The 71,432-nt window shown below is 37.0% G+C and overlaps 5 protein-coding genes, 1 long non-coding RNA gene and 1 pseudogene across 7 annotated transcripts; 3 read left to right on the forward strand and 4 right to left on the reverse strand.

Moving 5' to 3' along the window:
* Window positions 1–4,047, forward strand: part of LOC133860204 (probable terpene synthase 9) — a 4,288-nt pseudogene extending 241 nt beyond the window's left edge.
* A 10,773-nt stretch (window positions 4,048–14,820) lies between these two features.
* Window positions 14,821–17,253, forward strand: LOC133860205 (probable terpene synthase 9). Its single transcript, XM_062295850.1, has 7 exons — window positions 14,821–15,048; window positions 15,131–15,377; window positions 15,470–15,842; window positions 15,923–16,141; window positions 16,273–16,411; window positions 16,557–16,805; window positions 16,954–17,253. The coding sequence occupies exons 1-7, from the start codon at window positions 14,821–14,823 to the stop codon at window positions 17,251–17,253; spliced, it is 1,755 nt and encodes a 584-aa protein (XP_062151834.1).
* A 14,659-nt stretch (window positions 17,254–31,912) lies between these two features.
* LOC133861265 (protein VASCULATURE COMPLEXITY AND CONNECTIVITY-like) lies at window positions 31,913–33,255 on the reverse strand. The gene is made up of 3 exons (XM_062297010.1): window positions 32,814–33,255; window positions 32,521–32,726; window positions 31,913–32,354 (listed from the first exon to the last, which is right to left on the reverse strand). Exons 1-3 carry the CDS (start codon window positions 32,910–32,912, stop codon window positions 32,174–32,176), a joined length of 486 nt encoding a protein of 161 aa, XP_062152994.1. The 5' UTR covers window positions 32,913–33,255; the 3' UTR covers window positions 31,913–32,173.
* A 5,521-nt stretch (window positions 33,256–38,776) lies between these two features.
* Window positions 38,777–39,772, reverse strand: LOC133860206 (transcription factor bHLH117). Its single transcript, XM_062295853.1, has one exon. It carries the CDS (start codon window positions 39,770–39,772, stop codon window positions 38,777–38,779), a length of 996 nt encoding a protein of 331 aa, XP_062151837.1.
* Window positions 39,773–40,995: 1,223 nt separating this feature from the next.
* LOC133860723 (histone-lysine N-methyltransferase ATXR3) lies at window positions 40,996–59,217 on the reverse strand. 2 transcript variants are annotated; one of them, XM_062296329.1, is made up of 20 exons: window positions 58,965–59,217; window positions 56,355–58,754; window positions 56,210–56,266; window positions 53,526–54,713; window positions 52,514–52,887; window positions 51,919–52,431; window positions 51,721–51,821; window positions 50,214–51,255; window positions 50,001–50,072; window positions 49,787–49,897; window positions 49,581–49,681; window positions 45,463–45,562; window positions 45,276–45,371; window positions 44,788–44,955; window positions 44,558–44,683; window positions 44,392–44,445; window positions 43,730–43,977; window positions 43,204–43,312; window positions 42,805–43,107; window positions 40,996–41,878 (listed from the first exon to the last, which is right to left on the reverse strand). In XM_062296329.1, the coding sequence occupies exons 2-20, from the start codon at window positions 58,633–58,635 to the stop codon at window positions 41,702–41,704; spliced, it is 7,221 nt and encodes a 2,406-aa protein (XP_062152313.1). In that variant the 5' UTR covers window positions 58,636–58,754; window positions 58,965–59,217; the 3' UTR covers window positions 40,996–41,701. The 2 variants fall into 2 exon arrangements, with proteins under 2 accessions (XP_062152313.1, XP_062152312.1); XM_062296328.1 differs by having other exon boundaries at window positions 56,355–58,761.
* Window positions 59,218–63,575: 4,358 nt separating this feature from the next.
* LOC133861665 (uncharacterized) lies at window positions 63,576–64,980 on the forward strand. The gene is made up of 2 exons (XR_009899060.1): window positions 63,576–63,785; window positions 64,220–64,980. It is a non-coding gene; the product is annotated as an uncharacterized LOC133861665 (long non-coding RNA).
* A 4,667-nt stretch (window positions 64,981–69,647) lies between these two features.
* Window positions 69,648–70,429, reverse strand: LOC133861538 (uncharacterized). Its single transcript, XM_062297323.1, has 2 exons — window positions 69,963–70,429; window positions 69,648–69,876 (listed from the first exon to the last, which is right to left on the reverse strand). Exons 1-2 carry the CDS (start codon window positions 70,316–70,318, stop codon window positions 69,819–69,821), a joined length of 414 nt encoding a protein of 137 aa, XP_062153307.1. The 5' UTR covers window positions 70,319–70,429; the 3' UTR covers window positions 69,648–69,818.
* Window positions 70,430–71,432: the final 1,003 nt, after the last annotated feature.

The following is a 71,432-nucleotide window of genomic DNA, read 5'->3' on the forward strand; positions in this document are numbered from 1 at the left end:
AGTTTTGAGTTTTAAGAGAACACGGTTTTTGGATTACCTCAGGTTATGACATTGTTTCACAAAACTCCATGTAGTTTTCATTTTCGTTCAAAGGGCTATAAACATCTGATTTCTTAGTGATTTTGGCGAAGCAGATGTGTTCGACAAATTCAAAAGCAGCGATGGGAGATTTATGGATAGCTTAAGCAGTGACATGGAGGGACTTTTAAGTTTTTATGAAGCCTCTCATCTTGGAATGATTGGAGAAAGAAATACTTTGGAAGAAGCTAGGGTTTTTAGCATCCAAACCTGAGATCATTAATGGGAAAATTGGACAGTGATTCAGCTGAGCGAGTGAGATAATCATTGGAAATCCCATTGTATTGGAGGATGCAAAGAGTTGAAGCTCAGAACTTTATCGATGTCTATCAAAAGGATATTGCAAAGAACTTGACTTTGCTCGAGCTGGCTAAGTTGGATTAGAATCTAGTGCAATCCATATATCAATGAGAGCATGAGGAGTTAGCAAGGTAAATCTTACTTTCATCCATATGCTTCTGTGTTAGGGAAATTCCCAGGGACACTGTTGGAAACTCCGGAACACAGGGTAGGGTTCAACGGCTATAAGCAGAATAGGTCCAGACGAAGGAAGAGGAGAATTCAAACATTAAACAGGGGCTTTAAATGAGGGAATCAACTCATTTAAAGCCCTTGTCTTACTACTCGGTGTCAACCGCCGCCATTCGAGAAAGCAAGAGCTGTAACAGGAGATGACCATCTGGGTCCGCGGGAGAGGATTAATTAGTAAAAGATAAGCATCTTAGAGTAATAAATGGCTGTACGGATAAGAAAAGGGGAAGAATAACCAGATAAAAGGTGGTCCAAAAGAGAACAGAAAAAACACAGGCAAAAACTCTCTTCTCCTAAAAAAACTATCAATTCCTTCTCGTTAAATTTCTTCTAACTTGATCGTCGGAGGGGGCGTGGTCGGGAAACCCCGCCGGTCCTTTGTCTTGCAGGGAATTGAAGAAATCCCTTCGAGGCTTAACGTCTCAAGCAATCCGGAGTCCGTAGACCAATCAGAAGCGGACACGTCACATTCCAAAATTTAGCTTCAACAGCTTCAATGGAAGACTTCCCGTAAGATAATTAACATTTTTGATTTGATTCATTAGGTGGTGGAGAGACTTGGTTTTTAAAGATAAGCTACCTTTTTCAAGGGATAGGTTGATGGAGAATTATTTGTGGGCGATGGGGATAATTTTTTAGCCCCAGTTTTTGAAGTGCAGGATCGGCATCACCAAATTTGTATGCATATTATTAGCTATTGACGACATGTATGATATATATGGATCACTAGATGAGCTAGAATGCTTCACCGATGCTGTGGATCGGTATAAGAACAAAATAAACATGATTATCAACGTACGCTCCTATAGTTTTTTTTTTTTAGTCCAAACCATCACCTAGATCACAAATATTGTAACTTTTTCTTGTCTGTTGTTTTCTAATATTTTGAGCAGATGGGAGATGAAGGCGATGGATGACCTTCCCCAATATATGAAAATTTGTTACGTTGCCATGCTTAACTATGTTAACGAAGTGGTGTTTGATATCCTCAAAGATCAAGACTGGGATACTTTCCCCTGCATTAAGGAAGCGGTAAGAAAATTGAAGTTAATTCTTCAATAGGGTGTATGAAGATTTGATCAATTATGTTTAACTCTACCAGAACATCCTTAGATTTTCTATTTTATAAAGGAGAGAGAGACACAAATTTTAAAAATTATAGACGGATTTTGAGAGGGAAAGAAGAAGATAAAAAAACTTTGTCTTATATTTGTTTGTAGTGGCCTATATAATGTCAATTTTGCAAACATTAATTGTTAATTCAACGGTCATTAATTATAACTCTTAGATAATAATTGTTATTAACAATTACTTAAGTTTAACCAGAGATAAAAAATAATTTAATCTTATAGTTGACTTTACTAACGGTCAAGTAAATCCAACCGTTAAATCTACTTTACAAGCATCATACGATTTAGATCAAATCACCATATCTTATGATCATGACTGTCAACAATTACTAGTCATGATCTAAACATTCCAAGCTCCAATGCTTCATGCTATGTGCTAAGTGTGCAACTAAGGCGGCACAAAAGCGCCAATAGCGTCCTTCGAACCCATGCCATACATGTGTGTGAGCGAACGCGTGTATATCTCATGCTTTGCACCATATTAATGTATGCTTACAAGCTAGTATATATTGTTTGATTTAAGACAAAAGCTTGGTGTGAGTTAGACATTATAAATGCATCCATTAATTTCTTTCTTTCTCATGTGAGACTCTCATCTTCCAAGACTCTTTAAATGCCTTCCACTATAAAATGTTCCCAAACCATAAACAAACCATAAACAAATATATATATATATATACTAATTTTGAAAACTTTTTATCAATCCCCCACAATTTTCAAAATTAAGACACAACTTGACTAGAATAGGAAAACTCCTACATAAATGAAGGTGTCTTGAGGACCTGAACATTCACTTAGTGATTTCAGAGTTAATCAAGATTGCCTAGTAGAAAAGCTTTGAACCAATATCCTATTTGACTAGCCAAACATATCTCACACACGTTGTAAAGCCACCAAAATGAATTAATAAGAATAATAAACTTGGAGATACTGGCAGTTCTTCCAAAATTAATTAACTTGTAATTAACTGGAAAAAAAAAAAAAAAAAAAAAAAAAAAAACTATCATCTCACATGTATCAGAGTGAATAAAATAGTGGAAATCAAAAAACAATGATCTAAGCTACAATTAATACCTAAAAAACATATCTTAACAATTACAATCTAAAATCCATAAAAAGATAATAATTGCTAACTATCACAAAATACAATACTAAGATCCACAAATACCAAAATACAAGGCTCCAATGACAATATAAGGCTCTTTAATTTAAATTTAAGGCGAAAATATCTACTAGAACTACCAAGATCTTCTCACGCGTATGTGGCCAGGACTTGTTTCATCGAACTCGGAGCTCTTCTTATTTATATTCAAAATCAGCTTTCTTTTTGTGGTTTGTTTTTAAAATAGTCTTTCTGCTGGTGAACGATTGTTATGTCGGGTTTTTATTTGTGATGGTAAATGTGTTTTCTACCATAATTGTATTGAGAGTAGATATCAGATTCCTTTATTGTTCCGTAAACTTAATGACCCAAAAGATGTACCCTAAATTTAGGGTAGCAAAAGTGATTCCCTTCACATTATTTTAGTATAAAAATGCTTTATCTTTTCTGTCTATTTCTTCATTCATTTATTTGAAACAATATTTAAATGATTTATTTTTCATCTCTTTTTTCCCTACCATGTAATTTAAATAATATTTAAATAGTATAGAGAAATGATAAGGAAACTACTGTGGAGTTTATTTGAATTGGAAAACAAAAAAAAATAGTTTGGTTCTTTAAATTTATAAAAAAAATAAAAGAAGCTGCGGCTAATGCTTTTACAAAAATAGTTTTGTTGGTTAAAGGTTTATGGGGGTGAGGTTGTTCTTCAATGGCTGTGCTGGTGTAATATGTTCTCTTTAGGTTTTATATATATATATAATACATTTTTCAACCAAAACGTTTGAAAAATGCCAACTTTGACGAAAAATGCCCATAATACATTGCCACATGTCATTTTTTAATTAAAAAAAAAATTAAAAAACTAAACTAAACTAAACTAAAAAAATCTTAAATTTTATATTAATTTTTTTAAAAAAAAAAATATCCTGGAGTGGCTCACAGGCCACCCCCTTCCCTTCCTTTCTTTTTTTTTTTTTTTTTTTTAAAAAAAAAAATTAAATTAATTTTTTATTAGTTTAGTTTTTAAATTTTTTATATTATTATTTTTAAATTTTTTATTATTTTTTAATTAAAAAACGACACGTGTGCGGGGTATTGTAGGCATATTTCGTCAAAATAGTCATTTTTCAAATGTTTTTGTAGTTTGAGAGGCCGGAGTTGGAGGGTTTACAGTTTGTGGGGCTAGTTAAAAACGGGTGGTAATTTAGATTTGGAGTCTTTTGTCTTATCTTTATAAGCCTTATCTTCACAGAATTTGAATTGGGTTGTAGAGTCCAAACTGAATAGGACAATACTTCTTCATTTGATTACATACTATTAGATGAGTAATGATTGAATACCACCCAAAGATACAACTTTTCACCACATTGCCTATGTGGCAAGGTGGTCCCCCACTACTTTTTGAATATTTTTATTTTTTAAAAATAAATTAAGGTAGGGGACCACCTTGCCACATAGGCAAGATGGTGAAAAGTTGTATCTTTGGGTGGTATTCAATCATTACTCCTATTAGATACCTTATCCCATATTTGATGGGATATGAGTCTTTTTGGAGATAACAACGGGTCCTGTACTTAAGTCTAATCTGGCCAGACCAACCCGATGGGCTCGGCCCCCAAAACTACTTTAGGCCTACGTGTCTTTCAGGCTGATTATTTTCCCAACAGTTACCCTCCAATTCTCTTATTTGAATTAAAAAAGTAAGAGAATTAAATACCTCACTTTTTGAATCTGGATCTTCTATAATCTGTATCTAACAATTGCCACATCTTTCAAGGTTATTCAAAAAGAAAAGGGCTTAACATACCCAAAGCTTCTGCACCGGTGGTGCTTCGAAGTCCGCTTCCACAAAAGTCATTGTTGGCAGGTGCTCAGGCACCGAGATGACACATAGCTCGAGGTGCTCAGGCACCGAGGCAATACATAGCTCGAGGTGGTCAGGCACCAAGGTGATACATGACTCAAGGTGCTCAGGCACCAAGGCAATACAAAGCTCGAGGTGCTCAGGCACCAAGGTGATACATGACTCGAAGTGCTCAGGCACCGAGATGATAAATAGCTCGAGGTGCTCAAGCACTGAAGTGATACATAGCTCGAGATGCTCAGGCACCAAGGTCATACATAGCTCAAGGTGCTCAGGCACCGAGGTCATAGATGTCTCGAATATTTTGATCTGAACACCACCATGTAGCTTGGTTTCACCAGTGAATATCTTCTGTTTTTTTTATTATTATTATTTTTTTATCTCCGAGACGAGGAGGGAAAAAAAAATTTTGTTTTGGCCTTCGGGACGAAGAGGAAAAAATCTTTTGTTTCGACCTCCAGGACTAGGAGGGAAAAATCTTTTGTTTCAACCTCCGGAACTAGGAGGGAAAAATCTTTTGTTTTGACCTCCGTGACTAGGAGGAAAAAATCTTTTTTTTTTTTTTTTTTTTGACCTCCGAGACTAAGAGGAAAAAATCTTTTTTTATTTATTTATTTTTTTACCTCCGAGACTAGTAGGGAAAAGAACTTTTGTTTTGACCTCCATGACTAGGAGGAAAAAATCTTTTGTTTCGACCTCCGAGACCAGGAGGGAAAAATCTTTTGTTTCGACCTCCAGGGCTAGGAGGGAAAAATCTTTTGCTTTGACCTCCGTGTCTAGGAGGAAAAAATCTTTTGTTTTAACCTCCGTGACTAGGAGGAAAAAATCTTTTGTTTTGACCTCCGGGACGAGGAGGGAAAAAAAAAAAAAAAAAACTTTTGTTTTGACCTCCAGGACGAGGAGGGAAAAAAAAAAAAACTTTTGTTTTGACTTCCGGGACGAGGAGGAAAAAAATCTTTTGTTTTGACCTCCGTGACTAGAAGGAAAAAATCTTTCTTTTTTTTTTTTTTTTTTTTTTTTTTTACCTCTGTGACTAGGAGGAAAAAATCTTTTGTTTTGACCTCCGGGACAAGGAGGGAAAAAAAAAAAAAAAAAAAAAAACTTTTGTTTTGACCTCCGTGATTAGGAGGAAAAAATCTTTTGTTTCAACCTCCTGGACTAAAAGGGAAAAATCTTTTGTTTCAACCTCCGGGACTAGGAGGGAAAAATCTTTTGTTTTGACCTCCGTGACTAGGAGGAAAAAATCTTTTGTTTTGACCTCCATGACTATGAGGAAAAAATCTTTTGTTTCGACCTCCGGGACTAGGAGGGAAAAATCTTTTGTTTCGACTTCCATGACTAGAAGGAAAAACTCTTTTGTTTTGACCTCCATGACTATGAGGAAAAAATCTTTTGTTTCGACCTCCAAGATTCGGAGGGAAAAATCTTTTGTTTTGACTTCCGTGACTAGGAGGAAAAAATCTTTTGTTTTGACCTCAGTAACTAGCTAGGAAGAAAAAATCTTCTTTTTTTTTTTGACCTCAGTGACTAGGAGGAAAAAATCTTTTGTTTTGACCTCCGTGACTAGGAGGAAAAAATCTTCTTTTTACTTTTTTGACCTTCGTGACTAGGTGGAAAAAATCTTTTGTTTTGACCTCCGTGACTTGGAGGAAAACTTGAAACTTGTCAAACTTTTTAAACTTGTACCCCCCGAGGGCTTTTGAACTTTACCCTCGAGAATTAAAACTTTACTTGAATCTTGTACACCCCCCCCCCCCCCCCCCCCGAGGGTTTTTGAACTTTACCCCCGAGGGTTTTGAAACTTGATGATTTTTTAAAGAGGTTTTTTCCTCATATCTTGTTCCGAGATGCTATATTTGAGATTTGAGTCCGAGAGCTTGGTCTTCGTCTTGGTCATATCCTTATCTTTATCCATATCTTTTGCTAAGCTACCACATTTAACTTAGGTGGGTAGTCAGGTACCATGAGTATTCCTTCAATACTCAACTGAGTTTTTTGGGGAGAAAGTCGAGCAAATAGTCCTCTGGGTATCCCACCAATATTCGACCGAGTTTTTTTGGGAAAGAGTCAAGTGGATAGTTCCCTGGGTATCCCTTCAATACTCGACCGAGTTTTTCACACCCCTAGCCGCGAGTCACCCTAGAGGTGGCACCGGCCACCGCAACCACCCCCTAAACACTCATTTTTAAAAAATAAAATAAAATTTTAAATTTTAAATTTTTTTAGTTTTTTTTATATTTTAATAAATTTTTTATTATTATTTTTTAATTGAAAAATGACACGTGGCAGAGGTATTATAAGTATTTTTCGACAAAATAGGCATTTTTAAAACTTTTTGATAATTTAAGAGATTAGAGTTTAAGCATGGACTATTCGTGAGGCTATTTACGAAACGGTCCGCAGTTTATAAAATTAAATTGTAATTTTTCTTAAGTGAAAAAGAGGCTGTAACGTGATTCCTTCCTGGAATACTGAACCGACTTTTGCGCAGTGAAATGTCAGTCTACTGCTTTTTATGCAACTTTCTGCAGTGAAAAGCTTTACCTGCGTCTCCAATATATATGGACCATTATTCTGTCCATGCCCAAAGGCTTGTTTGGTAAGTGATTGTGAATTGAAATATTTATTTAAATAGTAGTAAGAAATGATTGATGTGATAGAAAATTTGAGAATGTTTTATAGAAAAGTGAAAAAATTTTGTTTTGTAGTGGATTTTTTTGGTTGAATAATAATAAAAAATTATTGATGTGATGTAAAAAGTGTAAAAAAGTAAGAATGTTTTTGATTTGATATTTTTGAGAAAAGGAAAATAAAAATGAAAATTTTGTGGATGATTTACCAAACAAGCCCCTTGTTTTGGCGAGCAACACGAAAATTTTCATGTTTATTTTTATATTTTTAAAATAATCAACATAAAAATATTTTAATATTTTTTAATTTTTTATATCACATTAATAATTTTTTATTACTATTTAAATAAAAAAAATTTATTACGATATAAATTTTTTTTATTTTTTTATACAAATTCTTTTTACTTTATATCACATTTATCACTTTTTATTAATTTTTTTTTTTTTAAAAAAAAAAAAAAAAAAAAAAAATCACTATTCACTTACCAAACGTAACCAAGAAAACTCTTTTAATTGCCTCGTACCGTAAGATTCTTCAGAGGATCAGTCTTTTTCGTGCATGCATATATATATATATATATATGTACTAGAATTGAAAACCGAGACAACTGTTAGAAAATGAGGCTTGCCACAAGTACTAAAAATGTGGTTAATTAACCCTAAATTATATGCTTTTGGTTTTCGATATGGCTATATATATATATATATCTTGTAATGCAAGTACGAGTGGATAACTTATCACCGGAGGAACCAGAATTTTTTTTTTATTATTATTTTATTTTTAATTAATCAAGGATACGGACTTATATAAATATAAAACTATATAAATACATATAATTTTTCTATGTAAGTATTTATATAAAATAAGAGCATAAAAGGCTTAAATTTAATCTCATAACATCACAAATATACAATAGTACAAACAACTAGCAAATAAACTAAACACGATCTATAAGATCCAGAAAGCCTCAAACAACAATAATGCTAAGAGTCAAGCCAAAACATAAGTAGTACTCAAAAAAACTATTGTTAATTTAAATATATATTCATCATATTTCATATTTCACATTTTAGGTTTTTTATGTTGGAAGATGGGGAAAAACTAAAAAATAATAATATAGGAAAAAAACATTATTTTTTAGGGGGACAAAAATGTTATTTTAGAAAGACAAATTTATAAAATATTTATATTTAAAGAAAAATTTTAAATATTTTGAGAGGACATTCGTCCCCACCTCAACACCTAGAAGCGCCCCTGCTTGCATCCACGTGCGGACGTTAGATAATGAACAAATGAAGTGAAGCCTAAATCTATAATTTAAGATTTTTTTATTAAGTAGTATTTGTTTTCCTAATAAATAATTTTAAAATGAATAAATGAAAGACAACAAAATTGACGTAACAACTAACATGATTAGATGTCAAATATTGATAAAATCAACGATGAGGTACCACCACGTTGAAATAAGATCGATAATTGGAACTTTCCACCTCAAAATAACAGCCTTTCTAGATAGAGGAACTCTCGAGAGCCTTCTTAGAGAGAGAGCTTTGTCGTGGTGTTTGGTTGCGGCCGGGGGAAGGGGGGGGTAGGCTTCACACCTCCCTCTCCCGGTGTTTGGTCTCCCCTAGCCTTTGAAAAAGGGCTAAGATGGTTGTTTTGTTCTTTCCCTGGCTTGCTCCCAGGAGGTTTTAGCTTTCACTCACAGCCCTTAAAACTGTGGAGATTTTGTTCCTCCCGGTCTGGTCCGGTGGAGGTTGTGGTTCTCCTAGCTTCTAGCTGTGGAGCTTTCGTGTTCTTTTTCTTGTTTTTTTCTCTTTGTTCTGTCTTTTCTAGCAGAAGGTGTTTTAGGCTACTGGTTTTGTGGGTTTTAGCCGCTTGTGGTGTGGCTCCGGCGAGGCGTTTCTGGTTGTGCTTTAACAGTGTGGTTTTATTTGGCGCTAGATCTTTGCATTCTAGCACGGATTTCTGCGACACGCGCCTCCCTGTGGTCACTACAAAAATACTGACAATTGGACGCGTGTCTACAGTACCGGTTACTGTAGACACGCGTCCAATTTGACACGTGTCTTATGAGACACGTGTCTAATTGTACAGCCGCCACAATTGGACGCGTGTATTTAATACGCGTGTCCAATTGGACACATGTATTAAATACACGTGTCAAACTGTTATTTTTTTCAAATATAATTTTTTTTAATTAAATATAATTTTAACAATTGGACACGCGAATTTAATACGCATGTCCAATTGGACACGTGTATTAAATACACGTGTCAAAATGTTATTTTTTTTAAATATAATTTTTTTTAATTAAATAAAATTTTAACAATTGGGGACGTGTATTTAAATACACGTCCTGGAATGGTGTAGGTAGGCGCGCGGGAATTATCCCGCGCCCACCTGATGAGCATTCTTAATTTAAGTTTCAAAAAGAAATTTTTTTTTTTTTTATACACTCTCGTTCGCTCTCTCTCTCTCTGCGCGCTCTCACTATTCTTTCTCTCTATCTCACTGTATCGCTCTCTCTCTCTCTCTCTGTGTATCGCTCTCTGCTGTATTGCTCTCTCTCACTCTCTCTGTACCACCGACCAGCTTCCCGACCACCGCGTGGTCGGCCTTCCCTCCGGCCAACTTCCCGACCATCGCTCTCTCTGTCTCTGTCTCTCGCCTCTCTGTCTCTCGCCTCTCTATCTCTGTCTCTGTCTCTCGCTCTCTCTCACTCTCTCGCTCTCTGTCTCTCGCTCTCCGTCAACACTGGACCACCAGCCAGCTTCCCGACCACCGCGTGGTCGGCCTTCCCTCCGGCCAGCTTCCCGACCATCGCTCTCTCTGTTTCTGTCTCTCGCCTCTCTGTCTCTCGCCTCTCTATCTCTGTCTCTGTCTCTCGCTCTCTCTCGCTCTCTCTCACTCTCTGTCTCTCGCTCTCCGTCAACACTGGACCACCGGCCAGCTTCCCGACCACCGCGTGGTCGACCTTCCCTCCACCCTTCCCGACGTCTCTTGCTCGCTCTCTCTGTCTCTCGCTCTCTCTCTCTCTCTCTCGTCAATACCGGACCACCGGCCAGTTCTAAGTGGACGACGAGTTGGTTTTGCATGTGTTTCATATAGCAATATTCAATATTTTTGATTTTGGCAATATTTTAAATAACAGACATGTTCTTTTCTTCTTTTTTTTTTAAAGTAATATTTTTTTTATTTTGGCAACGTGTATTCTTAACACGTATCAAGAAAAATATATAATTTTATATATATATACACATTTAGCCACGTGTATGTATACACGTGGCTAACAATTTGGAATTTTTTTTTAAAAAAAATCGGTTTGACACGTGTATTGAGATACACGTGTCAAAATGTGCAGTTAATGACGTCCACATCTAACACGCGTCTCACGCGTGTCAAAATGCACATGTCAAACTGTTTGACACGTGTACGACACTGTACACGTGTCAAACTGCACGTGGCAATTTGAAGTGATTTTTGTAGTGGGTGGTCGCGGGCCTCCTTCGGTCCGGTAGTCTCAAGTCGTGGCCATGCGTTCTCTCCCTTGTTTGGTGCGTGGCCAGCACGCGTTGGGGAGCTTCCTCCCTGGTCCGGCGCGTGAAGGTCATGTACCTCGTTTCTGGTCTCAAGTGGGGATGTTTTGGACTGCGGAGGGTTGTCTGCTACAAGGAGGGATCCTGGAGTAGGCGTGTGCACAACACGCGCCGACTCTGGCGACGGCTTTCCCGAAGCTGGTGGTTGTGGATTTTCTGCTTTGTACATTCCTATGTGTCTGCTGTGGATCACAGTTTGTCTAATTGTAATGCACAAATGTTTCATGGGCTTATTTGGTGTCAGTGGTAGACTAGACCAGTCCTCTTATGTTGTTATATATGGGCTTTAACTGTAAAGAGGTGTTTTATTTGGTTTCTTGTAATATTTGTGTACTGTATTTAGGCAACTGCTTCAAGTTAGACTTGTTTCTGACTTAAGATTTAGAGGGGTCTTGTACCTCTATCCTTGTACGCGCCCTTGGGGCTTTTCAGTAATATATGGTAATATATGGTAGCACAAGCTATCTTATTCCAAAAAAAAAAAAAAAAAAAAAAAAAAAAAAAAAAAAAAAAAAAAAAAAGATCGATAATTGGATTATACGACCAAAGAGGTTTGAACTTGGACCAAACCGTTAAAAGCATTTACATCTAATTCAATCAAAAAAAAAATCATTTTAAATATATTAAAAAAAATTCTTTTCTTATTTTACATACTCACTTTTTGAAAGCATATACATCTCACGTACTCTATATTTTAGCCACTCATTTCATTATTTCATTTAAATATTCGTTCTTTTTTTCAAATCGTCTATATTCTAAAGTCATGTGCATCTCTTCTTTTTTTTTTCTTTTCTTTTCTTTGGATGAACTAATACTTTTATAAACCAAACATTGAACGTACAATCTCTCCAATTAAAACTGGAATCTCATCAACAATCAACACAAGCTAAACTAGCTTTACAATAAACAGCCAGCAAACTACCAACAACTCAAAACAACTACAAAATATTTACGATCTCCAAATCTGCATCAACTGGAATCTCATGTGCATGTCTTATTAGAGTATTCACATTCGATTTAGCAAATTTGCTTTCTATTTTAATTAAAAATTTCAAATTTTATATTTTAGCTACTCATTTTTTTGAAAGCACTTACATCCAACTCTTTATTTTAACTATTCACTTTAACTATTCTATTTCATATTCTTTTCGATGATTTCTACATTCTTTATTGGGAGGAGGGAGAAGTTAAAATTGAAAAATGTTTTATTTTACATTTGATGAATGAAAATTGAGCATTGTGCCTGCTCACCAAATCTTCGAACCAAATACGTTTAGTGAGTTACAATACTCACCAAATTTAGTTAACACTAGTGTATACTGTAGCAGCTGACAAATTTTTCAATTAAAATAACTATCCAGATACAGCCTCATTTATTTACACATTTTAGGGATTGGCAGAATATCTCATTACCGTCATTGATCGCCTACCGAGTTTCGGCGGTCTGTTGTCAGAAAAAATAAAAATAAAAAAATAAAAAAAATAACTGTTTCAATGTCAGTTGACTTTGACCATCAGTTTTTTGTATCACTTGTTTATCCCAAAAACGTGTTCAATAAACACTTGTTTAGCCCAAAATACAATCGTTTGGGCAAAAAAAATAACCCATTTTGGCCCATAGAAATAGGGTTGGCCCAATATAAAAAGGCCATAACTAACCGGTTTCACCAACTTAACCGACCAACATTTAATTGACTTTATCGAATTAATTGATTTAACCAACTTTTTCAGTTCGGTAGCCGAAAATACCTCCACTAACAACAATTTAACTGATACCCAGCCTAACATCTTCTCTATTTCTTTTTTTCATTTCTACGGAAAAAAAATAAAAATAAAAATATTAACAAACAATTTTCAATACAAAATATTCAAAACTATTTTCTTTTCTTCTTTTTTTTTGGAAGGGAAAACTATTTTCATCTTGATATTAAGTCAAAAAACACTTTTTCTACAAAAACATTAAAAAAAAAAAAAAAAATACACGTCCTTAAAAAATGTTATCAAACTATATCTTTATCCAAATTTGGGTCACTACCAAAAATTAAGTCATGTTTATTGAATGCATTTGTGGCGGAAATTGGGTGATTTACTCATACAGTGCAGGCCAATAATACAACCCGAATGACTGTTAATTTGGTGGTAGCCAACTACCTCCGCCGAAATAATAGGCTTTGACCATACATCTATTCTAAAAAAATAGCATGGACCGATGAACACCATCAACCCGGAATTATTTGGGTGGTACACATTAATTGCCACAACAACTTTGAAGAAAAAAACAAAAGAAACCGCCCACACAGATCCAAATAATTCTTCTTCTATTGAAATTTATATTTTCCTATTAATTATTGATGATAATCTAATTAGTATAAGGGTTAAATACATTTTTGATAGTTGTGGTTTCAAGTCTTTATTTTTTTGTCTCATATACTTCAATTCGTATCATAAATTATATTTGAATTTTGGAGAGACAAAAAAATATGAATTAGTACATCCGTTAGTTTGTCCATTCAAAACCTAACGATTGTCCGCGTGTCAACTCCTAAGAGTAGATCGACACGTATCGTAATGTAAAAAACTTTTAAAAAAAGAAAATAAATAGCTTTAAAAATTAATAAAAAATTGAAAATAATAATACTTTAAAAAAAAGTATTAATAACTTCAAAAAAATATTGAAAAAAAAAGAAGACGTGGTTGAGCCACCCCATGGCCGGTTTGAGGGTGATCGAATCATCCCATGGCCCTTGCCCCCAAAGCCAAAGAGAAAAACAAAAACAAAACAAAAAAGAACAAATCAAAATAAATTAAGAGGATTTGGCCCTTGGGGGTGGCCGAACCACCTGCAAGGGCCAAACAGCTCAAAAAAAAAAAAAAATCTCTTTAGCTGGTGGCTCAGCCACTCCTCTTCTACTTCTTCTTCTTTTTTTCAATATTTTTTTTAAAAGTTTTTAATACTTTTATTTTATTTTTTTTTCAATTTTTCAATTTTTTATTATTAAAGCTTTTTATTTTCTGTTTTATAATTTTTTTTACATTACAACACGTGTCTACTCATGAGAGTAGACATAGGGACAACCGTTAGTTTTTTTATGGAAAAACTAACAAAGGTACAAATTCGGTCTTTCCCAAAACTCAAGTACCATATGTGATATAAATTGAAGCACAGGGAGCAAAAAATAAAGACTTTAAACCAGAAGTACCAATACCCTATATATTTAACCCTTAATATGATACATAATTGAATTATATGTGAAAATAAAATTAGAGAAATGCTATATATAATGACAATTTTATCCTACAAATATTTCACAGTACTGATATGGCAGTCCCAACAAACCCTTCATTTATTTATTTATTTTAACAATGATTAATCAATGGTTAGTTGCAACTGCATGTCATGTCAGTAGTAGTTTGAAAAATAGATATAAGATAAAAATGATGTTTCTAGCATTAATCATAAAATTAAGAACACATTGATCGAGGGTTGGTTTGATAATGCATATTGGGTTTGCTTTTTTTATTTTTAGCAGAAAAAAAAAATAGCATTAACAAACAACTTCAAACAGAAAACACTCACAAAATACTTATAATTACTTTAATTTTATATCATATCGCAAAATATTTTCAACTAAAACATAAAGGGCACCTCCTAAATAGTATTATCACACGAACGGGAAAGTTTGAGAGGATTATACGCTAATCAGAGTATTTTTGTGACTCAAATTATTAATTTTGTAGTCCTAATTAAGTCACATGATGAAGTACAACTAATAACCTTGACCCCTCTGTTCATCTTTGTCATATATAATTAAGAACAAGGTTTTAGATGTTTTCTGCAATAATTTCCTCAGCTCAGTTGTTCAAGACATTAACATCTTCCTGATGGAAATAATGTTTCTCTACCTCCCTAGCTCGTGTTGCGTTACAATTAATCGCCAAAGAAATTTAGTTTCCCAAACACACAGAAGAAGAAGCCTGCCAACAATCCCGTCCGTCATGATTGTGTCAAAGCTCAATGAGTTGACACAAGTTTATCCACGGCGATCAGCTCAGTACCATCCTAGTGTTTGGGACCTCAAACTCATTGAATCCCTAAGCACTCCCTATACTGTAAGTACACTTGTTGTCATTTTCCTTCCGTATAGTCAGACACTTCCTTCATGATACGTATGTAACTAAGGTTGTCTTGCAGTATGAATTGTATGCCACCCGATTGGAGGAGTTGAAACGAAATGCTAAATGCTTGCTGACGTCCAATAAAGACCCTTCTGTCCTTTTCAACCTTGCTTCCACGATGCAACGGTTAGGAGTTGCTTACCACTTTGAAAAGGAGATTGAAGAAGCTATTGGTGTTTTGTATCCGGATGTCACAACCAATCTTTACACCACTGCTTTGCAGTTTCGAGTTTTAAGAGAATATGGTTTTTCTATTAGCTCAGGTGAAGACATTGTTTCACAAAATTCCAGGTAGCTTTCATTTTCTTTCAAAGGGCTTCAAACAACTCATTTCTTAGTGATTTTGGCAAATCAGATGTGTTCGACAAATTCAGAAGCTGCGGTGGGAGATTCATGGACAGCTTAAGCGGTGACATGGAGGGACTTTTGAGTTTGTATGAAGCCTCTCATCTTCGAATGAATGGAGAAAATACTTTAAAAGAAGCCAGGGATTTTAGCATCGAAAAACTAAAATCATTAATGGGAAAATTGGACGGTGATTCAGCTGAGCAAGTGAGACACTCACTGGAAATCCCCCTGTATTGGAGGATGCAAAGAATTGAAGCACGAAACTTTATTGATGTCTATCAAAAGGATACTGCAAAGAACTTGACTCTGCTGGAGCTGGCCAAGTTAGATTATAATCTAGTGCAATCCATATATCAGCAAGAGCTTGAGGAGTTAGCAAGGTAAAACTTATTTTGATCCATATGCTGGATCAATGGAAGACTTCCTAAGATAATTAACATGTTTGAATTTGATTCATTAGGTGGTGGAGAGACTTGGGCTTTAAAGATAAGCTACCTTTCTCAAGGGACAGGTTAATGGAGAACTATTTGTGGGCGATGGGGATCATTTTTGAGCCCCAATTTTCCAAGTGCAGGATCGGCATCACCAAATTTGTATGCATATTATTAGCTATTGACGACATGTATGATATATATGGATCGCTAGATGAGCTGGAATGCTTCACAGATGCAGTTGATCGGTATAAGAACAAAATAAACATCATTATCAACTCTACTATAGTTTATTCTTATTTTGTCCAAACCATCACTAGGATATATCACAAATATTGCTACTCTTTTCTTGTCTGACCTTTTTTACTATGTTGAGCAGATGGGAGATGAAGGCAATGGAGGACCTTCCCCAATATATGAAGATTTGCTATGTTGCCATGCTTAACTATGTTAATGAAGTGGTCTTTGATGTCCTCAAAGATCAGGATTTGGATACTTTCCCCTACATTAAGGAAGCGGTAAGAAAATTGAAGTTAATTCTTTAATGGGGTGTTTGTAGGTTTGCTTGATCAATGCTATTTTACTCCACCAGCAATAATTAACAGAAACACATTTGTGACGGGGCATGCAATGTCTGATTGGCATTCATTATTTTCATTGCAGTGGTCAAATCTTTGTAGATCACATTTAACAGAAGCACGGTGGTTTTCCACTGGATATACTCCAACTGTGGACGAGTACTTAGAAAATGCATTGATTTCTGTGGGTGGTCCAGCAGCAATTGTCCATGCTTATGTTCTGCTTGGGTGCACCACATCAAAAGAAGCACTCGATTGTTTCAAGCATGATTCTGAGCCAATATATTGGGCATCCCTCATAACTCGACTAAGCAATGATTTGGGGACTTCCGAGGTATAAATATTTGTAGCTAGTCAAGAAGCTGTGTTATAAGCTGACCTAGCTATTAGTCTTATTTTATTTGACAATGGAAGAAGTACATATTGATTAGATTGATATCACTTCATACACTACCTATACTTTTTGTTTCTTCTATTGGTAGGCTGAAAGCAAGAGAGGTGATGTGGCGAAATCCATTGAGTGCTACATGGTAGAAGAAAGTGTATCCAAAGAAGAAGCTCAAGATCACATAAAGAGATTAATCAGCTATTCATGGAAAAAACTGAATGAGGAGAGTGCTAAAAGTTCCCTGCCAAAATCTGCTGTGAAGATGTCATATAACATGGCGCGCACTGCTCAATGCATCTACCAACATGGAGATGGGCTTGGGACATCGACCGGGGTGATTAAAGATCATTTGACCACGTTAATTGTCAAACCTATCACTATTGAACAGACTTAGTATAGGGCGATGCAGCAAGGAAGCTTCATGACCATGTTTGTGTTACAATCCTCCTCAAGTTAGGATTAGTAATCCTTATTTTCCTATACCAAGTCGAGTCTTAATTAGTAGGAGTTGGTTAAGTTGAGTGTTAGTCTTAGTAGGATTTATGTTCTAATAAGAGACATCTTAATTATATCATGACTCAATAGCCTCAAGAAGTCTTTGGGTAAGTTGTAATCGTATCTCTATTTAAAGGTGGTAATTGTCATCGAATAAAAGAAAGAAGAACCGATCTAAATCAACATTGTGTTGGGAGGTGAGGTCCTCTTAACCTCAAACCTAGTTTCCATCATAGTTAAGCTTCACAGGACTGATCCTGCAAGTTTGCGCGCCCTGTTACCCGGTTTTTGTCAAAGGTGAGCTCATAACAACTTAGTATCAAAGCCATCAATAGTTCCCTCTTCCTCAAACACCGAACTACGGCTGGAGTACGGGCCTAGAGGCTACGTTTACATCGAAGATGAGTGATATTCGAGAACACCTAACTGCGAATTCTCACTTTGAACAATTATCGGAAGATCATTGTTTCAGCACTATAGAAGTATCCAATGAAAGAAAACATAACGAAATAAATGGCGGAAATAAAAGAAAATAGAAACAAGATTTTACGTGGTTCGGTTTATGATCTACTTCCACGGGATAAAGTCTAAAGGACTGCATTATGTTTTTATTCCTTTATAAGTGAACAATACAAAAGGTTCTATTTATAGAGCTTACATATAAACTATTTTCCTAATCAAATCTTTTAATTTATGGTGATTCAATATCATCAAATCCCTGAATTTAAGGTAATCTAATATTTATCAAAGGCAATACAATTCTCATCAAATCCCTAACTTCAGGGTAATCCAAATATACTCTATCCCCCTTCAAACTCAAGGTGCAAAGATTCTGGAAGCTTGAGTTTCCAATAAGTCTTCTTCCTTTGGAGATTACAATCATCGATGATGGTCGATGCATGGCTATGAATGGAGGTGGTCGGCGATGGTGATAGGAGATAGGCCTTAAATTTCAAGGTAATACTTGAGTGCATCCGGAAATTTTGCTACAACGTAGCACTGCTCTAAATTTCAATAGGCTAACTATGAGCCAAAATCAAAGCCAACTATGTGCTAAAAAAAGGCATGAATTTTAAAAAATACAACAGATGTCAAAAAAAAAAAAAACAAGTGCCAACTATGGGTTGAAATAGGCCTGAATTTTAAACAATACCATAAAGGCAAAGCCTGGATCTTTAAATAATACTTTAAAGGCCAAAAAATGAGTCTGGGTCAACAATTAGACCAACAATAACCAAAATAATGAGCCAATAAATAGCCACAATAATATATTAATATGGGCAATTTAGCCTCTTTTGATTTTTTTTTTTCTTGAACGAGAATTCTTCTTTTCTTTTCTTTTCTCGGATTTTACTTCTCTCCCCTTTTTTTTTGTCAAACTAAAACCCATGTGGCATTTACAACCCACAAGGGTAAATACCAAAAAGAATCGCAACAACAACCCAATGAACCCATGACAAGGGTTAAAAATAAAACAAAAACAAAAAACAATCATATGCTTAAGGAGTAATTTTTTTTACAACTCTTTTTTAAAATTAATTATTGAATATTTAGGGTAATTGTGCAAAATAAAATAAAAAATAATTGTACAAAAGTTATGTAAGAGTTAAACTAAGAAATTAAACATTACTCATGCTCAAGGTTCTCAGCAAAACGTGGCGGCGGCGTTGCTGTGAGGCTTTTTTTGTCTTTTGCTTTTTTTTAAAAAAAATTTGGTAAGCTACAGACAGCACCTCATGTCCTCCATACTTGTCCTTCCCTATTCAGATGCAACCCTTGATCAACCTGTACCAATTGAAACATAGCAGCCGCACGCCGAGAAGCAACCAAACATCCCACTTGTTCTTCACTTACTCTCGAGCCATTCAGATTTGAACACGCGAGACAGAGAGACAACAAAGTCTTGGTGGTTGGACGGGTGGCCATGACGCGGATGGGTGCGGCAGAGATCTAGCGTGAGGCAGATCGGACTGACGGAGAAGAAGACACACGGATGTGATGAAAGCAGTGTGGCTGATCTGGAGATGACCGGCACCGTGCGGCTGTCGTGACCGATCTGGTGGCGGAGGCATTGTTGCCGGGTTCTGACTCATGTCGGCAAACTGTGGAAGCGTGTGTTGAAGCGTCAAAACTTGGAGCTTTATGGTGATCTGAAACAAAGAAATATGCGGGCTCGATCGATCTAGATTGGAAATGGCACAACAAGAAGTTCTTACTTTTAAGGGGATAGCTGATTGTTTGCAAAAGGAGAGAGGGTATCTTCATGCCTATGTTTCCATCACTAAGGCTAAGGAAGCTTTCTTAAGCAAAAAAACAGAAACCAACGGCTCCAATTGGGTGATCAGAACAACACTTTCTTCCATCGTTTGCTCAAAGACAGGTCGGCTAAGAGCACTATATTACTCGTGTGGGATGCTCATGGTCAGAAGGTGGCCGGGTGGAAGGTGGGTGGAAGAGGTTGAGAGAGCTAAAAAAGTTCATGTGGACATTTACAAGCAGTTGTGGAGGACGAATGGTAAGCAATTTGTGAAAGAATTGAAAAACAAGTGTGGAAAACAGTTTATTGCTTGATGATTTTAACATTGCACAGAGTGAGTAATGATAGGCAGGGGCCATCTTACCGGCCCCTGCCCGGCCCTTTCCTACGTGGAAAGGGTCATTTTAGTTTTACAGGTTTTTTTTTTTTTTTTTTTCAAAAAAAAAGAAAAAAAGGAAAAATATTTCAAATTTTGAAAACCCCTCGGTTATCTATTCCCATTAGACCATTTTCTTCATTTCAGTTCAGAGCTTCCCCCCAAATTTTTCCCTCCCTCTCCCCATCTACCCATTTTCTTCCCACCGTCAACCGCGAAGAACGACCCGCCACCGCCGTTCGCGAAGAACGACCCGCCACCGCCGTTCTCAACGCACGACCCGGCGTCGCCGTTCTCAACGCACGACCCGGCACCGTCGTTCTCAACGCACGACCCAACTCCGTCGTTCTTCCAGTTCCGGCGGCGACCATTCGACCATTCCAAACGTCTTCATCTCTGTAACCAATTTGTTGGTCCCCAAAACCACTACAAACGGCCACTGTCGTTCTCCATCTCCGGCCAAAACCCAACCACCGTGCGATCTCCATCTCCAACAGAACGACCGCCGACGAGCCTTAGGGTTCCGGCGACCCATTTCCGGTCCAGATTTCCCTCATTTCCAGCTCTGGTACCGATCTCCCCCATTTTTGCGTTTTTTCAGTTGTTTTCAGAGTTGCTTTCTCTCTCTCTCTCTCTCTCTCTCTCTATCTTTACGGTTTGGTTCTTTGGTTTCGTTGTTTAGTAATCTCTCTATACGGGTCGGTGTGTATCGTCCATACGTACAGCTAGGATTTTCTTTGTAGGTGTGGGAATCTGTGAGATCGGGTTTTGTGGTGATGTTTGGTTGGTGAGAAAGGTTGTTGAAAGCGAGAGAAAATGGAAATTGTTGCTGAAATTGGAGTTTTCTATGCTGTTTTTTGGTTCTCTAGAAATGGCAACGAAATTCAAGAGTGAGAGTAAACGTGGAAATTGCTGCTGAAATTGGAGTTGTCTATGCTGTTTTTTGGGTGAGATTTGGCTGATTCTTGGTCATTATTTCGTGCCCTAGATCTTGGGGGGGGGTGGGGGGCGGGGGTTTGGTTTGTCAAGGGGAGTATGACTTTAGATCTTGTTCACTCTTATTTCTGTCATTTATTTGTTGACCTGCAATCACTTCTGTTGCTATTATTTTTGTAAATTAACCATGGGAATTTGTCGATGAAGGAGTTTCAGCTTATTTACATCAGCTTTTAGTATGATTATATAATTCATGACAAATGCTTAGGGCTTTACTGCTCCTATTTTGCTGATTTCAAGATAAATTGTTTTATCCTTCCTTTGAGAATGATAGCTAGTTCCATTACTATAGTTGGGTTGTGATTATTTTGGTTGCAGAGGAAGGTTGAAAAGAAAAGAAGTTGGCTTGCAATTTTGGATCATGCTGTGTGGACCCAAGAAAGTTCAAACTCAAATTTGAGACAGGGTATATGGAGATGTTTTTGGTTAGTTAATATGAGTTTTCTTTTTGGAATTTTGAAACACTAATGGGTTTTACTTTCCTATATTGAGTGACTAATAGCTCAATATCAATTTCAGTTCCTTAGGAAGATGGCTCAACCATATGATAAAGCTGGTAGCAGCAGTAGCAAAACCCTTTTGTCCCAAGAAGATGTGGAGAAGATGAGTGATGCCAACTTGAACGAAATGTTGTATTGAGGGTTTATCTGCCTGGTAGCAAATTTTCAGTCTGATGGGTGCTTTTTTTGTGGTTCATCCTTGGTCCATGCTTACAAAGAGAATATAATTGGTTAAGTTGCGAAAGGTTGTGGGAAGAAGCTTCCTATTAAAGCAGAAAATACCCATGTTTTCAAAGCATTAAATTTTCCCTGATCGTGGAATTTGTGAGAGTGTTAGAATGTTCTGAATGGATTCACATAAATGAATTTTGTTTTGTTCTCTTCTTTTTTTGGCGTACAAATTCCATTCTGTCTCTCTTGTAGCTCTAGTTGCACTTATTTCGACCAATATGTTATACAATTTGATAATGATTCAAATTCTATTCAATTTTGTTGCGTTTAAATCGTTTCTCCGTTTGGCTATGCCAAAATCAAAATGTGAGCTTCTTGTGATTCATCAACACTTTGCTGATTGATCTTTTACATTATGACATTAGGGCAATTCATGAATGCTTCCAAATAGACCTTGTTATGGTGAATGCTGATTGGCTTTGTAATTAGTCTTGGAAAATGTGGCCTGAGGCCTCAAATCCGCCTGCTTAAAGTTGTTTTAGTATTTTTTTTAAAGAAGTGAATGACAAATTCCAGTGTGGTTTGAACCGTCGAAAAAACACATATGCTGTAGTTTTTTTACGGCACATACGCTGAATCCATCTGAGCTATAAGCTTATGAGTTGGTAACTGTTGAACAGGTAAAAGGCCATAAATGCTGACTAACAAGGTTGCCCAATTTTAGATATTGTTGCTACGTACTCTTTGCCATGCAGATGCAAAGATGACTATAGCTATACAATATTCAGATATCAATTTCAAATATAGTGTATCAACAGGCGTTTATTAGAGAAATTCCATATTGCATTTCTTGCACTTTTATGCTATTACACATACACTTTGTTAGATTGACTACTTGATCTCAACGACAATCAGAAAAACACTATAATTGTACACTACTACTTCATTGATTAGTCAGTAATTTACAGGTTCCCCCCCCTATCATATTTCTGCAATTATCTAAGGGTCAGTATGGGGAATGATTTGATTTATCGCCCTCTTCACCTCCACAATGCTTGCTTTCTTCCCATTGACACTCTCCTTCACCTGACGAGAAAGAAACACAAAAAAGAATTATCGTCAAAAATAATAATAATAATAAAAAGAAGATTGTCACAAGAAATCTTAAAAAGAGAAATGGGTGACTAATAGCTCACTTCATAACATCACGGCAAACATTCGGTAATTTAAGCTAAAATGGGTGACTAATAGCTCACTTCATAACAGCAGCATAAATATTAAAATAAATAGCGGTATCAGTGTCACGAAAAAAAAAAAAAAAAGGAAAGAAAATGTGAAAGAACCACAGGTAAAAGAGAAAGTACCTCTGAGTAGCTCGAAGCTCCAGGAGAACAGTCAATGTAAGCACTCCACTGGCGGTCCTTCAATACGGGGTCCTTATAGCATATCTCATTGCACTGCTCCAAGCCTGGAAATGCAATTATCTTATAAAATGAAGCTTACAAACAACTATGAGAAAATCAACTCCATGCTCCCATGAATTAGCATGCACTTCCTTTAGTTTTAGTAAAATTACTCTTCAAATTAAGTATAAAGGTTCAATGCATGGCTAAATCATTCAGTTAAAAAATGGCCTAGCCAAAGTGATCCAAGGGTGAGTTTAAAGACATCATATCAAGACACAAGCTTAGTCACATGCTAGTGGCTTTGTAGCCCAGTGGTTCTCCCTTTAAATGGGGAAATACCAGTGCTCAACAGCATCAAATATGTAGGAAAATTCTGGAATTTAGAGGAGGATTAATCACATAGTGTAGCCGCAATAACCTGAACCAGCTACATGACTAATTGAACAGCCAGTAGCTCACCAATGCCCCAAACCCTTTCCTAGAGGGAAAAAAAAAAAAAAAAAAAAAGGGCTTGCCTGGCCCATTATTGTGCATTTCATCAATATGTTAACACATCATCATAACTTTCTGATAAAAAAAAAAAAAAAAATCCCCTTTGTGGCATTTATTTCCTAATTTAGTTTCAATAGTTCAACTATTGAAATAAATGGAAACAAGCTGCTAAACATAACACAGCATTCATCCAGCTCAACTGCAACACCGGCACCCAAAAAGATTTCAATTAAGCTCAAAGAATTTGATGCATAAAAAGCTTGGAAACAATGAAAGTGTACAGCAATGATATGCTGATCAGTTCCAGAAAACTGTACACTAAAAAATTTCAAATCTTTATTGTTTCTTTTATTTATCAAAAAATAAATAAATAGATAAATTTCAAATCTGACTTGAAAATGACAGTGAACACAATACAAAATACTCATCCAAAATGCTTTACAAGCCAAATTGGCACAAACAAGGAAAGTAAAACTTACATTCTTCCCATGTCTCTCCATCAGCATCACACCCCTTTTTGCAAAATACTCGCCCTAAAGAACCCATGTTGGACCCAATCAGTAAGTTCAGATTTTAAAAGAGCAATAATCTTGTCGAAACAATTTCAAGAACAAAGAGTTCAAAGTGAATACTACTTGAAAAGCAGCCCTTAACCTGATTGAAGGTTTAATAGACAAGTTTTGAAGAATCTTGCGTGAACCAAAACCTCTGATGCACAGCCCCATCTTAAAACAATTTGACTAAATTGTTCAGATTCATACATGAAGTATACTTGCTATAACCTAAGCAAGGAAACTCACATGCCCAAGTGACCAAACAAAGTAGATTTTATGATAAAATGACATTCATAAGATGATGTTGCATCACTATTGCTAACATCGATTACTAATCAGGCTTATTCAGTACAATATAAAAACTACTTACCGATTCTATAAGTGTAATGAAAACCCAATGGATTGGAAACGATTAATACAAGCAAAGCACTTCAAAATTTCCACAAAAAAGCATTGGTAGAGAAAAATAACAATTTAACAACATTAAACATCGATCCCAGTCTAGCAACATCCCAAGTAACAACTTGGTGATAAAGTAATACAGCGAAAATAGCGAAACAGACTTCAACCAAATTCGAAATCCACACTAAAAATCAGCAAATATGAACACATAAGGCTATAGCGAAAGAGAGAAACCCCAAAGAATTACAACCCACGTGAAACGGATTCAACCACTACTATCTACAATTAACCAACGAGAAACCTTGAAAATTCCAGAATTAACTTACCCCTAATTTGGTGATGATGATGCTGTTTAATGGAACCCCAATCGTGGTCTCGGCAGCACCCGCGAACCACCGGATATGGCGGGACCAACAGTTCCCGGATTTGGGGGGAAGCCGGAACTGGAAAACGGCCGGAACTGGAAGACGGCCGATGGGTGGGCTTTGGCCGAAGATGGAGAACGACGGTGATGGAGATGGAAGTAGACGGTGGGGGACCTCGTCGGAACCGGAAGAATGACGGAGCTCGGAACGGTGGTGGGCTCGTGCGAAACTGGTTGCCGGAACCGGAAGAACGACGGAGCTCGGAACGGTGGCGGGCTCGTGCGAAACACCTCGTCGGAACCGGAAGAATGACGGGGCTCGAAACGGTGGCTGGCTCGTGCGAAAGTGGTTGCCGGAACCGGAAGAACGACACTCCTCCGAACGGTGGTCGACAGTGGGAAGATTTTGGGGGTAGATGGAGAGAGGGAGGGAGGGAAAATTTGGGGGGAAGACAAAAATGAGAAAGTTGGGGCCCCCGAACTGGTTTTGCAGTATTTTGAAATTTGAAATATTTTTTTTTTTTTTTTTTTTTAAAAAAAAGTGTAAAACTAAAATGGCCCTTTCCACGTAGGAAAGGGCCGGGCAGGGGCCGGCAGGATGGCCCCTGCCTATCACTACTCGAAAAGAAAAGTAAATAACTTGATTACAGGAAATATTGGATTGACAGCATTGTCTTCTATACAAGGCAAGTGTATATTTCCTTCGGGAGCAAATTCGTAATGGACACGCCTTGATATAACTGGACCTTTCCTTACCTGCATCAGGGACGGAGCCAGACATTTTAATGGGAGCTGAGGGGGTCAAAGAAATTTTTTTCTTAAGTAGGGGTTAAAGTATGAATATATATTAAGGCAAATTTTAAGTAAATTAAACATAATCCAGTTTTGATATTTTTATTATTCCCTTCAAATTAAAAATTAATAAGAAAATTGAAAAGAGTTTTTTGGAAAAAAAAAAAAAAAAAAAAAAAAAAAAAAAAAAAAGAGTAAAGAAAACTGCTATCTAAAGATTCAGAAAATGAAAAATATATATATAAAAAAAAAATTAAAAAAAAAAAAAAAAATCTCAGTTTCTGTACTAAAATTGAGAAATTTGAGTTAGATGAATTGTGTGTTTCTCAACGTTCTTGCAAGACTTTACTTGAATGACATAGCTCTTAAAACTAATATTTTCTTACTCCTTTTGTTAGAACAAGCCACTCTAATTAATACAATAGCCCACTAACTGTTATACAAAACACACTATATTCTACACAAAACACATTATACTAAACGTAACACAACAAATGAAATACATATCTTCTAGACTTTTCTAATGTCATCTAGTTATATTGAAATGAATCTTCATTTCACGTTATCTTTGGCCACACATCCTTAAGAAATTGAACTTTGTCAGGCGTGCGACTCCTCAAATCCACATTTGCCTTCTTCCAATACACTGATTTACTAAACCATTTTCATTTACTTTGAACAAAATCTCTACAACTTCGTAAAACTCCTTCCATTGTTACCATTCTCAGACATGCATGTCTGTTGCTACCCGTGAAATATTAAAAGAAAATTTTTTGACAATGAAGTTATCATTCCAAATGAGATGAAACTAATTGAAGAAATGATAAAAGGGAATGGACCAAGGATTAAGCAAAAATTTCTTACTATGGGCCAATAGGCCAAAAAAACCTTAATTTTATTTTTATGCCCCCCCCCCCCCCCCCCCCCTCTCCGTCATTGGCTGCATATAGAGGATTTACGACAGCCCTTGATTTTCCTTTTCTGCATGGAAGCAGCAGCTGCGCAATCTTTGTGCTGTGATCGTGGGCTGCAATCTGCATGAGCTTGTGTTTCCTTTTTGGTTTGTGAAACAGCTGGGCAATCACAGATTGATTCATCATAATCTGTGATTGCATGATTGTTGGGATGCTGCAAATGCTGGAGTGCGTGATTGATGCTGTTGGATTACCATGTTGGCTTGCACACACGTGGCTGTGTCTCCTGGCTTGGACTTTCCTTCACTGCCACGTTGAGTTGTTGTGGCATCATTTCCTGGCTTGGCTTGTGACTAAGTGATGCTGAGTTGTCCAGGAGGAGAATGTGCACTAACAATTTGATGATGTTAAAGCTGTTAAAACCTGTTAAATTAAATCACCACCTAATTATTTTAAAAGCTTAGTAAATTTAATTATTTAATTAATATTTTAACATTTTTTGAGCTCAAACTCTATCTTTCATGCATAAGTCCGACACATGAAATATTTAATTAAAATTTAAAGTAAATGAAAAAGATAAACTTCAAATGGATGAATGTGAACCAATCTACTTTTATTCTTTCAATGAGTATCTCGAAAAATATACGGCTGGCCCAGGAAACTGTCTGTAACTATCATAGGAGGGAGGGAAATCCCAGATGTACTCATAAATTTGATCTGATGAGTGATGAAGGCCTATGATTCGATTAATGGGGAGTTTCTTATTAATTGCATGCTCTGTTTTGAATTTATAGTTAAGTTCACTAACTGGATCAAGTAGTGTGTCACTTTCCCGAGATTTCCCACCGCCATTAATGGGTCCTTGGTTGGTTACTTCAAAAGTAGAAAAGGGTTAAGGCCAGGTAACCCTCTTTCTCCTTAGCCATGGAGATTTAGATTTTTTTTTCTCTTCTCATGGAAGATCATTCTAGAGCAAATACAGGTGTCAAGTTCCATCATAGATGTTCAAGGCTGAAGCTAACGCACCTGTGCTTTGCTGACGACTTGCTTGTTTTCTCTGAAGCAAGCTTAAGCTCAGTAAATGTCATAAAGCAAACCCTTCCAAGAGCTCCATTTTATGCTCTGGAGTCGCTGGTTTTTTGAAGGGCCAGTAGATTTCTAGTCTACAAGACTATATAAATGAGGGACGGCAAGCTTCCTGTACATTATCTTGGAGATCCTTTAATATCCACTAGACTTACATCCGTAGAATGTCAAGTATTGCTCTGTTAGAAAAAAGTAAAGGAAAGCATAAAAACAAAATGCTTCCAAAGCGCATTATAAAGTCGATTTCTTTAAGAAATTATTTGCTACCACTAGATATGCAAAAGGTTAAAGCAAATATTTTTTCAAGATACAATAGAGCTCAAAATCCTCTGTTTGTTTAATTGTGTTTTGTAAAAACGAAAATAAACCATAACACTTTCAGATTTTCTATTATAACAAGAGACATAGACATGAAATTTAAATACAGAATGTATAAGAAAAAGAACTGGAAATCAAAGATATTTTGTTATCTTTTTTATTAATAACTAGACAGCAATTACTTCTATATTGTGTTGAAAAACTGCTAATCTAACTGTCCATAACTACTTAAGTAACAGTCATAAAATGCAATTTTAACAGACACTTAATTCTGACCATCAGATCAAATAACTGTCAATGATTATTTAATAATAACCATTGAATCGTTATTAATTAATCTCAAACATTAGATCAAATGTGATTTAACTTTACAGTCTACTTTAGTAATGGTCCAGTAAATCCAACAACTGGATCTACCTAAGAAGCAATGATCTAGATCAATCCACCAGATTGATCATGACCATCCAAAATTGAATGGTCATAATTAGATCGCTTCGAGCTCCGATGCTTTGCGCTAAGTGCCAAGTGTGCCATCAAAGCACCCTTTAGCCCACTGTCATACGCACGCGTGCGTGTGCATTCGGTGCTTCGTACCATACTAGAATATACACGTAAATGCATACACTCAAGCATTACTTTAAATGCTTAGAGTATTGTGGGCCTTATAAATGCCAACTACACTTTCTCTTTTTCTCATGTAGGTAGGGGTGTAAACGAGCTGAACTACTCGTGAGCTTACTCAAGATCAGCTCAAATAAACTTGGCTCGTGCTCAAATCGATTATTAAATGAGCTACACAGAATTAGGCTCGATTATTAAACGATGGAAATTCATATAAATTCAGCTCGACTCGATTAAAGCTCTTGAACCCGCTCGTACGTGTGTGTGACTGTGTGTGTGTGTGTGTGTGTGTGTGTGTGTGTGTGTGTGTGTGTGTGTATTATATAATTTTTATAATATAGTATATTAATAAACAATATACTATATGTAAGCATAAATTAAGTAACAAATAACAATGGTCATTGGTCAGTATATATTAATTAGTTATAATTTATTGGTTATATATATATATAATAGTAAAAGTGAATAATATCAATACTTAATTGTTCATCATATAATGACAATCCAGATACTTAATCATATTATATATTCATATTATATAATAGGATTATAAGACTATATGATCATATAATAATATAACATTGTAGCATATGACATGTAATCACCTTATTATATGTTATAAGTATTATCATTAGATTTTTAATAATCATTACATCATTTATTTTTATTTTTTTGTAAGTTATATAGTTTATTTAACATGCAATATAAATAGATATTGTTTATATGTTATATAATGTAATATTAACTTTTAAATGAGCTCACCCCTCTTTTTTGTATGTTAAATAAATTATATAACTTAAATACAGCAAATTTGGCCAAGCTGAGCTTAATTTTTAAAACTCGTCGTGAGTTTAAACTTGGCTTGAGCTAGCTCATGATAAATGAGATTGGCTCAGCTCGGGTTCGTGATAAATGTAAATGAGCCGAGTTTGCACATGCACAACTTGTTCAAGCTCGGCTCATTTACAGCCTTGTATGTGAGACTATCTTCATTTAATGCCCTTTAATACCTTCATTTTAAAACATTCCAAAACATAAAATATATATATTTATAGGTCATGGGCCGTATGGATTCTTGGCTTTCAAAAAAGCTCTCTTTTGTGGGTCGTTTGCAGCTATCGACTTCCATTTTACACAGCTTCCAAGTGTTATATTGTCGAAGATTATCAAGGCTCTAGAATAGAAATTTAATAGATTTTTTTCTTTGGAATGGGAAAGATGGTGAAGCTGCCAAAGCTAAGGTTGTGTGGGATAATTTATATTTTCAAAAATTTAGGTGGTTTGGGTTTGAAGAAGATCGAGGAGTGGACTAAGGCTTCTATGATGCAACATATCTGGCCTCTTTTTGCCCGTTCTGTTTCCATTTGGGTATCATGGATCAAAGAAAACTTGCTCAAGGGAAGAAGTTTTTGGAAAATTGGCATACCCCAAAATAAGGAATTAATAAAATTTGAGGTGATTAGGGAGGGACCTGATGGGCTTTTTGACCTTCTATGATGCTTCACAACTTGGGTTGCAATTAGAAAAAGCATTAGAAGAAGCTGAAAGCCTTTGATATAAACATACGAAGTAGGGTGGTATAAGTGAGGCGGTTATTAACCGTTAATAACTGATAACCGCTAGCCATATAATTGCATAAACTGAAATAATCGTAACCAGATAACCGAACAACTGCCTAGACCAATTGCGTTTACCAGTCATAGGTATTTATAAAAGCGGTTAATAACCGTGTAATCAATAACCAGTTTTTAAAATATTAAATATATATAGGCAGTTATTGTTACCGGTTACAGTTATTTAGAAAAGCGGTTAATAATCGAGAAACCGGTAATTAAGCAGTTTTCAAAATATAATATATATATTCTTAGGTTTCTTTAAAACCTTAGGTTGAGAACCCCTTGTTTTGGGTGTTCATGTGATCATAATAATTTCTCTCAGACTTCCAGTGATTTTGAACATAGATCTAAGAAAAACTCAGCAAATTTGATTGTTCTTTCCATTGGACAATGTCAAAATAAGAAATGCCTTGATTATTTCAGTGAATTGTTGATATGTTAACAACTAGTAAAGCATTATCTTTTCTTAATTCAACTCCTATCATGTGTCTCATCTAACCTGTTAACATCCATGTCAACACCCCAACGCAATACTATGTCAACAAATGCCAAGTCATTAATTAAAGAGAGAGAGAGAGAGAGAGAGAGAGAGAGAGAGAGAGAGAGACATACAAAAGACTCACAAAATCCAATCAATCGGTATTTGCAGTGATTCGAGAAAAACCACATTTTTGTTTTGCAGTAAACTTCCAATCGAAGATTTTGATAATGCAGTGATGCAACATAAGATGCACAATGTGTTGGTGGGCAATGTTGTTAACTAGTTCTCAAGGTTCTTTTAGCTAGGTTTGTGATTTTAAAAATAGTGAAAACGTGTAATTTTTAAAAGGGCATGAAAGATCGCTTAAGTCCCACTAGATAGCCTTCTGTCTATAAAACCCTATAAAACAACTGGGGATGAAATGTGCTTCATATATGTTACGACTTGGAGTAATCTTTTTCACCAGCCCATCTTGATTTAGGCTTCTAAAAAAACATTTTGTTAGAGTAGCTCAAGTACTAGCAAATATAATAGCAATGTTAATTTCCTCATGTTTTTTATAAAAATATTTACAAACTAGTTTGTAGTTAATTTCTACAAACCAGGTTAATAAAGTGACATGTGTGAAGGGATACATAAAACTTTATTAAAAGAGTTTGTCGAAATTAGTTAAGAGCTAATTTGTAGTTAATTTATGTCCTGTTTTTTTAGCCGAACATTAAAAGAGTCTCTGGTCAAACAAATTCCTTCCTTAATGGGCTGAACCTAAAAGTTTTGGATAATAGTAGGTTTTGTTTTTGGACAAATTCATAAGCAAAGGGGAAATCGTGGGCTGATTAAGCCCCTACCTTATGGGCTTTTTGAGCTTTTCTATGAAGCTTCACAGCTGGGTTGCAATGAGAAAAAGCATCAGAAGCCGAAAGCTTTTGTAATAAACATATTAAAGCCTGAAATTAAGGGGAGACAAACAAGAGATAGTGACATGTCGAAGGCATATTTGAATGTGATTGGTTTCTAATTTCAATTTGAACTGATCACAAGCCAAACTCAACTATAACAAATTAATAATATCCTCAAAATTATGTTAATTTTAGACTTGGCTAAATTTTATAACTATCAGAGAAGCCACACCATATGAACAGGCTAGGCCATATAAAGCACCTCTGATTTTTTGGATGGAAATGTGTTTACTTTTTTGTTTTTCTTTTGGGCTAAAGAAAAAGAGATTAGATTTTTATAATATAAAGTTAACTCCAGTAAGACCACATTTTTCTTTTTCCATGGTTCTAAAAAAAGCATCTCAAAACACTTGTTTTTTTGTAGGATCAATGAACTTCCAACCGAAGAACTTGATAATGCAGTGATGCAACATAAGAATGTAGTAATATAACCACTGAATTACAAAAAAAAAAAAAAAAGAAGAAGAAGAAGAAGAAACCACTGCTTTAAGCTTGGCCTCCATATATACTTGTCTTACTCCTTAAGCATGGCAGTGGTAGAAACGTAATAGGCAACACAAAACAGCCCATGAACAAAGCACAAAACCCCTCCAATGGACAGAAAATGAGGGTGTGAGAAACCGCAGGAAGCCCTTGACTTGTGGTTTGACAAAGTCCCTATCACCAGCATGGACAATCCGACAGCAAATATGATCCTGATCATCAATCAGAAAACCATGAAAGGTAAATTGTAGAGTCAGGTTCAAACTCAGCTCAGGATCTTTCTCTAATATCATGTTAAATCATTACACATCTCAAAAGTATAAGTGAATAAAAAAGAGTAAATTTAATCATTTAATCAATACTTTAAGGATGACATACCAAGTGAAGAAGAGGCAGGCCAGTGAAAGTTGCCTGCTGGGGGAAGCCTTTTGGAGCTCTTCTTGAGAACAAATGCAATTGCAGCCACCAAGCAAGTTTGCTATGACATGGGCTAGGCCCAGAAGTGTTGCTGCAGCAAAACCTAGCTTGAAAGCCTGGCTGCTTGGTTCTTTACACTCAAATATAAACAGCCTTAGATGCTTCACCTGTTGAAGAAGAAGAAGAAATTGAAAAGTTTGAGTTACAACATATGCACAAACTTTTTTCTGCCATTTAAAGAATGATATATATACCTTGTTTTGTGCAATTTCTGCTTCAATGCCAAGAATCCCAGCCATGATATCCATTGCCACGATCAACAGACAAATGAAAGAACCTAATAACTTGGACATTGTTGGATAATATGTGGAGCACTTGAAAAAGGGTCTTAGAAGAAGAAAAATATCTCTCGATCTCTTTCTCTCTTGCTACTGTATATGCTTTAGATGATCATGAGAAGGAACATATGAAAGGAAATAAGGGGGTTTTAAAGAGTAGGAAAGTGTGCAGAATGCCTTTCAGCTGGGATTAAGTGGGTAAAAGCTTCTTTTGTCTACAACAGTGCATACTTTATTTTGCTTTTGTGTCTTCTTTCTCTTCTTTTTCTTCGTTCTCGGATTCCTTTGATGGGGGAGGAAGGAAAGTAGGGTATAAACCAGCTCATAGAGGAGCGCCCCGCCCGAGGCATCTACTCATGCCCCAAATGGAATCGGTGTGAATTCTTATTTGTGTTTCTTTGACTTTTAACTTGCAAATCATTCATTCCTATCCATATACTGTTTTTTTTCTTTAATAATAGTTTCTACAAATGGTTTCGATTTTGGTGTCATTCCCTAACATTCAAATTTTCTTAAGTGCAAACATTATCTTGAAGTCTTCACGCCTGCCGGAAAAGCCGAAATCGATTTGTTTGCAAAGATGTAATTTGCAGTTTGCACGAGTTCGGGTTTACCAAACAAAAATGGATAAATTAAATGAAATGGTCTTACGTACCTTAAAGGATTTCCCATCGTCATAAAAAAGAAAGAAATAAACAAAATACAGGTAACACTTCAATAATAATATATAATAGCTATAAAACAAGAAATAAAATGTATTTTTTTTTATAACATTTTCTTCTAAAATTATGCATATTAATACATAAAATCATTCTAATTAAAGCATTTACAAATATATCAAAAACCAAACTTGATTTCGTTCAAGCACATATAGTTCGTTAATTAATTGAGCTTTGAACTATGTATACTAACAACGGCGGAGTGGTAAACAAGCTAAAAACTAAAACACTCTGACCTTTCTCCTGCCTAAATTTGTCTTCCTTTTTTTTTTCAGCGTGCTAAGGGAGGAGGGAAGAAACTCATCTCTTCCTTCCTCTCCTCCACTTTCCTTTGTGTTTATTTTCGCTTATATTGTTGTTTGTCTCTAGCCCTTATCGATCACATCGATCTTTTAAAGTTTTATCCCTCGTCCCGTATGACTTATCCAGCCCAAATCCGCTATTGTGGTGTCTTGGCTTCTCCACCGTGCCAGTGGCTCTCTCCTCCTCATTCGCCATCTTCTCCCCAACGTCGGTGGCCGTTTTTCTCCAAGTTCTTAGATCTGGTTTTGTTCAAAGCGAAATTTACGTTCCTCCAATGGTCTCTGTCTCTCACGTGCAGTGCCACTTTACCGCACTCACTAGCGTTCCAGCTCCCCGACGCCATCAACCGCGTTGCCTACCACCTCCCTAACGCCAGCGTTGGGTACCTTGTTATCTTTCACTCTGTCGGACGCTAGTCTATTTTTTTTTATGTTGCTTAGGTTTTAGTCTATTGTGTTGGTGTCTCTTTTTTCTTTCTTTCCATATTTGGAATAGAACAGTATTTTTACCGCTTCAACCATCTTTAGCCGGGAAATTACAGCGAGTAGAGCGAGCCCGGTGAAGATCACGTGCAATAAAAATTTAAAATTTGAGTGCTTTTTCTATTTTCAATTTGTGGGATAAGTGTGGTATCTTGTTAACCTTCTTTCACAATCATTGTTTAATGGGCCAATGTCATTTCTGTGGAAGACCTAGCACTTTGTCAGAACGTACTGGCTTGACTAAAGGGCACCAAGTGGGCCCCTGGGCTTGTAAGATATGGACTAGAAAGCCCAAACAGTATATCTCAGTCTCACTGTCGAATCTTGAATTTTCTTCGATAAATATCCCTTTTTCTGAGTCGCTCTCAAAAGCCTACGTAGGGATGAAAATGGGACTTCCTTTCGTTTTGGGGAACCTCGAAATCACATCAGGCCGAGGCTCGATGCAAAGGATTAGGGCACGAATAAATTCGCTCGTTTTCCTGCTCGAAATCCGCTATATATAATGTATTGATTTGAACTTTGTTTATTTATTGAGGGATGCTACATTTTCTTTTCTTTTTTCTTTTTTTTTTCTTTTCTTTTATCTTTTTTTTTTCTAAAAATTGGTTATGATGTTAGTTAATAAATCTATTATTTTAAAAAACGTGTCATTATCTAATAAATAGTTACATATTACTTGTAAACTAACTTATAGACACAAAATAAAGTTTGATTATTAAATAACACATACATGTATCAACTAAAGCACAAAAAGTGTTGCAACTACCCATGCAGGGGGTGACTGATTGGCACTGAGGATGGTCGCACCACCCTGATTACCAAACAAAAGTGATTGTATTGGCCCTGTGCTTTTGTTAAGGGGGTGGAAGACGGATTGTGATCTCATGCAATTTTAAAGAAATTGTAATTTCTCAAATTATATAATTTTAACATTGAAACGTTTAGAAAATGCCACCAACTAAGAATGAGGCATGTTACAATTGAGAATTGACTAATTTTCATCAGTTTCTTGCTTTTTATGTTGTAAAAAATTTTGAACCAAAAACTATCTATTAATTTTATGAAGAATAAACGTTTTTGAAAAAGTGAAGAGTAAGCCTTTTAGGAGGAAAATTATTTTTTGCTGCCTCGATAACATGCTACATTTTTAATAGGTAGCATTTTTCAAACGTTCTAATGTCTAGAAACGACCAAAATTACATAATTTGATAATCTATAATTTCTTTGAAAAATTGTAGGGAATCCTAATTCGTGATCGACACACATGGAAACAATTTTTCTTTTTGTTTTACCTAGGAAAAAAAATAAAACATACGGTTATTTAGAATTTTTATACCCCTAGAAAATAGTTATTCCTTTGGTTTGGGGGAATGACAATTTTTCAACGTGAATAGGGCAATCCTAAGTATTACACCATCATCCCACTAAACTCGAGGTAGTGTCCATCAATTATTGGATTTGTAATTATTAAAAAATTAAAATCTAACGACTAATGAGCACTGTCACATCAGCACAATAAGACTACGGTGGGATGATGATGTAATATATAGCATTTCTCAAGTGAAGAATTATCATTTTCAAGAATAATAGACAAACCAAATGACAAAAATAATTATTCCGACATCTCATAGAACTGTAACACATCATTTGAAGTGCAAATTAAAAAAAAAAAAATTAAAAAATTAAAAAAAAGGTGTAATTTCTCTCTTTTATGGATATAAGCGCATAAACTAGTTGGTTTTTAATTATCTGATCATGACTGTCATGTTGTTCCTAAACTCGATGGGACTCCGCTATAATTATTATTATTTTTTTAAATAGTTGTCTAATTTGTATGAGATAAAAGAATTAAACATGTTAAGCTTCCAAAAAACAAAAAAGAGACATGTTTAGAGATTAATGATGCATTCAAATTAGGCTTGGCAATTTTGACACGACCCATGAATCCGACACGAACACGATACGAATATAGAGGGTTTGGGTTTAAGTTATAACTCTTTTATGACCCGTCAACCCGTTTATAACCCACCAACGTGTTTATGACATGTTTATGACCCATCAACCCGTTTATAAGATATTTATGACGCGATAATTACACATTTTTTATCAAATTAGTCAAATAGGTTGATACGCTAACCCAATGGGTTGACACGCCAACCAAATGGATTGACACGACAACTCGAATTGCCAAGCCTAATTCAAATTAAGATCTCTCTGGTCGTTTTGTTAGGGGAAAAGTAAAACATAAAATAAATGTGTGAATAATTAACCTGCATAAAGAACACAAACATATATGAAATTTACGGAAAACGTCATTTTTTTAATCTTCTCTCTCTAGCTTTCGAGTGAGAGAAGTTCTCTACTTTTCTGACAAGAAATAGTTTCCTCTCCCGTGAGACACTCCTTTCCCCTTTCTTCATCCGTACTTGTTTTGTTATAGCATTTTTAATACTCTTATCAAAATAATTTTGATGAGCCAATTTAGTGGAATAGTCCAAAATAATTCTTCAACAATCTTATTAATTTGGTGAAAAAAAATTTAGTAAGTAAATAGTACTCATCAACAATAGTGAGTATTGTTCACTCACCAAATCTATAAAAAAAACTATTATTAGGTCTATAATTGTACCTCCTCCACCACCACCTTCTCGGCTCTTCGATCTCCACTCTCACGGGCCTCCTCTTCGCTCTTCCGAATCTCTACCTCAAAGAGTTAGATCCACACGCCTCCATTGGACGACATATTTGGGTTTTTCAAACCCATATATGCCATCCACCTTCATCCTCCATCTCTGATGCCCTCCCTCTCATCTTCCCTATTCTCCCCTCACCCCCCTCACCACCTGAGCTGCAAATCTTTAATTTTTTATTATTTTATGTCTGCTATGATCTCCCCTGATAGGGTACTAATTTTTTTATATCAATTGGTGTACATCAATTCTATACCAGGACATATAGAGTATGGGAGCTATGCATGTAGGTCTCACACTCTATTTATCTTGGTGTAGACTTGATGTAAACTAAAGTGATAGAAATAACACATCCCTACCCCCTACGATATGTCCCTCTTTTTGCTATGGAGACATAAATAAAAGATGTCATTTAATTTGAGCTACATATCTACGGGGCATCCCTCTTGTGGGACATTGGGAAGCTCCTCGTCAACAACTCCATATCTAGATTTTACAGTGTTTTCTCTCGTATCGCAGCCTCCAAATCACCTTGTTTTCGTTGTAATAGCAATCAGACTTTCTCGTGGTCTGCATCAACGACCGTCTTTTAAGGCGGCCATTTTCTTGTATTTCTATCTAAAAAACATTGGACTGGGCCATTTATGGCCAATTTTCAGTTATTTGTATGTTATATCTTTTAGCACTATATTTTCCTTCTGGGCCTCATTGTTAGGAATAGGATGCCCACCCTCTCTTGTATTTTATATCCTAGTAACTCCTTTTTCCAATATTTAATAAAAAGTGCAATCCAGTGGACCAGAGCATAGTAGCCAGGCCACCCATGACAAACCCAAAGAAGATGAATTTGACTATCCAACCCAACCCAACCAGATATGATATCAAATAGTTGGGCTCATAACTTTTTGAATTGCTTGATTGTGTAGTCCATTCAAGCACTCTTAAGCTTCCTTACAAAACCCTAATGGATGTGATCATATATAATGGAAATGATGTTTTCAAACAAGTTTTTGATATTTTTAACACAAATTCCTTCCGTGATGGATCAACTTTAATTTATCAAATATACGAGTAGGAAAATATCAAAAGTGGTACGGAATGCCGGATGTATATATACCTTAAACTGCATATGGCCCAAATTAACACAAGTATATATATATCAATGGGGTCATTCCATCAGGCATCTCATGCTACTTTCTTCCTTAACGGATCTGTCACAGTAAACAGAGCATCATCATCCACAAACATGGCCAACCCAGGTAGCGGAACAGTCAGAACAACTTAATAAGAAGAAGAAGAGAACGCAAATTCAGGATCCACAAAAGTATTAATGATGTCTTAATTACTCCTTAATTCACACAAAATTCGATCAGCAACTAACCCAACTTTCTCTTCTCTTTCTCACCATGCAAACATCATTAATTCTACCTCCTCCTAACCTTTTTGTATTCCTAGATCAGATGTACTTGTGTCTATGTATTCTTTTCTTTTCATTATCCGAAATAAAGAAAAGAAAAAACCCCAAAATGCAAAAGAAGAAAAAGGAAGCTAGGGACAAGAAAGCGCCTGAAACTGTACGTTACCAAAACCCTGAGAAGCACAGAGCAACAAAGGACCCTCAAAAACTGCCACCCAAAGACAGCGACGTAGCGTGCAAACCACGCGCCACCTTGCTCGCTCGCTCAGGGATTGTTGAAGAATCCCGGCTTCTGCAGAGTAGCGACGTCCCTGAGCTGCTCGACGGAGAAAACGCAGCAGCCATGGGAGTAGAGAACCGTCTGGGTCACGGGCGAGTTGACCAGCACCCGGAGGATCTGGTTCCGGGTCAGCTTTCCCAGGTAGCCGAAAACGCCGCCGCATGAGTTCTGGGCCGAAGGAAAGGCCCAGGTGGAGTGGGGAGGCATGGACTGGAGGGCCTTGAGCTGGGCCTGGAGGAACTTGACGTACTTGTGGGCCTCCTCTAGCATGGTGGACATGTCCATCTTGGTGTCCCAAGGCATTAGCTTCTGTAGGCTCTGCATCTTCTCGCTCAGCTTCTGGCGCCGCCGCCGAGCCAGCTTGCTCTGAGGGATAACCACAGGACGGTTCAGGTAGTAGCAACTCTGCACGATTGAGTCTAGGGTTTGGGAGTCGCTCGGCACTGAGTCAGCTCGGGCGCGTTTGAAGGGTGACGCAGAGACATATGCTTGGCCTTGGGAATGTTCGAGCGAGTGTAAGTGAGGTAAGTAGAAGAACTGTGATGAGAGTTTGAGATCAGAGCTTGGGTTGGTTAAGGAATTGAATGTCTGAGTCTGAGTCTGAATCGACTCGTCATGGGGGTGAAATGGTTCCGCTTTTGGGAGCTTGAGGTTGGGCTTGTATTTCGCTGAGTCTTCTCCCGAGTTGAGGGGTCCGAGTCGGGGGCCCTCGTCGGAGTTTTGAGCGAGTTGGTTGCGGTACTTCAGAGCAGGAAAATCCTCGCTGAAGAAGGTGAATGGAAACGACGTCGTCATCGTCGTACTCGTGGAGTTGGCCGGAAAACCAAGTGGGGGTTCTCCGACTACGTAGTCGCCGTATAACGGCATTAGGGCTTTCTCGGTCAGTAATGACTGAAGGCTCACGCCGGAGAACATCGAGTCGATGCTACACTCATCGGCGCTCTCGCCGCCGGCGAAACTCGTATCAGAATCCCTCTTCATTTTCACTCACGAACAGAAAAACACAGTATCTGACTCAGAGAGAGAGAGAGAGTGGCGTGTGGTGGTGACTGTATTTATAGCCTCTGATTCTCTCTCTCAGAGTCTGTCTGTATCTCGTGGACGTTACGGGAAGAAGGGACGCGTGGTGAAAGGAAATTGGCTGCAGAAGGTGGGCTGCTAGGACGTCGAGGATGATAGGGTCCGTACATAGGAGTACGTGAAATGCAGGTGTAGGTCATGGAGGCTTTTTGTCGACCTTTTGTCTGCTTCTCAGTTTCCGTTTCATTTCAGGCCACCGAGCGGGCATTTGAAAAAATGGTTTTGTGGCGGTTCCTTGTTGGTTGCCGTTGGATGGAGGCCGTGGGGGTGAATGGACGGGTGAGATTGGTTTGGAATCTTTTTGGGTACGGGGACAGTTGTTCTAACGAAAGCTGCCGTAATTAATATTGTTGTTGGTGGGTGAAATCGACATGAGGCTTTCGAATTGACGGTTATGCCCTAGAGTGAGTACATTCGGGATTTCGGGGGATTGGCTCTTTACGGAGGGAGGGAGGGAGTATATTTGGGAATTTAGCAGAGAGGCAACAGAGAATGTTGGGCGTGTATTTACACTTGCCAGAGGTACTGTTTGGTTGGCTGGTAGCGCAGAGACTCGAAATGATATTTTTTATAAATGCAATTCTCATTTTCTATAATTTAATTTAAAATTTTACTTTTGTCTGTAAAATCGCAAACTCAAACACACCACATGAGAATACAAGCGCGCTTTGGAAAGTATATTCCAGTGATTGCAACGTTTATCAGCAATGTATCATGGAAGAGGGTAACATTTTATGACATTAGATGCATGAGGCCTCCTTATTGCTCCACTCAAACCAACGGCAATGAACTCAAACGTTTTTTTCTGAGATTAGGCCCTTCCCTATCCAAGTATTATATGGAAATGAGTTTCTGAAACTTCTTTTCTTCCATAGAAGTTTTGCTGCTCACTGTTCAGCAGTTGATTTGTTAATGATCAACCCTTAGCATAACAAAAACTATACTTATTGCAATAGCCAACACACGCAAAACCGTATTCTCAAATTAACACGACGCATATGCCCCACCAAATAAAACGTACAAATGAAACAATTGCTTAAGAAATACCATTCACGTAGGCCTATCAACAGCAGGAAACCAAGTTTTTAACAAATTCGGGACTAAACTTGTATCACAAACATGAGAACCAAAATCTCTTCCCATTATGAATGATCAGCAAATATAATACTAAAATTCCAGAAAATCATAAATCTTGGTTAGGATACAAAAGGTACTTTGAGATCTACCAAAATAACTTCTAGTGATTGCACTCGAAGCACCTACGGGGCTCTAACCATCCTGCTTATTTCTAATAGTTCTGACAAACATATATGCAAGATCAGAAGTAAAAGGTAATTGTCAAAATATGCTCCTACCCTGTGAACAAGACATGAGAATGAAGATATAGCAGATGGGCGCCACCGCATCTCTTAAAAAAGCTCATTCGTCTTGTTCAGTGACAATTACAAGCCCTACTCTGTGACAGGAAAGAAAGGCACAAGAATTTAGAAACGGGGAGAGAAAAAGAATAATTAACAGCCAATTCCTACGACTTTTTTCTTCTTTGCATTTTTTTTTTTTTCCTTAAATTAGAGAAGCAATGCTAATTTTTTTTTTTTCCTGAGAAAAACCAATGCTACTCACTACCAGATAATGAATTACAAATTACAAGGGTAAGAAAAACTGTACACAAGAATGAGAAAAAGCAGTACAAAACGAATGATGCTTTGGAATGATTACAACTTCCCCATTATAGGGGGCAGCTGCGAACTAAAATTGACAAATCAATCCAAAGCAATTAACAAAGACTTGGCTAATGATTCCTGCTGCTTCCCCAATCTCTGCAATAGTTCACCGATCCCACATGGCCTGAAATATGGCAGGTCTGTGTTTCAGCCAATGCACCATCTCTTTGTCTAGCGGAGTATTATTTCGAACAGCATCAAACGTTGGGCTGCCAAAAACTTTTGGAGAGGTCTTGAATGACCATATTCGATCCTTGGGCCATGGTCTCTGAGACTGCTTCTCCTGGAAAACATTAAGACGCAACGGATAAGCAAACCAAAAACAAATAAAGTAAGCTAAAAGAAGAAAAACTGACAAAGGGAAATAACATGTTAGCTAGTTTCCAAACATCGCAATGGTTAGTCCACCACAACTTTAGTGATCCCTTCAAGTTCATTAAATGGGAAACCTGAGTGTGATTTGGCCGAAGGGCAATTTTACTACAGCCACTGGCCCTTACGAAACCTATGTAACAACTGTTTGTTATTAAAAGTAGCAGTTTTCATGTATGTTAAATTTATTGATAATCTGTAAAACCTCCCCATGACTATGTATGCTGTGTGAATATATTAGGCTTCATGTTGGCTAACTTCGATGATTTAGCAAGAGATCTATGTGAACCAAAACAGTAGAAAAATGTATATTAAATAATACATGTTAAATTGAAATAAATTTAACATACAAGAATTTGGAGAAGTCATCTAACAGAGCTGTCCATACAAGAATCTGGAGAAGTCAACAAGGTTTCACTGACCCAAATGAAAAACAAACAAGAGTTCACCAAAACTACCTTATAGGAAGCCAATCATAAAGTAAGCCACATGACCAAAAGTACCTATTCATAACTCTGCCTATCAAGATGCCCAAAAAGGGCAGCCTGTAACAAAAAATGACTAAATTTCATATCTACAAGAAAATATATGATATGCAAACAAAACCAACCAAAAACTTCAAATCACCAACAAGCTCTTTTATGCAGGTATTTTCATAGTATTAACTATTCTCCTAAAAGAGTCCAACAGTCCTCCCAATGCCTAAGACGCAAACATGCAGATAGGCAGTGTTGCTTACACTGTTTTGGATGGGCCAAGTCAGGGTAGAGTAAGGTCAAATCTTATAATTTAATGAACACAAGTACTTACAACTTAATATAAGCTTATTAAACTCACCATTCTTGCCAGCATAAACCTCACAGTCCTTGGGCCATAAACACGATGGCGTGATGGTCTCTGAACCTTAGCATAGAAGGAACCAATCTCGGGTAACAACAAACAACCCCTACTTGCTCTAGCCAGGCTACAATCTGGCTCACCATTCGTCTGGTTATGCCAAAAAATCAGCTGCCCTAGACAATAATTCTCACCATAGGTCTTGCAATACTCCTGAAAATCTGCCCCCAATTTATCAATGTACTTAGGGCCCAAGTCAAGTGGACTAATGTAAACTGGTGGAGAAGTTACAGCTTCATATTCCTGCATTTAAAAATGAAATTTGCTTTAGATAAAAGAAACTACACATGACAAGGTTAGCAGACAGATTCTAGGAGTTACTGTAGCTGTAAGACATACCCGTATTCTAAAGAAGCACTTTGTGTACGCATAAATATGGATCAAATCAGCTGCAGCATCATGCCGAGACTTGTAGGTACATGGAAGATTTCTGACCTCATCCCTCAACCTTTCAAGTGAAGAACACCCCATAAGACTACTATATTTCTTTTTTTTTCTTTTTTTGATAAGTAATGTCAATTCATTAATACAACGCAGAGGATCGCCACTCTAATACACTAGAAGTATACAGGAGTGCCTCTAAAAGAAACGAACAGAAAATAAGTTTAAAAAGTCTGCATAAGTAAAAACATTCAAACTATAATGAGACGCTATCCACATATATAACGTATTGCGCAAACGCTTCCGTAGCTCCACTATCAATGTCTCTACATCTTTAAAGTGTCGCGCATTCCGCTCCCGCCAAATACACCACAATAAACACAACGGAACTAACCGCCAAACTAAGACTACTATATTTCAACAGTTGAAACATCACAAGTTCAAAAAGTACTGATACAAAATCCAAGAAATGCACACTACTCACCATAACAACGATTTCTGAAGTTCTTTCTGAATGTCATCAGAACCCGATGGATCATGAGCGGGGATTTTGGACTTGAGATCATTTAACATGCCTTCTTCCACATGAGGAGCCATGCATTGGAGAAGCTCCTCAACAAATGATCCCTCTCCCTTCCAGAGAAAGGAAACAAGGGCTTCAGGACTCAGCTTCTCCAGAGGAGGTGGTGCTTTCTTCGGATCACCATAAACGCACCTCATAACATACCTCACCTGTAAATAGAACTCAAAAGATCAACATCTTCACAAAGCTAGGAAAGCAGAACATTTTCTGTTTACAACAGAGATCTAGACTAAAAGCACTAAGACATCATTAGACACAAGTTGAAAGATCAGGAGTAAGGATCCTAACAAAGAGATGAGCTTAAAAGATGAAGAGTAATTGAATGATACAAAGGTTTGGGTTTAAAACTTTGGCCTCAAAATTTTTTATTAGACCCCAGACTAGCAGGATCAATATCATCTTATCATACAACTTTCTGGTCCAGAGAATCACCAGAGCCAGGCCCATCACACCAAAATACATGTCTCATGTGTCCTGACACTGATTTTAGTAAAGAAAAAAAGACGGAAGCTGGAAAGAGTTGGCAAGCTCCTTAACATAACAAAATTTGAGAAGCTATTCACCTTGTCAAGAGTAACAGCCAAATTCTGAAGCCTTTGATTGTACACACCCTCAGCCTGTCTCACCAGAAAAAGATATCATCCACAAGGAAAGTGCAAGCCTGCTCAAACAAATGCATGCGTGCGCACATACACAATAAGAGAGAGAGTAGGACAGTCAACAACTCACCTGAACCTCAGCATCACTCGTCTCAACTTCAAGACAAATTTCTGAAAAATATTTCCTTTTTTCCTCCAAATTATGCTTTAGAATCTCCGCAGGGAGCTTCGTTCTTTCAAAATTTATAAACCTCACCTTCATCCAAAATGGAAAAGTCAGGAAAAATAGGAGGATGAATAGATTACTAGCAGGAAAGGTTAATCCCAGAACAAAAATCAGGGGACAGCAAAAGCACATACCAAGCGAGCCGAATAGGCTACCAACCAATCAGGTAGCCCACCAAGCAAACAACTGCCTAAACCAGCCCTCCCCAAGTCAAGATAATCTTCTTCAGATACTGAATTTAATTCGCAAGCTTCTAGCATTAAGTGATAACGATCAAGAATTCCATGCCACTCCTCCAGTACCTGGTGGATGGATAATAAAGCTTAACAGAAACTACCACAACTTTGAGACTCAAGGTAGACAAGGACCAATAGGATTCCATTGGCTGCAACAGCCTCAAGAATACAAAATTAATAATTACTTATCATTTAGGAAATCAGGATCCCAATAAGGCTGCCCTTCTACAGTGACCAGAAAGAATTCTGATAAGAATGTTAATCCGAGATGATAAGGACGTCAAAGCCAACTTAACAGCCCTGAAGCCTGATGAGACTTGTTCATGATTTTAGTTGCTTTTATTTTATGACATGGACAGTCGAGAAAATTCCATTAAAGCCAGTACCTTTTGAAAAGCCCCTTCGCCTGTCAGATTTAGGTAGCTGCCCCGGCAAACTTGACTCCCACACAAACAAACTGATACTTCATATTCTTCTTTACTCTAGCAAAATGAACAGACATCAATCAGTCGTATTGAAACATGTATATCATCCTCCAAGCATACAGAAGGCCAACAGGGAAAAGAGACACACCTCTGTGACAGAATTATAATCGAATGTGATCTCCTCGCCATATTGAATTTTACGTACACTATAAATTCCAATTTGGTAATGACCACCTACAGCAGTAACTCTGCATTCAAGGATAAAATTCTAGGATGGTAAAGTTGGCTTCACATACAAAATCACATTCAAGCAATAGGATATCTGGGAAGAGGGTAAATGAGAGAGAGTGGTCTCAAGTGTTTCTCTAGACCAATACGCAAAATATTAAAAAGAAAAAGACTGAACAATATATCTAGACTTCAACATCATTCCCACCACTTAATAAGAATTCATATCATTAATATAGCTGTAATAAGTAACAAAAAATGCAGCATACTTTGATAACAGTCTTCCACAATTTTTTTCCTTCCTTTTTTTCTTCTTTTTTTTTGGGGGGGGAGGGAAGGATAATTAGACAAGGTAAATCAAATTTAAGATAAGTAAATTGCAATTCATTGTCTATGAGGTAAAATATTGACAAAAAAAAAATGTGGTAAAGGTAAAGAATGATTTTTCAAAACATGGTTTCTAGCTTATAGAATTAATAAAATCTCAGAGTGCAACAATGTGGAAGATGGTTCCACCTTGCCTAATGTGGTGTCTTTGGATGAAAAGAAATAACAAAAGTTTTGAAGACGGCAAGAGGATGGTAGCGGAACTAAAGTCGTCGTTCTTCAAAAATCTCTACCACTGGACAACTACTTTGGACTTTGTTAATTTTCTTCATTTTCTTGATTTTCTTTCTTGTCCTCGCTAGGTGCATCTCTTACATACTTCCCGTATACCTAGGTTGCGCCTTTACACTTTTTAAGAAAATCTCATTTACTTACCAAAAATGAATTAGTAAAATATCAACAATCTAGAGCAGAATCTTCAAGCGATAACATTTGGGATATAGCATTTATATGTGAAAAGGACTAGTTTTTATATTATATTTGCAATGCTCGAATGAAGAAACTCAAGCAACAAAACTAACAGTTTCACTACATTTGACCATTACTACAAAGCAAACAAGAGGTTAGAAACTAGACTCCAGCTTATTAACTAAATTGTTCTACAAAATTATTGTTAAGGTTATGGCGAATATATTGAAAACTTGTATTGGAGAATATCATTTCAAAGACTTAAAATGCTTCTATCAGAGGTTTGTCAGATCCTAGACTTGGTTCTCATCGCTAATGGATGCCTAGATAGCCGTCTTGAATAAGGTGAGTTGGGATTTTTGTGTAAATTGGACTTAAAAAAGCTTATGATCATATTAGCTAGGACCTCACATTAAGAAGACATGGCTTTGGGAGAAATGGCAGAAGTGGATATTCTCTATTCTAATTAATGGTTCTAAGGGTTTGAGACAGGATGACCCTCTCTCCCCCCTCCTTTTTGTGATTATTATGGAAGTTTTGATTCATATGATGACAGTTGTTGTGATTGGGGGCTTTATCAATGGTTTTTCAATGGGGGCTAGGAGTGATGATCTTGTATATGTATCTCATCAAATTTTTGTTGATGATTCCCTCTTTTTTTGTGGCACTATTCCAGATTATTTTCGATACCTGAGATGTGTTCTCCTTTGTTTTGAACTTGCTTCAAGGTTGAAGATTAACCTAGCAAAATCCAAATTGGTTCCTGTTGGTAATGTGTCGAATGCGAGTGGGTTGGCCATATTTTGGGTTGTAGGGTCTCGTCTTTGCCTATGATATATGTTCTCATTGGGTGCTTCATTCAAGGCGAATTCTATTAGGGATACTATCACTGATAAAATGAAGAGAAGATTAGCTATCTCTAAGTTCTACTCTTATTTTTAGAAGTTGTTTATGGTTTAAAGGTTAATATGGCTAAGTCTGTTTAGGTTCCTGTGGGCAATGTTGACAACATGGGTGAGTTGGTTGGCATCTTGGGATGTGGAACTTCCTCTCTGCCCCCGCTACAAGCTTCTTACAAGGCAAAGGATGTCATTGTGGAAAAGATGGGGCGTCGGTTAGCCAGTTGAAAACGCATGTAATTGTCCAAAGGTGACAGGGTCACCCTTATTAAGAGCACACTTTCCAACCTACCTACGTAATTTTTGTCCCTCTTCTCATCCTTGCTAGTGTGGCTAATCGTATTGAGAAGCTCCAACAAGACTTTCTATGGCGATTGGTGAAGATTTGAAGAATTTGAATATCATCTTGTTAGCTAGGCTAAGGTTTGCTCTTCGATCTCTGGAGGGTTGGGTATCCATAACTTCTTGATGTTCAACCGCGCTCTTCTAGGTAAGTGGTTATGGCACTTTGGTATTGAGAGAGATGCTTGGTGGATAATTGTGGTGGATTCCAAATATGGCTGTTTACGGGGCGGGTGGTGCTCTCATGTTCCCGCAAGAGCCTTTGGGGTGGAATTATGGAAGAATGGTAGAAAAGGTTGGGAGACTTCTGAGGAGCTTTTGTCCTCTTTTTATCACACTCTGTATCTTTGGACTACGACTCGTGTTTCCCTTATCTTTTAGCTTTCTTGATTTTCTTACTTGTTTCTCTAGTTAGGCGTTTCCTTTTGTATAATCCCAACGTACTAAGGAGCACCTCATGCTTTTAATGAGATTGGCTTATTACTTTAAAATAAAAAATAAATAAATAAAAGTTGAATGGAAAAGACTTTACTTGTCTAAGGCCGGTCGAGCAACGTTGATTAAGAGCAGGCTCTCCAACCTTCCCACATTTTCTTTCCCTCTGCCCCATCTAGGTTGGTGTTGCTAATTGGTTAGAAAGTAGTTTGGATGATGAACCTAAATTCCATCTTTTTAAAGAAGGTTTGCACTCCCATTCAACTTGGAGGGCTAGGATTAGGAGTTTGATAACTTCAACCAAGGCTTAACAGGAAAGTGGTAATGGAGGTTTGCTATGAACAAAGCTTTTTGGCATCAGATAGTGGATAATAAGTATGGGAATTTGGCGGGTGAATGTGAACTAACGGTGTCTTTGGACCCTAGGGGTGAGTCTTTGGAAACACACTAGAAGGAGGTGGGATGCCTTCACTAGTTTTGCTAGTGTTGAGGTGGGTGATGGCCCTCATACCAGTCTTTGGCATTACGTATGGTGTGAAGATCAACCTTTGAATGAACCTTTTGTTGAGTTATTTTGCCTTGCAAGGAATAGGGATGCTCTAGTGGCTAACCTTAATATTGTTACCAATGATGTGGTTCATTGAAACATGAGCTTCATCATGTTGGTGCATGATTGGGAGAATTGGACTCAGCCTCTTCTTTCTTCTGTCTTGTATTACGCTAGGGTGGGTCGGGGTGGAGATTATGAGTTATGTTGGACGCCCTCAAAAAGAAAATCTTTTGAGATCAAATCCTTTTACAAGGTTCTTCTTCCTAATGTTGACTCCTCTTTTCCCCGGAAGAGCATTTAGAAGACTAAGGCCCTTTGAGGTCGACATTTTTCACTTGGACAGCATCCCTTGGGGAAAGGCTCACTTTGGACAATCTTTGCAAGCATCACATCATAGTTATAGAAACTTGTGAAACCCCCGGATCATCTTCTTGTTCATTGTGATGTCGCGACAGACTTGTAGTATTTCAGATGTTTGGAGTATAGTGGGTTATGCCCAAACGGGTTGTGGATCATATGGCATGTTGGAAAAGAAGGGTCGATTAGAATGATATCGATATCGTTAGCAATGTAATCCATTCCTTTTTATAGAGTGCATTTGGAGAGAAGGGAACGCTCGAAACTTCAATGATTGTTAAAGAACGAGCTCAGATCTATAGGTTTATTTCCTTAAATCCTTATTTGCGCGTTTGCAGAATTTTGTAATTTTTTTTCAAGTTCTTGATTTACTAGATGATTTTCTCTTGTATACTTCATGTGTACTTGAGTTGCACCTCTAACGCTTTTAATGAACTTCCTTTACTTATCAAAAAGGAAAAAGAAAAAAAAAAAAAAAGATATGAGATCACTTCATTCTATTACATTCTATACTACTCTCCATACAAAATTCTAAAATGCGCTAAGGGCAGGCTCATAAGTAGCAAAGTCTTTCATACCGTATCTATAACATTATCAAGTGCCTTATGAATCTGCGGATAGGATATAAACAGGAAAAAGAGTAAGACAAACAAGGCTCACTTTGCTTCACAATTAGGGCGGCATGAGTGACATATTCGACTTGCATAGTTCGCCTTATGCATAGCATCAACAACAACCAAATCATACCCATCAGCATCACCCTGCCAGGTTATAATGCACAATCAGCTGAAAATGTCAGCAAAGCAAAGACAAATGGAGAAAGCGTTAAAAGCCTACAGCACAAGGCTTGTTAAATTGAAGAAAACCTTTGGCCTTTCAAGATAGATGTTGTAAAATTCTGGAGCTGGATCTTTATTATTTTTCTGCAGAGATCGTATCCCATCTTGCTTCTCGAACCATTTCCAAACAGGATAAACCTACAAAAATTATTTTTAAGAGTCGGGGAGGTTCAGCATCATAAACCTTCAAAGGGCTTTCTTATAGCTACAAACTGGATCGCACAAACAATTGGTGCCATACCTCTCCCAAAAACTCCACAACAAAATCTTCTTCTCCAAAACCTTCTTCTTTGTTGCAAACAACACCAAGCCCCTGATGTACACAACCAAACAGACAGTAACAGAATAAGAGAATCAGCATCAAAACACTAGGAGACAAGTCAAGGAAGTAACAAGACGGAGAGGTAAAATGATAGTACTATGCTCATGCAGTAAAATGATGGTGCATACATACCTTTCTGTAACCAACATATTTGTCATCAGGGCGACTATCTATGGCCTTCAAAACACCCTGACACATTTTCACAGTTCGTATGTCACAATCCTCAGCAGATTTTTCTATTTCTTCTAATACAGGCCCCAACGGATAAATCATAGGAGTGTTTCCCGTCCCAGTGAACTGCCTAACTTGCTTATTCAAAGTGCGGAGGAGCACATCTTCGATAAACAAATGCTTATCAAGTAGAGACCAATCCAACTCCTCTGGCATGGAATCAAGCAAAAGATTGTGAGTATAGGGGTCAATTCCATAAACCTCTTGCTCTAAAACCTCAACTCCAAGCTGTTTTCTAGGTTTATAGTCCTTGACTTCAGGAAGCTCCATATCTGACTCCTCAGTGCCACTTCTCTGTGCATGAAGCTTCTCAGCATAGTCCTCAGGTAAAGACACACGCATCTTTCGTTGCACATCCTCCTCACCCGCAACAATAACGTATTCATCAATGACTTCATATTTTCTAGTAACAGGAGGAACCAGGCTTGCTTTTGTCATGCGAGCACCCCACTCACGATCATCAGTCATAGAATCCAAACCCTCATCTGTTGTAAAGCGTCCATCTCCTCTGGACTCCGCAGTTCGAGCTTCTAACCGCACATCCAAGTCGCTTTCTGTATCTGAGGCTGTACTCTCACTATCACTCTTTCCATCTTCAGAAGACCTGTCATGTTCATCAGATGTTTCACTCTCTGAGCCCATAGATTTTTTATTCAATTTGGATAAACGCCTTCTGATTTCTCGATCAGATGCATACTCTACATAATCCAAACCACCATTTGCAAAGTTAGAGCCATTAGTCCTATTCATGTATTTTCTTTCAGTCAAGGATTTATTGGGCTTCTTCTTATACTTCGAAGCAGAAGGTGATTCATCTTCCCAAGGCTTAATCATCTCATCCCTTTCATAAGACAACTTAGAACTCTCTTCCAAACGCGTGGCAAGTTGAATAAATAATGGAATAATGTGATTCATGTCTCCAGCTTCACCCCGATTCTTTGCTCTGCATACAGAAATAAGTACCCAAGTAAGCAAAAATTTAAGGAAAAAGAGAATAGGAAACATTGTTGCACGACTCGCACTCGGCATATAAAGACCTACTGACCACAAAAATACTGCAGAGACAAAAGATTAATTTGACATCAATGTTAATGTCGATGGAGACAATTTTATGTTGCCTAACTTGCACGAAGAAACAAAATACAATATAATACAGTATCCAAAACCTTACAGAAAAACCCTGAGTGATGACAACCTTGAGAGACTTGGTTCCAATTTTAAAGGTGAGAGCCCAAAAAAAATCCTACTGCTTAACCAGTGATAAGTTAACCCATCATAGTATCATACTATAACCTAAAGAGCTGCTAGCCCCTTGTTAACAAAAGCCCCTTTGATTGTGATATTTAAAGGCCTTTGATTATTCGTTGTTATTTTATGAAGCAACAAATGCAGGCCTGAAAAATCTTACTTTATTGCGTCTCTGCACATTCGACTGATATCCTCCTTGACAGAGCTCAATCCATGGCCAATATAATAACCCTTTTTAATTCTGTATTCAATTTCTGCAACCTGGTCAACAAAAGAGCAAGAAATAAGAGATTATGAATATATATAATAGATAACTTTTTTTTATATGGTGATATGCAAAATCAAGGACTAGCTATACCTTGGGCACAAAAAAATCAAAAGTATTCCCCTTCATGATGTCTTTAAGACCCGAAAGAAGGAATTCCTCCATTCTCTTGTAACTATTCTCAGATTTCTTGATGGCCCACCGCCTCATACGGGCATCCCTAGATAGAATGGATGAGGACTTTCTGGCATCAAATAGTTTTGATCTTTTGTATAAGCTTCGACGGAATAACTGATTAGCTGAATCTCTTTTATCCACACTAGCAAAATAGTCCTTTAGTTCACCAAAATCATCAATATCACAGCCTCGACCCTTTTTGGAGCTTGATGAAGTTTTCTCAGTAATCTGTTTAAGACTCCTTATTTTAGACTTGACCCAGTTCATGTTCGCAAATTTGCGAGCCAACTCATCGAACTGGCCACAACCTCTGATGTCTATAGAAGTTATACAAGGAAATGAATGAAGGATCTCTTCAAGTGTGACTGAGGTGATGTTTGTGCAACCCTTTATAACCATTGAATTTATCTTTTCTTCGCTATAACCATTCTGCAAGCAAAAATTACATTAAGCCAGGAGAAAAGAGAAACGAATTTGTGATATCCTAGAATGCCAAACAAAGGAAACCTACCATGATGTTCAAGAGTATGGAGTCAGTGCAGTTAGGACCCAAAGATGACAGGTCAATCTGTCTTGAAATGTCCTTGTAAAAACCAACGGCAGCTCTCCAATGTTTACATGTCAAAGAAACAAAGGCAAGGGATTTGATGTCTGATCTCAGAAAATGAAAAACTCGAGCAAGCACATGACCATCCAATATACCCCAGCTTCCCATTTCAGTTTCAGAATTTGCACCCTCCTTTCTGTAGAAAGTAGCATCACCACATAGATCATCAAACGTGGATTCGTCTTTTTGAATTGTCTGCATGTCCTCTTCTATTTCGTAGTCTTCTTCAATGTCATCAAGCAGCAGTCGGGCTCTCTTGGAAGCACGTGAATCACCTTCTGTAGTTAACAAGCCCCCACCAATTCCAAAAATATATAATGGATTAACAAAAAGAAAAAGGAGTAACAAGTGTGTAGCTAGTAGGAGCAAAAATAACTGCATTAAAATGCATTAAAGAGGATGATATTCATGAATCAATTGAAGGCAGAGAGAAAAAGTGGAGAAAAGCTCTTTGGATTGATATGGGCTTGAAAATACCATGAAATTAGAAAACATACATACACACGCGCAGCTAGCACATGCATTAAAAAACAAAGACAAAATACCCCAAGGGGCCATCTATGCCTTTTAGTGCAGGATCTCTATTATTGGAAAATTGATGATAGTGCATTTAAGGATAGAAAATTCGATGCATGATAACAAAGTTTAACACAGAGCTGCATGCGAATGAGACCTGAGCCACAAAAATACCTAGCACACATATCAGAAATGACCTGCTTTATGTTTAGTGGCTACAAGAAAATGGGGAAGGGGGGGGGGGGGGGGGGGGGGGGGATGAACTTTGACCAAGAACATATCCTAGCTGAAGATTGAAAATGAAAGAAAGATCCCTGGTACCTCATCCTGGAATAACTAAATCCGCTCTTTCAGTAAACAAAATCCAGGACACCAATGGAAATTAAAAGATTAACCATACCTGATTTACGGTATATGTGCTTCTCCATCTCCTTCTTTGGCTGTTTAGCGTTGATCCATGGATCTAAGACTTCATTTATGGCTGCGGCAAACTCACGGCTTTTATATGATTTCATTACCAATTCATGTAGCTTCCCACGTGTATAACCGATGAACTGAGGATGCAGGTCATGAGAAAATTTTGGTTTTGTTTTAGGATCACCTAGGGCAGCAGCTTGAGATTGTGAAACAGGCCTTGAAGAATCACCAGCTGCGGAATTGTTCTCCTGTTCGCTCTTGACAGTGGTTGCTTCAGAGGTCTCTCCAGCAGAGGTAACTGGAACCCAAATTTTATCAGATTTTCTGAAAATACTGATATAGTTTTGAATAATACCTAGATCTACCAAGACCTGTAGCTGTGGAAATGATGAAGGCCCTTGTTCATGCCCAGAACCATCAAGGTAGTACCAATCACCCAAATGCAATTGCAAGTCATTGACTGTGCAAAGATGGTCTTTTGGAGCGTTGATGGATGTCATGCACTTCCAGGAGTCTTGCGAACCTTGATCATTAACACTTTTTGATTGAGAATCGCCTTCTGCTGATGATCTCTTGCCATCACTACTTGAAGAATACTGTCGAGAAGACCTAGAAGAATACCTCTCCTTTCCTCGGACTTTCATGCGGGGATCAGAAACAAATGAACCATGGTCCTTAACCACACATGAATTTATCCTGACCACTGGAAGCATAGTTCCTTTCACTCCCCTTACCACAGCAGGCTTACTTTGAAGTGATCTGCTCATACTGCAATCAATCCTTTCATCTGATAAAGAAAAGGCCCAAGGAGGGAGATCAAGCCTCCTGCTATGGGAAGGAAAATACAAGTCTTCTTTTCGATGCCACCGAGGGTCCTCATACCCAGACTTTGGCATCTGGCATAATGGGAAACCATCATTGAGAACAAGCTTCTTTCTGAAAGATCTATCTTGGGTAGCATCATCATTCCTCTTCCAGTCACCACCCTTGCATGACCATCCGCCAGAAAACCAGTCACCAAATTCTCCACAGGCAAAACCATGATCCTTTTCAGAGGTTAGAATTAACCTGGATTCTGCAGCTTCTTTTGATTTAATTTCAGAAATTCTGGATAATTCATCAGTTTTCTTCTCAGAATGTTCATTGATGTGAGTCTGATACCAAGGGAAACCTGTACGTGGCCCAGAATAAATTTTCATCATGAGAAGCATATATTGACATGCATATAGAGATTGAATATGTGCATTTAATTCAGTCATTAAAACTTGTTCAGACAATATTTCAACCATAAGGATGTACAAAATATTATATATTGAAGTTTAAAAAATATGTAACATACATATAATGTCTAAATCAACTTTCACATTCTTATGTATACAACTGCAATGATATCTTGATTTCCAAAAACAACAATTCACATGCAGAATTAATATTTACACTTAGCTTTCTACTCTACTTGCAAAGCCTATATAAGATTAGGGTCTATACTGTCTTCAAAGAAATCTCAGGTCCGCAAAGAGATCAACAAGCTTAAGAGGGAGGAAACAGACTAAGAGGGGGGCGGGGGGGGCGGGGGGCGGGGGGGGGGGGGGTGGGGGGCACGGTGGGAGAGGGGGAAACAGACACAATATGAACTCGTCCAACTAATAAAAATATAAAGGCTCAGTTTATTAATGCTTTTTTGTTTTTCATTTAAAAAAGTGTTCTAATGTGATATGAAAAATAAAAACAGTTTTGAGTGTTTTCTGTTTTAGGTGGTTTGTTAGTATTTTTGTTTTGAAAAGTGAAAACAAAAGAGAGAAGGGAAAAGTTTTAACAAACAAAGCCAATTATTTAGGCATGACCAGAGCAGTCATACATGTCCTAGACCATCAACTACTGTATGAGAATAGAATAGATATATTTCGTATAACCAATTTTATAGGCTTTATTTTACAGGGGGGGAAAAAACAAAAATTTCATTAGTGCCCGACTGCAATTCACAGAATTGTAGACTTTTCTCAAAACCAGTAGGCAACAAGAAAAGGAATGCATCCACAAATGGTTAAATTATACTATCTATTTGATAAGTAAATGGATTAAATTAAATTATATTATTTAGTATATCATGTATAATCTATAGAGAGCTGCTTAGGTGCTTTTAACTTTATTACACACCCTGCATCCAAAATGTTCAAATTATATTATCTCGCATATTACGGAAAACCTATCGAGAGCTGCTTAAGTGCTTCTAGCTTTACAGTAGAGCAAAAATACCCTTCCTCTACTAAAGTATTACATCTAAGCCATTAATTACTAGAAAATACATTTTTTCTTTTTGAACGATTACTAGAAAACACTTGGAAGAAAAAACTAGAAGATTGTTTTTTCTAGAAAATAAATAAATAAACAAGTGAAGAATTATGTTTCAGGACAGATATACCCCTCCCCTTTTTATTTAAATATTAAAAAAAAAAAAAAAACACCTTTATATATATATATATATATATATATATATATATATATATATATAATCGATCCAGTGAAAGCCTTAATATATAGAAAAACAAATGAAAAGATAACATTTCCATGAGGACACTCACCACAAAATAACTCTCAACGCTCTGAGTTTTATTAAAATAGAGAAAAACACATGAATAAATGTACGTAATGCCAGAGATAGTCTACCTTCAGAATTTCCCCACCCCTGCCATTCTGCATGTTCGAACTTCATTTGCAGAACTTCTGCAAGATGACAAAATTCGCAACCAAATTCTTAAGAACAATATTCGGTACTGATTAAAATTAAAGTAATTTACAGACAAACTAATACCTGCAACAGTCTCAAGTTCCTTGCCAGGAATAACAGGAAAGCCCTCTAACAGAGCCCCAACCCTTGCATCAATGTGGAGATCCTCTGAAGGCTCAAAAACAGCTGCAGTGTCATCTGTACGAACCACTGGCTCAGACAAAGCGACGGACATTTCCTCGCCACTCTGAGGACCAGATTGCCTAGTATCTCCAGTATCAGCCAAAAGATTGCCAGGAGCTTCTGGAGGCTTCACCAGCTGGGTTATGGAGTCCGACACAATGAATGGGAAATTCACAGTCACCAACGGAGAAGTTGCATTTTCAACAGTTACCCACCTATCAGTTTCTACGTGCTTGACAAAGTGATCTGACATTAGAGCCCCTTCTTCCATAAGAGCTTTAAGATCGCATAATTTAGAAGGCCCGCACTCCACCCCATGATAATCAAGGTAAAACCATCTCCCTGTGGATGAATCCACCACCATGGGAACATGCGGTGGGGTGTCACATATGTCCATATCTTCTTCCATCGATGGCAGCTCTTCAGGAAGAGGGCCACCAACGTTAGAAGCTTCTTTGCAATTAATGCTTGGACTCTGAGATTGCTCCTCTTCTTTGTGAGGCTCAGAGTCAACATTTTTCTCAACAGATCCATTAACATTATGAACACTGCTACTATCTTGAGACTCTTTAGCTTGATACTGCGAGTCTTCTCCATTAGAATCCCTCTGGGTGAGCTTATCTTCTTGCCCTTTACTACTAATCTGAGAGTTGCGCTTTTCGCTTGTTCCACCTTTACGACTTGTTTCCCGGTAACTACTGGGCCTACTCCGATCAAGTGGGGACCGTTCCAGATAGCTAGGTGTCCGATCCCTGCGATCATGGTTTCGAGCTCGATCATGTGGGGACCGCTCTGCATGAGTTGGACTACGATTTCTATGATCATTGTGACGATTCCGATCATATGGGGACCTTTCACGACCATTTGGAGATCTCTCACGACCATATGGGGATCGTTCACGACCATGAGGAGATTTTTCACGACCATGAGGTGATCTTTCCCGACCATGAGGTGATCTTTCCCGACGGACAGGACTCCTGTCACGGTGATCATAATACCGGGCCCTGTCATGTGGGGACCGCTCAGAATGACCAGGACTACGACCATACCTGTCATAAACTACTCTTGAAGACAAAGAAGATTCATAATGCCTAGAGGAGTACTTGTCTGATGAAGGCATTTTTGATGAAGCTAAATTCCTGTAAGACCTCTCCACAGAGCGGCGTGAATAATGCTCCAAATGGGCAGTGCGGTTGCTGTCATCAGACAGCCGCCGGCTTTTTGAACCTGCATAATCCCCATAATCTCCATAATATTTGCGATCACTGCTATCTGAATCAGTACCATACCGCTTCAACCGGTTAGCAGAAGAGTAATCCCTCCCATGGTTCTTCCCATTGCTGTATTCATTCCTATATAAACCTTCTTCATCCACAATTTTCGAACTGATCCTTATATTCCTCTCCTGGCCACTCTCCCACCTGGCAGTACCTTTACCAAGCTGACTTCCACTTCTGTTGAACTCTTTCCTCCGAAAAAGATCATCACCCAAATACTTCCCAGAAGGTGGTGTACGCTCAAGCTCAGATTTATACCCCTTCTCCTTACCCGAATCATACCTGCGTGATTTACCGTAGTTGTACTCATCCCTTGGCGCTTCCCCTTTATGCCATCTATCTGGAATGAACTCTCCCTTCTCAATCTCATCTTTTGCGCCTCTCCACGTTCCAAATTCTCCTCTCTCAGGCTCTCCTCTCCTAGTCTTCTCCAGCACTATCTCGCCCTTCTCCACCTCCTCTTTCCTCCATTTCCCATGGACAATCTCTCCCTTCTCCACCTCACTTCTCCTCCATTTCTCAACAATCTCTCCCTTCTCAATCTCACTTCTCCGTGATACATAATCTCCATTCAAAGTCCCCAATTCACCCTCTTCCACCTCATCCTTCTGCGCCTTCTCAGCACAAATTTCACCATTTTCAACTTCCTTGCTACTCTTCCTAACCCTATTCGATCCCAGCTCACTCTTTTCGGACTCAGAACTCTTTGCCAATTGCTCTTTCTTAACCTTCATCTTCTTCTTTCGCTCGGTGTCAGCGAACTTAAGCGACTTGGAATTGAACCCATTGTTGTTGCTATTGCTGCCATTCTTGCCTGCACTGCCATAAAGCGTCTTCTCTGGAATTGGAAACCTCTCCATATGATGCTGCTGCAAAGGCATGCATGCGACGCCTCCATCACCCATGGAAGTCCCTCCAATTCCTCTTCGGCCGAAACCTCGAAAACCCTAATCCTCCCCTCCCCCGGGGCTGTCGATGCTCATACTGCAATTCGCTTCAAAATTATCAAATCCTCGCTCAAATTCTGAACCCTACCGTCCACAAATTTCACAGAGAAACAAACCATAAATCAATAAATGTAGGGTTTCATTGAGCAAAATATACACAAGCAAAAAACCAAAAAAGCATAAAACCTCCAATCGAATACGCTTTTGTTAGAAAAACCCTAGGGTTTGGATTCCTTGAAATCAGGAAAGCAAATTGAGAGAAGAAAGAGAAAGCCACAGAAAATTACCAAGAAAATTGAGGAGCTGACTTAAGCAGATCGGCGAGAGAATTCTTGGGAGCTGTGAATCTAACAGCGTGCGAAGAAAAACCTGACGAGCACAGATCGAGAGAGGCCACGAAAATTGTTGCGCAAATTTTCAATCTTTCTGAGAAAATCTCTCTCTCTCTCTCTCTCTCTTTCTCTTTCTTGTATCTCTCTCTCTCGCTGCGCTATATCTTTGTATTTCGCTCTCGTTGTGTTCTTGGTCTGAAAGACGAAGCCTTCGTGTTAATTTTCTCTATTTTTTTCTTTTTCTTTTCGTTCTCTTTTTGGTTTTCCGTTTTTGCCCCTCCGTGTCTGTGAATTTTGTTGGAGGAACTGTGGATATAGGAAAAGACGCTGTTATCCCTGGAGTCATGGTATAATATATGCGATACAGACGGGGGCTGTAAGTGGAAAGGTTGAGGGCTTTTGTGGGGATACGGTGTTAGCCCTAGCTCTATTTTGTTTGTACCGCGGTGGGATTGGCATTGACTCGGGTTGTTGACTCGGCCTTGAATTCTTGAAAAAAAAAAAATATATATATATATATATATATATAACATTGCTACATCATAATTAATATTATAAAATACTTATGCAATAAAAATATAGTATATAAATTATATTTTTATTTCACAAATAATCTTTTTAATTTACCTTTCTGTTAGCATTTTTTGTTGAATTTTAACGGATGATGTCAAAATACCAACAAAAAAAATGGCAAAAATAATTTATGTGTGGCCGTGGTTCATATCCATGTAATTTACTTTTTTAAAAATTTTAATTAAGGATAAATTTGTGTTTATTTTTTAATTTTAAATGAGTAAAGAAGACATTTCACTTAGGTATTAATGGTTGATTTAATCATATACCTTAACAATAGAGATGAAATTAAAAGAAACTTAAATATGGGATATCAATATTGTAAATTTTGATAATTTAATGTTAACATTGCATATACTATGACATTTCAAGAGGTGTAAGAAATATTTTCAAAAAATAAAATAAAAAATAAGAATTGATTAGATATGTCATGTAAATATTATATAAAAAAAAATTATGAATAAAAATACTTTTCAAAACACAAAACTCATAAAAAAACTCCTTACGAATATATGTCGTGTGTAGAATCTGGCTTGCATGCGGTAGTGAAAACCACCACATACATGTTGTAGTGAAAAATGATACCCTTTTCCACTTCAAAAAATTTGCTTTTAAAAACTTAATAATAAAAAATTTATTAAAACTTAAAAATTAAAAATTAAATAAAAGTAAAAACTTAAAAAAACAAAAAACAAAAAGAGGTGGCCGATGTTGGCCAAGCAAGTGGTTGCTCACCCCATTTTTGGCTAAGGGGGTGGCTTTGGGCGATCTAGGGTGGACGAACCCCCCCGATCCCTCTGTCGATCCCGTTGGTCCCCTCCTTCAACAGTGACAAGGCCTCCGCCAGCCTCAGACTATTGAATCTCGCGATCAACGGCTCTGGCTGCGCTGCGTGGTGGGCCTTTCTACTCTGCCAAAAAGAATTCCTGCTTTCTTTCTATTGTTGACAACTATGACAATGGAGACTCGAGTGGGGAACGAGGAAAGCAAACTGCAAGGCTCTTTAAGTGCAACGAAGAAGAGTGAAGATACAACACAAGTGAGAGACAGTGAGAACAAAACTTACTAAAAAGGTAGCTGCGACTGATATAAGGCGGAGAGTGGGAGAGAAATGTCTGCCACTCCCAAAATTCAAACCTTTTTTTTTTTTTTTTTTTTTTTGTTTTTTAGGGTGACTAAACGACCTTTAAAGAACGTTGGGGTGGTTCGTCCACCCTAGATCAACTCCAGCCACCCCCTTAACCAAAAATGGGATTGCCAGCCACCCCTTTAGCCAATGTCAGCCACCCATTTTGGGTTTTTTAAGCTTTAATAGATTTTTTATTATTAAGTTTTTAAAAGCAAATTCTTTGAAGTGAAAGACATTAACGTTTAGTAAAAGATTATTTCGTTTTCCACTTTAACTGCGGCATGCAAGCCGGATCGATAACAAAACTAAAAAAGGTTCACCCAAAGCTCAGAGACAAAATTGAGCGAATACGGTGTCGAGTCAACTCGACCACAGCGTATACGTATTTTGCTTCCACGTTTGGATTGAGAAAAAACCGTGTTGGAATAGTGGGCTATAAGAGTAATTTTACTAGATTATAGGGGTGTTATTGTCATTTGGAGTGAATGGAGGTTCCTTGTCGAGTTTTATAATGTATGGGAGGGAGATTTTGGTAAACGCGAGTCATTTGGCGCTCAACTTGAGCGAAATATTTTAGGAGGGTTGAAAAAGGAGGGATTTCCCAATTCTCAACTCTCAAGTGCCGCACAACTCCGAATGCACAGTGATTTTCTGCTGGACGAGGATCTGCAACCCCCAAATTGTTGGAAAATTCTCAATTCTTTTATTTATTTCTGTAAGTACTTCAACAAAAATTACAACAAATTAAAATATAAGGCGGAACAACCCGACAAAAAACTTCGAATAACCACGTCAATATAAGTAAACAAAACATAAAAGAGAATTGAACAAATAAATAATACCGCTCTATATATCGTTTGTTCAAAGACTAAGAAAAATGATCACTACCAAAGACAATTTGATAAGGTACACCACAAATGGTGCAGCCAACAGGCGTAAGAAGGGCCCTAAAGCTCGAAAGGTCCGAAAACCCAAACCTTTGCCAAGTAAAGAAACAACTACGGTACACACATCCAAAGGTGAACTACCATAGCAGAGGAAGACAATGATAAAGGTTAAAACGAAACCTAAGGTGAATATGGATTTAACAGCTCGAAAAAAACTACAGAGAACAAACAAAACAATAAGCAGAATATTAAAATCTTGCATGGCAGAGTAGGGAGGAGAGTGGCAACAGGTGAAAACCAATTGCCGGCACATGAAGACCATGAGCCGACGAAGATGACCAGTTAAGAGAAAACCACCACATGAGGTCAATTATAGTGGTGAAAAACAACGGAGGAGGAAACAAGAAGCAGCATGCGCGGTGGAGGGCTATCCACGCGACAAAGTGTGTACAACACGTGCCAAGTGCGTGTCAAGTAAGATCTAGCAGATGAATATAGATCTAACTTCAAAAAATTCAATCAAAAATCTGTGACAAGTCAGGCCAGAGATGCGGTGAAAGAGGGAGATAATCATTAATTATAGTAATTAAGGAAAAGATAAACAAAACTTTTAAAGATATAAACAGAACTTTTGAAAAGTCAAATAAAGCCTCCAAATAAGTAAATATTAAATAAGGTTAGATAAAACTCTAATAGGACAAGGGCCTCAAACGAAACGTTAGCATATGAAAACGGGAGAGATAGAAGCTTTGAGCTTCCCTTCTCAATGGCTTTTGGTGCAAAGAGCTTATTAGGAGAAAGAATAGTGGTTTTGGTCGGTTATAATTAAGGGCATGTTTGAATTGAAATTTCTCAATTCTTTAACATAAGTGAATTCGTACCAAGAAATTTCAACAAAAAAGAAAAAAAAAAAAGAAAAAAAAAAAAAAAAAGGATAGTGAGTTAGACGAAAAGACAAGAAATTTGGAAAAAAAAAAAAGAAAGAAATAAATAAATAAATATATATATATATATATATATTTTCTAGGATTAGAAGGTCCATAAAGAATCAAAGTGAACCCAATAATATCATTAGAGAACATTTTTCCTAAAATAATAATTATTCTTTAAAAAATTATAAGAAAGAGATTAACTCATGACAAGACGAATCTTAATAAACATCTTATATAAAATAAATAAAGAGATCAAAATCCAAATACGTAATACTCTCTTTGATTCCACTAGAGAACATGCTCGTTTTAAAAAAAATAAATAATAAATAATTTTTTAGGACAAGGACAAAAGTCATATTTGTTTGTGACAAATACATTAACAAATAATTTAAAATATAAAAATAATTTTTACTCATATCAAATGCATCCATGAATGTATTGATATAACCACAAACTCAACATTAATTCTTTTATCAGATATTGCACTAAAATCCATTCTTATGTGTTATAGCCTTCATCTTTGATTTTTTTTTTTTTTTTTTTTTTGAACTATCTGAAAAGTTGACAAGTATAATTTTTTTTTTTTAAAAAAAAGAATTAAGAAAGAGTTTAACTGACAACTTGAATATTAATAAACATCTTATATAATATAAATCCAACAATTTGATTCCATTAAAGGACATGCTCCTCATAACAAAAAAAAAAAAAAAAAAGGGTTTTAGTTTTTAGGATAAGGGTAAAGGTGTTTGCTTGTGATAAATACATTAAAAAAAATCTTAAAAATATAAAAATAAAAACTATTTTTATATCAAAATAAAAAGAATACCCAAAACACTTTTAACTAAGATAAAAAATTTAGTCAATTAAACGGTCATCATGTGATTTTAGGTACATTTATAGTAGAGGAGGAAAATTCGTTCAAAGCAGTCTATTTCCAGCTGTTTTATTACGGCTCTAAAAATATTTATTTATTTATTTATTTATTAACAATAAATAATAATAGTAATAAAAGTAATAAAAAACAATGTAGTATTTGAGGAAAATCTTCTACAAGTGACATAAAATATATCGCCGGAGCTTAAATTCCCTTTTAATATCAGCCGGTACGCAACTCTGTCCCAGCTTGTAGGAGTCTGGCTCCACTTTTGACGGCGCCGTTTGTCCTCTTCCATGAAAGCTCTCAGTGCGTGGCACTGGATCAACTATGTCGCTGAAGCACTTCCATAGCGGTTGCTTTACCTTCTGCTCCTGAACTGTAAGTTCAACAATATATTTTTTTTGTTTGATGAATGTAAGTTCAACAATATATTTATTTCTAGCATGCTCAAATTGAGCTCAATGCTCGTTGAAAAACAGAGGCGCTTCGCGCCGAATTCCATGCCTTTTAGATTGGAGCTCACTGAAATTTACCTTCCTTTTTTTTTTTTTTTGAAACTTGGAGTTCGACCATTTAGAATGTTATTTCTTTGTTTCTGTGAATTTGAAATTGAAAACCTTAATTTTTCTTTTCTTTTTTGGGTTAAAAATTTTGAGGAGGATGAGTGTAAGTCTTTTAGATTAGATGGTGTATTGGCTCCCGGCCGTCTTGTTAGTGATGATAGTTTGGGACGAATTGGAGCCCAATTCGAACGTGGGATCGCAGTCCTTGAGTTTCGTTGCTAGTTTACTAATAGATTTGCCCTATGCAAGGGATGATAATTGGCTGGTGTGAGAAGGATGATTACGATGCTTCAAGGGGTGATCAAGCTGAATGGAGTGGGTGGCTTCTACCACATTTGGTCTATGTGGGATGATAATGTGGCTGATAGTGTGAATGTGATTAGCCAGGAGGATGATTGTAATGCTTCACGGGAAGATCAAGCTGAAAGGAGTGGGCGGTGGTATGGAATTGCCAGGTTATGAGAGTGAAAAGCCACAAACATATATGAAAGGGCCGGGGTAAAGAGTAGAGCTATTGTTGATGGGGCTCCATCGACCAGCAATGACTTCTGAAGTATCAGAGCATCGTAAATTAAAGCTACCTTCAAGATCTAAACCATTGGAGACTTTGGAAAACAATTATAGACAGGTATATGGTTGCTCAGTGTCCTTGGTGATATCAATTTTATGTTTTTTTCCATTGTCATAGGCGATCGCTATTTAATCAATTATGGGTAACCAGAATCCTGGGGACATTGGCAAGGTTTAGAGTGTCAATGAATTGCATGAAAATTCAAATCTTCGATCCAAAATCAGGGCTGGGTATTGGTGAGGGTGGGAGTCAACCAGTGGAGAGACAAGTTAAGCGTCCGAAACTGAATTTGAAGCCATGGTTGCGGCCTTTTGATTAATCTGATGCCAGTCTAGAAAGAGAAAGATCTGTAAAATTGCTCCAGATCTGATATGTCAGTTCTTATTTTATTCCATATTTTAGAGACGAAAGCTGCAATGAGATAATGTTTGATCTAAAATAGTATGTAGATCATTTTAACAATGTCGTTGAGGGAAAAAGGCCCCAAAACATGCCTTTCAGTTGTGGCGCAGGACAGGTTGGGTTTAATTAAACAGAACTTTTGCTTCAGGATGGGGATCTGGCGATTGGACTTAAATTTTAGTAAAAATTATGGGAGCATGAAAATACTGTTGGAGTTGAGAATGTGGGGATTCTCGAGTACACATGGTTATCAACTACTGTGATGTGCTAGTTACCAAACTATGTAAAATGGATACTTAATAAAGGATGCATGGAAAAGATAATAAAGGAGCCGTATCCATATCTCATTGGTATTGTGTACTGATTCTTTCTAATATTCCATGATACTTCACAAACAGGTCCAAAAATAAAAAATATATTTTTGCACTTTTTTGTTTGATAAGTAAATATGTTTTTAAACTTAAAAGATCTATCTGGTACTTTTGGGATACTTCTGATAACCATTTTAAAATAAAGAAGGATTAATATTGTAAGTGGATCGTCAGAAATGCAATGAAATGATGATTCATTTGTGTGTGTGTGTGTGTAAATGTGATATGCAGCCTCTTGACCCTTGAGGGTTCTTCATATGGTGTTGATCATCAGTAGGTGTGTTTGTGCCATCATTTTTTTTTTCTTCTTTGGAAATGATATCCAATTATTTTTTTAATTACTCAGCCATTTAAACATGAGTTCTTCAACTATGTAGATTGAGAATCAATATTGTGAGCTTTCACCTTCCTCTAGGTAGGTTACTTTTTTCTGTTTAATTTCCATTTTGGGGAAGCTGATTTAATAATCCTTTTTATGTTGGTGACAGTAAGATGCATAGGGTCCATGCTTTTAAGTATGCAAAAAGTGTACCTTTTTATGAACATTTCTCAAAGTGACAAAATTCGACATTTGAAAAATGTTTCTAGATGAGAAATCACAAATCTAGGCATAGCAGTGTTGCTGGAAGGTAGGTTTGAGTTGTAAAAAGGGGATCCACTGATCATTTGTCGAAGCGCGCTATCAACCACTGCTTTAATTGGGGTTTGCTGCAACTAAATACACCAGCGTTAGAAAAGAAAAAAAAAAAAGAAAGAGAGTATTTCATCTTGTACTTTTTCCACCTTGAGATTTTGTGCTACAATTATTGCATTGAAAATGGTTTCAAAGACAAAAAAAAAAAAGAAAAAAAAAAAGGTCATGTACAGTTAAGAGTAGGAAGCATAAGAAAACCTTGAAAGTTCATTTTCTCCTTGACATTCATGAAAAGGCAAATGGAGCAGCTACAGCTGTTCATCTGACTTTTTACCATCTCAACAGTCTTCTTATTTCCTGGTAAACAACAATGTAGATTAAGTTGTCCCAAATCTGGAGTACAAATGATATGTAATCCATATTTCCATGGATGATACATGTAAAAGGTTAACAACACGACCAAAACTAGTACTCTTTATGATATGCTGACTATTGATCATTTTAATGACAAGGTTCTATATGGAGTATCAATCATGTAATTGAGATATTCATTGTCAAATGCAAAATAAAGGGCATGAATAATAGATCTGAGACAATCTAGACCTGATGCATCTAGTCTTTCTGTTCTTCTCTCGGATGTTGTGTACTATTTGTGTTTTTTCTTAAAATATTCTTTTGTCTTAGTGAACATGTTGCCAACATTTAGATGAAGGACCAACTTATCAAAAAAAACATTTAGATGAAGGACCAGTACAAAACCATCATATGTCACATGAACCTTTTGATGTTGCGGAACCTCTATTTCGTCATTGCAGTACTTTTTTTAAGCCCTTGTAGTAGCATGCATAGCATCAAACCAAGATCTTACAATGAACACTTTGTGATTTACCTTTTCTTTTGAACACTTTGCTGCTTAATCCAATTAAATTTTGTAACATTAAGTGCTGATTTTATTTTATTTTTTGGCTTGTAAAAGTAGTTAGCTGTCTCAATTAAGTGCGAGGTAGTTTATAATTATATTATTACTGATTAAAGAGAACTAAGTTTTAACCTTTTATCAGCTTTTTCTTGTCACTCTTTTCAAGTGCTCACTAACAGTTTTGGCTTGGGTTTCAATTAGCAATGACTTGGTATTCCATTTGATTTAGATTTGTGAAGAACACCGAATAGGATATAGATTGGCATTGTTATTCTGATGACATTTTGTCTCAGAATTGCTATGGATTTATAAGGAAGTCCTTTTTCCAGTTGGGGCTGGGTGATACTACACAGATCTGTCTAATTGATTCACTACTTCTTGCAAATCATAATTTAACTCCTTAGGCCTTCTGCAACTGATGCAGGCACGTTGTTTGGGGGTGCTTGTCCTCAGGAACTGTTATGTGTTCATCTATGTTATTTAACATAGTTATTCTGGAATTATAAATTATCTGCATTTTCAGAAATTGTTTTAGTTTTCCTCCGCTAATCATTCTTGACACTTGATTTTTGTTAGAATTAGTTATTTGCTTTCCCGTCCTCCATTTTGAGTATTTATGCCCATTTCTCTAAGATGGGTTCTCAGAGTCAGGTAAAGTGGAAACTCTACATTCTAAACTTAGTTTAAAAGGTGGCTACTCTACCTTACCCTCTGACTTTGCCAATAAAGAAAAGGTAGAAAATAAAAAATAAATAAATAAAGAAAAGAAAAGAAAAGAAGGATTTTACTTTTAATGGGTTTTGTAAGCTGCTATTTGATTTCATCTTATAATGGTACATTCTTTTGCTTAGGTTCTCACAAAGAATGTAGTATCGATGACATTGCGATACGCAATCTTGATGTGAATCATTTTCCTAACAGTTAGTGGCTCTTCCACGATCATCTCTTTCTGGTGCATGGTTTTAGTCTAAGAGTACCCAAAAGTAAAACCTGTTCATCCTTTTGGTCTGTTGGGAACTATCACCAAAATTGATGATATAGGGTTGGGTTTGGAATATGGAAACTGATGCAGCATCAATCTTTGACCATTATCTCAATTATGCACCACTATATATGGCCTCATTTTTTTTTTTCCAATCACATATACACACAGCATAAAAATTAAAAAAAAAAAAAAAACAATTATGGTGAAAAACTCAAGCTAACACATCTTGTTTTTCGTGTGGCTGCAAATCACACCATATTGTTTATAGATGTATGGATCCTTAAACGAACGAGGTCGTACAATATGCTGTGGATAATGAAGATGTATATAAATTGTAAGTAAAGGGGGTCAACCATCACGAGATTGAATCATTGCCGGATCGTTCAGTTCTAACGGCTGGACACGGTTAAAGATCTGAAAATGTTGCCCTTGAGAGAGGAGGATTTGGAGTGATGACTATCAGAGGAAAGATCGTTAATGCGTAAATCTGATGTTCGAAGTAAGCTAGAAACTTAACCGGTAGAAAGAGTACTGGAGGAGTAGCAATAATGCTGAGAAGCTGCAGCAGCAACAAGATTGACAAACTGAACCTTATAGTTGGCGCAAGGCTATTGAAAGTACCAAAACCCGCATCACCAGATGCGTCAGGGATCCGCCATGCCAAAGCAGCTTCTGCTTTAGAGCTGGCCCAAGTCTTCTGATCCCATGATACCTGGTCAAAGGGGCATGGCAGGTAGTAACCAGATACCTTTCTCACGACTGACAGATCAATTCCAATATGCCTCATTTGGCACAAAGCATCACATCAGTTGTTACCGGCTAGATTCTCGAGAAATTTTGATAAGTTCGTGTAATATTATTTAGTAAATTGCTCAATTTTTATATAATAAAAATAACATGAGAGTGAAAATGAGTAATTTTTATTTTTATTTTTACTAGTACCGATCTAATGGCTGATTTTCATTGCCACATTATCATGTGTACGTATGACAATCATATAATAGTTTACTAATAAGCGTAACTCAAGTTTGGACAATCATGTGTATGGCAATCGTTTAACACAGTTTACTAATTAGCATTACTTAAGTATGGCTGTTATTGTAGTACTTTAACATTAGTACGGAGGCTTGAAAGGAGCAAAATTCCTACAATTGGTTTCCAAATTACTCCAATTGTAATACTTTAATGCGTAGATTACTTTAATTCAGACGGCCAATTGTAAGAGGCGATCGATCTTAATCGGCTTGAAAACAAGAGCATGGCTTTTACAAAGGGAAGTGCAAAACAGCAGTGCTCCTGATTTTGCACAACTACTAAATTGCCATTATCGTTGCAAAACATATGTGACATGTTATAATAATTTTGATCGGATAGACTCCATGAGTTTGTGGATTTTTACACCATGAAATACGAAGAGCAGTTGCAAGCTCAGGTCTAAATATCATCAACTTTTAGGATGTCTAAATCTTTTCTTTTTAGTTTTTCCTTTAGTCCTGTGGTAAAATCCTGTGGCTGTGAGAGTGACAACGTACAGCATAAAAATAAAAAGCAAAAGAAAGGTGAAATTCATAGCCCTAATTTGTGTGGTATCAATTGATTTTCTCTGATCACCATGAAATTAATACCTGAAATTCCCATAACTCCTTTATTGCAGAAATCGTCCCAACCTATGCATCAGGCGAAGACTTTACCCTATAGTAGTATTTGGGCTTCCCATTGAAGAAGCGGAAAATTTATATTCGCGAAAATCACATGCTCTAAAGACAAGTATCGGTTGGTTTAATCTGCATAGGCGGAATTCAAACTTTGTCCTTGATCAATAAGCAAGCAGTAGACATGAGTTGGGACAAAAGTTGAAGTATATGCTAAGATTACAGAAAAATAGTCGATAAGAATAACAACACTTTTGGACGAAAAACAAAACAAAACAAAACAAAAGAACAGCAACCTGCAGCAGCCATGGAACTCAAAACATAAACGGGGTCGGTGAGAATGCTGGAAAGACAATCGGTGCGGAATTGTTCCTGGAAACAAACAAAACAAATCAGCAACAATATCATCATACAATTAATGTTAACAAACTAACAACTGCCGTCGTAAAATTCAAAACCTGCAGGAATATTCGTCCAGGTCGGCGATACTGCGGGAATTGCCAAACGATCTGGGTTTGCTAGAGGATTTCTTGTCGGAAACCCGTGCGGCGCAGTTTTTGTCGAAGACCTTAGCGGCGTAACCGGCGTTGTCCTCTGATATCATCGAAAGCCGTGGCCTCCAATGCTTAGCCGCCGCAGCCGCAGCCGCAGACTTAGACTTGGAAGCAGAACTACTGAGCCTGTTGCGCCTGGAAGAAGGCACGATGAGCGACGCCGACACATGGGTGTCGGTGTTGGCGTCGGCGTTGGCTTCCTCGTGCGGCGGCGAAGGGGAGCATTTGGGACGGTAACATGACCGGAAGAAGAACTTCATTGATTTTTTGGGTTGTGAAAACTGGTTGAAACGTTTTGGAAACTTGGAGGAGCGAGAGTTACGTATATATAGGGTTTTGTATGTGTGGTACTGGTACGTGATCTAAGTTTGTTTCTGTGTATTGCTGGGTTTGTCCTTATCCCCCAATGAAAAGTTTGCAATAACCCTTTCTATGCGTTAAATACTATTTCTATTCTTTTATTTAGTTTATAATAAAATAAAATAAAATATATATATTCCCATAAATTGTCCGGCACGGTGAGCGGGCCTATTGGATTGGAATCTCTAATAATTTAGACAGTACATACACTCTAATACAGTCCATATAGAACTCACTTGTTCAAATAAATTTCAAAATATATGTTCGACTATTTACTTGAATAGTTGGGTCTCATATATATATAACTTGGCTCTATCTTATGTATAAGATATGATACGTTTATAATTTTCGTACAATTTTTGCATACTCTAACAACTTCTTTTAAGATCAACCATTTGATATTTAAGATCCACATGTAGAAAAACAGATTCAATGGTTAATTTGAAAAAAAGTTGTTAAAATTATACAAAAATTGTAACAATCATTTCTCTTGCAGAAATTAGTAGCAATTTGGGAAAAAAATTGTTAGAGATCATTATCCCATCTTATCCGAGCAAGAGTCCACCTGCCCAATTATAGGAATCTCCAATTGTAGAAGATCATAATACAAAATTTTAACCTTATCCATTAGTAAATCTTGCCTGATATTCTTAAGGATAAACTTTTATTGTTTGTATTTATGTGTAATTATTATAATTATAAGTATTTGCATACTAAAAGTGTGATTTGTGAATAACGAGGAATAGAAAGAGGTTTAATTTGTTTTAGCAATCACAAATTAATAAAATTATTTAATTTGCAGCATTTAATTTAATTCAATTGTTTTTAATTATGAATTAACTGATCAAACCAATTGACTATATATAAGTTGGTTGTTTTCAACAACTCCTCCAAAATTTTTGTAACCTACTATTGATTAAACAAGGGTGTTCCACATATTTTTCTCCAAACTAGATTAGATAAATTAAAACTTTAAATCCTTAAAAGAATGTAGTCATCTAAAGAGTGGATATA

Source organism: Alnus glutinosa, chromosome 2 (assembly GCF_958979055.1).
Source record: "Alnus glutinosa chromosome 2, dhAlnGlut1.1, whole genome shotgun sequence".
Taxonomy (NCBI): Eukaryota; Viridiplantae; Streptophyta; class Magnoliopsida; order Fagales; family Betulaceae; genus Alnus; species Alnus glutinosa.

Coding starts and splice junctions, on each gene's coding strand:
- LOC133860205 (XM_062295850.1), top strand. CDS start 14,821: ATGGAAATAATGTTTCTCTACCTCCCTAGCTCGTGTTGCGTTACAATT. Junction 15,049..15,130: donor CCCTAAGCACTCCCTATACT/GTAAGTACACTT, acceptor GTTGTCTTGCAG/TATGAATTGTATGCCACCCG. Junction 16,142..16,272: donor TTCACAGATGCAGTTGATCG/GTATAAGAACAA, acceptor TATGTTGAGCAG/ATGGGAGATGAAGGCAATGG.
- LOC133861265 (XM_062297010.1), bottom strand. CDS start 32,912: ATGTCCAAGTTATTAGGTTCTTTCATTTGTCTGTTGATCGTGGCAATG. Junction 32,727..32,813: donor CAGAAATTGCACAAAACAAG/GTATATATATCA, acceptor CTTCTTCAACAG/GTGAAGCATCTAAGGCTGTT. Junction 32,355..32,520: donor GCCTGCCTCTTCTTCACTTG/GTATGTCATCCT, acceptor ATTGATGATCAG/GATCATATTTGCTGTCGGAT.
- LOC133860206 (XM_062295853.1), bottom strand. CDS start 39,772: ATGAAGAGGGATTCTGATACGAGTTTCGCCGGCGGCGAGAGCGCCGAT.
- LOC133860723 (XM_062296329.1), bottom strand. CDS start 58,635: ATGGGTGATGGAGGCGTCGCATGCATGCCTTTGCAGCAGCATCATATG. Junction 52,888..53,525: donor GCACATATACCGTAAATCAG/GTATGGTTAATC, acceptor TGTTAACTACAG/AAGGTGATTCACGTGCTTCC. Junction 49,682..49,786: donor TCTATCTTGAAAGGCCAAAG/GTTTTCTTCAAT, acceptor ATAACCTGGCAG/GGTGATGCTGATGGGTATGA.
- LOC133861538 (XM_062297323.1), bottom strand. CDS start 70,318: ATGAAGTTCTTCTTCCGGTCATGTTACCGTCCCAAATGCTCCCCTTCG. Junction 69,877..69,962: donor CTGGACGAATATTCCTGCAG/GTTTTGAATTTT, acceptor GTTTGTTTCCAG/GAACAATTCCGCACCGATTG.